General features: G+C 48.8%; 1 protein-coding gene across 2 annotated transcripts; it reads right to left on the bottom strand.

Annotated features, from left to right (window-relative positions):
- Nucleotides 1-37,012: 37,012 nt before the first annotated feature.
- Nucleotides 37,013-70,487, bottom strand: UBE2QL1 (ubiquitin conjugating enzyme E2 Q family like 1). 2 transcript variants are annotated; one of them, XM_045566069.1, is made up of 2 exons: nucleotides 69,305-70,487; nucleotides 37,013-38,376 (listed from the first exon to the last, which is right to left on the bottom strand). In XM_045566069.1, the coding sequence occupies exons 1-2, from the start codon at nucleotides 70,100-70,102 to the stop codon at nucleotides 38,245-38,247; spliced, it is 930 nt and encodes a 309-aa protein (XP_045422025.1). In that variant the 5' UTR covers nucleotides 70,103-70,487; the 3' UTR covers nucleotides 37,013-38,244. The 2 variants fall into 2 exon arrangements, with proteins under 2 accessions (XP_045422025.1, XP_045422026.1); XM_045566070.1 differs by lacking the exon at nucleotides 37,013-38,376 and adding an exon at nucleotides 68,246-68,354.
- Between the last annotated feature and the right edge of the window lie 1,124 nt (nucleotides 70,488-71,611).

The raw sequence follows: 71,611 nt of genomic DNA, 5'->3' as shown, positions 1-71,611 counted from the left end.
AATTATAAATAAAACCTCAGGCCGTGCCAGGCAAGGGTTAAGTCACACACCCCCATGCTTAACGAATAGACTATGTTCTGAGTGCCGCAAGGTTTTTCCTTTTTCTCCAGCAGCTAAACCAGCACTGGCCTCGAGATAAGCACTATTGAAACAATTGAAACCCACAGTCCGCCAGGCACTTGCTACTGACCCCTCATTCCTCAAGCCATAACTGCAGCTTTGATGGGACAAGAGACCGATTTCAGTAACTTTCTCCTGATAAGAGGGACCATCAACCATGGACTAATTCTGGCCAGTTGACAGAGGCTGGGTACTAAGTGTCTTAGTGTCCCTGCTTCACCTTTTGATGTATGAGAACTAATTTTAATGCATTTAAATGTTCAGCCTTCACCCCAGAGTGAACATGGGATGCATGTAAAATGTATGTTTGCTTAGTATGCGTGTGCATGGCTCCCCTTCATGAATATTCATAGCTCCTCCTGTAACCTGCTGAATATGTACGCTTGGCCAGCCTGGTCAGCGTAAATTCCTGTCTCATCTTTCCTCCTGTGAAGTGCCTGGTCTAGGCTCTGCCAGAGGCTCTGCTTCCCAGCCTGCGGGATGGCCACCTTGCAGCCTGCAACTCTCTACAAGAAGCAGTCTCCTCTCCAAATTTATGAACCTCGAGATTTTTTTGTTGACATTATCATTTTAATGGATCATTTTGCTTGCATTTGGGTGTGGAAGGGTTTTGAGGTAGAAGGACTTGGAGAATTATTTGGATAATCCTAATCTCTTCAAATTTAACCAGGATAAAGAGGAACTGATGGCTTGATCCATGTTGCATATGTAGTAGTATATGCCCCAGTGTTTCCCATAAAATACGTTATGTGGGCTGATAACTAGTCCTGCATCTGCCGCCGCCTGGGAGAGACATGTGGGCTCCCTCTGCCTCCATTTCTCAACTATGCATGGGGGTTGCACATGGCGGTTGGGCAGGGAACTAGAAGAGCTGCACATTCAGAGGGGCCCTGTGGGTGGCCGAGGGCCCACTGTGTGTCCTGCTGTCTGGGGGCAACTTGAACACTGGTGCCCTGTGCCTCTCTGGGTGCCAGTCAGCATCACCAGCCTGGGCAGCCCAGATGGTGAGAAGAATGACACACACTCAACTCATGAGGCTAATTCTTTTTTTATTTTTTTTGGATTTTTTTTTGAGACGAGGTCTTGCTCTGTTGCCCAAGCTAGAGTGCAGTATGTGTCGCCTTGGCTAAGCTATCATATCCAGTATTTGATCAAACGCGAGTCCAGGTGCTACTGTGCAGGTATTTTGTAGTTGTGGTTAACATCTACAATCAAGTGACTTTAAGAAGAGGTGGTTACCCTGCATAGTTCAGGTGGGCCTTGTCTAATAAGCTGAAGACCTTAAGAGCAAAACTGAGGTTTCCTTGAGAAAGAAGAGATTCTTCCTCAAGACCACGGCATCCGCTCCTGCCCCAGAGTTCCAGCCTGCCTTCTGGAAGGCCTGACCACGGATTGGGAACTTGCCAGCCTTGATGATAATCAGGTATGTCTGTTCCTTTAAGTCAAGCTCTAGGTCTCTTGCTCTGTCTCTCTGCCTCTCTCTGTCTCTGTGTGTATCTATCCTACAGGCTCTGTCTTCGGTTCCTCTGCTGGAACCCTGGGGCATAGAGTGCTCCTGAACTTGTGAGCGTTCAATCTTCATTTGTAATTCAGGGTATATCCTATTTATTTCTTTCTCTCCTTTTTCTCGGAGACAGAATCTCATTCTGTCACCCCAGGCTAGAGTGCAGTGGCATCATCGTAGCTCACTGCAACCTCAGTTCCAGGGCTCAAGCGATCCTCCTGCCTCAGCCTTCAGAGTAGCTGGGGTTACAGGTGTGTGGCACCATGTCTGGCTAAGTTTTTCTATTTTTGGTAGAGAAAGGGTCTTGCTCTTGCTCAGGCTGGTCTCCAACTCCTGGGCTCAAGCAATCCTCCTGCCTCAGGCTCCCAGAGTGCTAGGATTACAGGTGTGAGCCACCGTGCCAGGCCCCTATTTATTTCTGATGTTTTTCCAGTCTAGGCAGCCCTTGGAATCACTTAGGAGGAAAGAGGTACAGAAACGGGAAATGTTTTTTCCTTTTCTTCTTGAGGTTACTCATAAAAATTTTGCTGGAGGTGGAAGTGACTGGAGAGGAAAAGAACATTTCAGGGAATGTCCCGGCCTTTGAAGGATGCCAGGGGTTGGAGAGGTGGAGTGACGGTGAAGCTTTGGGAAGAAACTAGACTTTTTAATGTCGGGTGACTAAGATCTGTGAAAAAACAGGGCTTTCCTGGAACACTGTTGGGCTCTAATAGTTTTGAGGGACAACACAAGTTTGCTTCTAGGAATTTTGCAATAGACTTTCCCTCACAGCTGGGTCTTGGAGCTCCCCGGTCCACCTGCTGTGCTGTTCAGGGAGGGTCCGGTGGGGCCTGAGCCCAGGTCTCCTGAGTTCGCTGCTTTCTCCATGTTCCTTATCATTCCAGACAACTGTCTCGCTTCCCCCCACAATGGGTCCTCACTGGAGGCACTGCTGGGGGCCACATCCGTCCCCTTTCACATTAGGTTACCTGGGAGGACCTTCTGCAATGACCACTCCCCAGAATAGCTCTGACTCCTCTGGGTGTGACAGATACAGAAATGGCACGTCACCAGATGTGCAGACGCCCCTCATCAGCCTGCTGCTGACACCGGTGGAAGCCAAAGTGCACGACCACCTGCTGCTGGAGTGCCAGCTCCAAGGCGTCCGCTCCAACAGGCCTTTTCTTTTCTTTAAAAAAAACACGGTTGGTATTTGAGGGCAAGACAAATATTAGTCTATAGATGAATCATAATGTCAGACCTTTACTGAATGTGGTTGTTGTTTTTAAACATGGCTTGATCTGCAGTGTTTATAAAACTTGGTAAACACAAGCATACTCATGGGATCTGAGAATAATTTAAAAATATCAAACCTGGTGCTCAGACAATAGTGAGCATCAGCACATAGTGAGTGTAGGTCAGTGGGCCGTTGAAGATTCACTCAACTCAGTGATGAGGGGGCAGCAGGCTGGTGAAGCTGGTAGAATGGGCACCTGAGGGACAGATTCGTACAGCAGGTTGGGAAGGAGTGCAGGACCATCTCTGCCAAGGAGGTGTGAAATTGGGCCATCACCTGCAGGGCGGTAATGACGTGGTCTCTGGGGTCATCTTCTCTACTGGACAAATGTCATTTGCAGTTTATCAAGTTAATAGCTGGCATCACGGAATGTGGGCTCTAATCAAATCAAAGCATTCCCTGAGCACCAAAGACCACCTTTGGCAGGTGTGTTGAACGACGCTCCGGCATGTCCAAGCTCGGAGTCATTCTCAGCAGGGTCCTGCCTGCCTCACGTCCTCCCAGCATGCAGCCCTCGCTGTGTCAGGACGGGAGGGGAGAGTGTTTGCTGTCTGTGATTCACTCAGTCTGCCGCACAAGGGGAGAACTGAGCAGACGGTGTGGCAAGAGTGTGGGGCCAGCCCTGCTGTGAGCTTTCAGTTTCTGCAAGTGCAACATGGGACAATGTGGCCACACAATATTGTTGTGAACATCTGGTTCATGAGCCTTGTGTGATGATGTGAGTCTTAAGCACATCTTTGCGATTGTGACTTGTGCTGCGATAAACATTTGACTGCAGGTGTCTTTTTGATTAAATGACTTCATTTCCTTTGGGTAGATACCCAGCAGTGGGATCACTGGATCAAATAGTAGGTCTACATTTATTTCTTTAAGGAAATTCCATACTGTTTTCCATAGAGGTTGCACTAATTTGCAGTCTCATCAACAGTGTATAAGCATTCCTTTCTCTCTGCATCTGTGCCAGCATCCATTGTTTTTTTGACTTTTTAATAATGGCTACTATGATAGGGGTAAGGTGGTATCTCATTGTAGTTTTAATTTGCATTTCCTTAATGATTAGTGATGTTGATCATTTTTTCATATGTTTGTTGGCTATTTGTCTATCTTTTGAAAAACTTCTGTTCAAGTCATTTTCTCACTTTTTGTTTTAGTTTTTTTTCCCTGCTGATTTGTTTGAGTTCTTTATAGATTCTGGATATCAGTCCTTTGTTGGATGTATAGTTTGCAAATATCTTCTCCCATTCTGCAGGTTGTCTATTCACTCTTTTGATCATTTCCTTTGCTGTGCAGAAGCATTTTAATTTAATTAAGTCCCATTTATTTATTTTGTTGTTGCTATATTTGCCTTTGGGGATCTTAGTCATAAATTCTTTGCCTATGCTGATGTGTAAAAGAGTTTTTCCTACATTTTATTCTAGAATTCTTATGGTTTCATGTCTTACATTTAAGTCTTTAATCCATCTTGAATTAATTTTTGTATATGGTGAGAGAGAGGGGTCATGTTTCAGTCTTCTACATGTGGCTATCCAGTTTTCCCAGCACCATTTATTGAATAGGGCTTCTTTTCCCCATCTATAACCTGTAAGGTCCCACTTTGAGATGTCCTGCCTTTTTGGGCAAAACCAATATATAACTTCCATGTATTGATTTCTGATTTTATCTGCAATTCCTGTCTTCCTGAAATGTATAAAACCAAACTGTAAGCTGGCCACCTTGGGCACACTTTCTCAGGAACTCTTGAGATTGTGTAGCCCCTGGCCACGATCACTCAAATTGTCTCAGAATAAACCTTTTAAAATTGTTTTACAGAGTTTGGTTTGTTGCTGCTAACAAACCTCATCTTAATTGAGCTGCCACATGTCGAGAAGCTCAGGAGCAAATGATGCAGTGTTTATAAATCTCCTGATTTGGTCTCACTTTCAAAATCCGTCTTCCATGATTGACAGCCACTCTTGATTCAAGGGATATGTTGTAAAGAATTTAAAGTTCTAACCACATAATGCTATAAAAGTCTTTTAAAACAACCTTGATTATCCCAGCCCCAAACAAATACACCTTTTATTCTGTGCTACTCCTGAATCTAGATACAGAGTCTGGCTGGAGCCATCATGCAGCTCTCAAAAACTTCTTTGAAAATGTTTTGGTTTTGTCTTTCTGGCAATAGGAAGGAGTCTTGCATTCCCAAGGGCTTGGTAGAGTTGCAGCCCAGAGTTTGTGCTCTGCAGTGCTCATTGTTTGAAGAATTCCTGGTGGCATGCAAGGGACTTCCATTCCATACAACTGCCTCTGCCTGTTCCTTGCTCTTGGCTGACACATTCTAACCCTCTTTAAGGAGTTTTGAGGTGACTGACTTCTCTTGCCATGCAAACATCAACCTGCTTGGCATCAGGGGGTCTTTCCCACAGCAATGCTATTACTTTAGTTAATTTTTATTTATGCATGGGTGTTTCACTCTGACTTATATTTTATATTGAAATTATTTAATGATCAATTATTAAAGCAACCCTGTTCATGCTCAAATATTGGGTCTTGAGCAAACAGTTTTATGTTGCTCAAAGAAAGAACCTGGCAGAAAATACTGTATTAATGAACAAACTGGATAAACTCACTCAGGTATTTATTATGAGTGGCCTTTAGGGCATGCTTTGCAAATGGACATTTTAAAATTTAAAGACCCTTCAAAGGATCTAGCTTCTTTCTGCTCTGGCACACAATGTTGGTGACGCCTAGTGGTGTCTCTCAAAAGAGATTCAAAGTGATAAAAAAAAGAGTAATGTGGTTTTGCTGAGAAGAGGTACAACCTATTTGTATTATTAGTAGGCTTATTCTAAGACAGACAGGTGATGAACTGTTATTTCAGTTTCAACAACCCTTATTAGTCTACCATCTGTTCTAGTTATTATTGCTGAATATCTAGTCACTACGAGCCTTAGTGGCTTAAAAGCAAAAATAATAATTTTATCATTATTTTATTCATATTATTCCTCCTCCTTTTTCTCCTCCTCCTTTAGGAGTTTACTAGGTTTGGTGGATGGTCCTTGCTTGGGATCTCTTGCATGAGTGCAGTGAGATGGTGACTGGGGAGGAGCTGTCTCAGTGGTGTCCTCACTGACAGGACTGGTGGTTGATGCTGGCTGTTAGTGGGGACCTCAGCTGGAGCTATCTCCAGAGCCCCTCCATGTGGCCTCCCTGTTTGGCCTGGGCTTCCTCACAGCATGGCGGCTGGGTAGGAGCAATTACAGGAAATAGGAGCTTCCTCTTTTTTCAGGCTGGGCTTGGGGCACCAGGGTCATGCTGTGGCTCCATGACAAGCTGTGAACGGGGAAGGGAGGAAGCAGGTGCACTCCAGGGAAGGAGGTATTTCCACAAGGGCTCTGGATGGGGAGCGGCTTTGAAGGTAGCAGTGGATAGGGGATGCTGCTTCTATCAGAGTGACTTGAATGCCTGGCAGGGAGGGGAGTCAGCTGCAACAACTGCTCCTTTTGAGGCTGATTCCTAGTCAGCTTCTCTCTGGAGGTGGCAACTCACCTCCTGCGGAGAAGCCCCCATCTGACACTGGGAACAAGGAGGCCATCACACCATAGGGTTGGGTGGTCGGTTAAGACAATGACCCAAACGGAAAGTAGCCATCAAACCCTTTATGCACTGACTCTCATAGGCACCTGCACCCCAGGATCCCATGTCTTTCCCCACTGGCACCAGGTGAGGGTCAGGTGGACCAGTGCAGATGGGGGAATTGTCTGGCAGGAACCCCAAACTCAGGGCTCCTCCCTCTCTATGGACCTGGTGGGGATGGGAGAGGAGGGGAGGGGTGGAAAAGCGCTGAGCGGGTCTGCCTAAGGAGGCACCCGGCTGGGAACTCAGACGGTGCAAGCGCCTGGCCCGGGGGCTGATCCTGGCCTGCGGTTCCCTGCAGGAGCTGCCCGGCGCTCGCTGAGCACCGCCTCCCCTGGGACGGGCAGAGGGTGCCCTGGGCCCGCTGAAGCCTTGGGGCTGCCTGTGGTTGGGCCTGGAAGATAGCACGCGGGATTTTGTCCTGGAGCTGGACTCCTCGGGGACCAGAACAAGCCCCACAAAGCTGCGGCTGTCGTCAGGAGAGCCTGGGCAGGGGTCCCCCCAGGGCGGTGCGATGCGCAGCACTCTCTCCTACCGCGGGCGGGAAGTGGGGGCTGGCGGGCGACACTGAGGTCCTGAGGTCCTCCTGGTCCCTGCAGTGCTCCAAGATCCAGTTCCAATGCTGGGAATGCTAATCATCAAGTTACGCTCTTCCCAAGCCCCTCAGACAACTGTCCCCCGGCTCCCGCCCGTCACCACGTTCTGGGTCCCCACTTCCCCAGGGGCCTGGGGCGCCCTCCCCGGGCGTTCACTCCCCAGCTGGGGCAGCCTGGCGCCCCTGTCCCCCTGCAGGGTCACTGGGTCCCATCGCCTTCTCAGGGGCCTTCTGCCGGTTGGGGCAGACGTGGCTGTGCGGGGTCCACTGTCCCTTCATGACCAGTGGACTCCCCACTTCGTCCGAGGCGACACTGTGTCCGGTGAAACGGCGTTTCCGGCGTCGGAGACCCCCGCGGCGGGGTGGGACGGGTGCCGACCGCTCACCCCAACCGTGTGCGCAGCCGGTGGGGGCGACAGGCGAGGCGGGCGGTCCCGCAGCTCCCTGGCTGGGCCTCAGCCCGCGGGCCCTGAACGTCCCGTCCGTGCGCCGCACGGGTCACGGGGAAGTCTGGCGACCAGCCAGGTTTCACCTGTTCCACTGATTGCCGTCGCGACTGTCGCAGCCAGGGTTTCCAGGGAAATCCAGCTTCCGCAGGCGACCTTGCTGGCGGGAAGCCCTGGAAGTGAGTTTCTAAAGTCAGTTGCTCTTCAGAGCGTTACCGACCTGTGCTGCAGAAGCACCAGCTCTTTCATCCTGCCAAGAAAGCCACAAGCTCCTTTGGAAAAACAATTTCTGAGAGGCTCGTCTTGGCCAGAGCCCCGGTGTCTAGACGGCCGGCTTGCCAAGCCCTGCGAAGGAGGAGAGGGCAGAGCTGGTCCGGGAGCTGACTCACTCCCGAAACTCTCCGGCCAGGGAAAAGAGCAAACAATAATTTAAAACAAGTACTTAGGAAATGAGATTGAAGCAATGTGATCAAGAACATTGGCCCTTACGCTTAATGGGAGTAGGGCGTTTGCTACCATTACAGATACTATTAAAGGACAGACTGTGAGGTTGCGTTAATAGGCAAAACCCAAGAAACACAAACGTTTTGAGATGAAGGATGAGCAGAAAGATGCTAGGGAATGCCAGCTGGAAAAAAGCAGAAGTGACCACATTAATATCTCGCTAATATCTCATGAGTAACCCAAATATTAAACTTTAGGTTAAAAGTGTTACACATGTAAAGATAAACACTAAGTGTTATGTAAAGATAAAAGGTTTAATTGATGACATGATATAATAATGCATTTTCATGTACCGAACAATATAGCAGAAATACATAAAGCCAGAACTCTTAGAGATGCAAAAAGAATCTTATGAAAAAATACAACGTGAGTGGGGGATTTCCATTTATCTTTCTCAGAATTAGATTTGATAACAAAAATAAACAAGATATTCTGGATTTGAAAAATGCAATTAGTAAACTTGATGTACTAGATTTAAAAAAGAGCTATAGGCCTGTTGAAAGGCAATGTACATTATTCCTCTCTGTGAGTCCCAGGAACATAAAAACAGTATTTTGCTAGAAAGAAAATCCTAACCCATTCTAAAAGTTAAAGTTTACAGGTTGCACTCTCTGATCATAAGCCAAGGAAGTTGGAAATAAACAGTGATAAACTTAAGATACTTGGGAATAAGAAGCACATTTCTTGATACCTCTTGGGTCAGAACACAACTAAAAGGAAAATTACTACGTGGAAACCACAAAAAGGAGAACAATTCTTGCTAAAACCAGAGGACCCAACAAGAAGAGCACTTCCAGGAAATGTGTGGTCTCCAACGCCTTCATGATTAAAGAAGAAAGAGGAAAAATAAGGATATTCAGAACTCACTTTATGAATTTTGCAAATAACAAAATAGACCACAAGAAACACACAGAGAGAATTAATAACAAACTGAGATGAAAGAAGTGGAGAGCAAGGAGGATAAATCATTCCCAAAGCTGAGATTCCAAGGAGACCAATAAAGCAGATGTGTCTAGAGAAGGACTAAGGAGAAAACATCTGCACAGATGTGGGAAGGGAAGGTACCGGGGTTAGTGAGCGGGGCGCTGGGCACAGCACAAGCAGCCGAGGGAACAGCAGAAGCAGCAGAAAAACCTGAATATCCAAGTCCACATGGGAGAGATTTGACTGATTGAAAAAGGTCCCAGGACCTCTCGGCTTCTCAGCTGAGTTTTATAAAAGCTTTGAAGGCTAAAAATTTCCCTTATTGTATCTAGGCCATACAAAAAGATGAATATTTTCCCTATTTATTTTATAACCTAAATACCAATAATTTAATATGATAGTTATAGTCTCTCTCCTCCCTCTCTCTCAACTATCTAACCAATTTCAGCAACAGTGGTTAAGAATCTAGATGTCTATCAAAATATATAATTCATTCTATCAATCCATTACAGGCAAAAAAATCATATGATAAATCAAGACACTCAATGCAACTGATAGCGTGTATCTGTCATTTCTAATAAGAACATTCAGTGAAATATGACAGAAAAGGAACAGTTTAATTACAATAAATGCAATTAAAAAATCACTGGCTGTATTATTTTAAATGACAAAATATCTCCACCATTTTAATTAAAACCAAAAATTAAAAATGCCTGCTTTTTTCATTTTTATTTAACATAGTCTATGAGGTTCTAAAAATACAGTAATAAAATAAAATAAAATAATTGGCATAAACATTAGGCAAAAAGTGATAAAATGATCTCTTTTTGCTGAAGATATTGTATATTTAGAAAACCCAAGAGACTATTAGAATTAACATGAGAATTTGTATATAATATAAAACTGCAATTATCAATAGTGTTTCTCTCTACTTTAGCAGTATGTTCCTAGAAATGGAAATAATGACAAAAACTATAATTAGTGAAGAAAATTATAAAATCATAAAATCTTATTAAAAGACATAAAGCAAGGTAAGAATAATAGGAAAAGCCTATTTCAATTTTGGATGGGAAGGCTTAAAATCATAAAAGTATCAAATTTTCAAAATTATTATTATACATTTAATTCAATTGCAATTAGTGTTCCAACAGGGTTTCATAAAGTTGATTCATCTTGAAATTTTAGGGAAGAATGAAAGACAGAAAAAAGCTAAGGTGTCAAAGAACCTCAAAAGAGAATTGTCCAGTGGATGTTGGATTTCGATACGAAGATCAATCAATGTGCATCAGCATCGTCTTCACCATCATCATCGTTAGCAGCAGCATTCTTTTTTTTTGTCTTTTAAAAAATTATTGGCATATTATACTTGTACATATTTCTGTGCACATGTGATATTTTGATACACGTGTATGATGTGTAATGATCGAATCTGGACCATTGGGACATCCATCACCTAAAGTACTTACCTTTTCTTTGTGTTGGGAACATTCCAGTTCTTTTCTTCTAGCTGCTTTGGAATGTACTATAAATTATTATTAACTATAATTTCTCTACTGCACTGTGGAATACTAGAGCTTATCTCTTCTACCTAATCCATGCTTGTCTCGCTTAACCACCTTCTCTTCCTCCCTCCCCATTCCTTTCCCAGCCTCTGGTAGCCGCCATTCCACTCTCTACCTCCATGAAATCCACTTTTTAGCTCCCACACATGAGTGAGGACCTGCAGTATTTGTCTTTCTGTGCTTGGCTTATTTCATATAACACAATGACCTCCGGTTCCATCCATGTTGCTGCAAATGACAGGATTTCATTCTTTTTAGTGGCCGAATAATATCCCGTCGTGTGTATGCACATTTTCTTTATCCGTTCATTGGCTGGTGGACACTTGGGCTGATGCCATACTAGGGCTACTGTCAATCGTGCTAGAATAAACACAGGAGTGCAGATATCTCTGTGATACACGGATTTCTTTTAGATACATACCCGGCAGTGGGATTGCTGGATCACATAGTAGTTTTATTTGCAGTTTTCTGGGGAACCTCCATACTATTCTCCATAGTGGCTGTGCTAATTTACATTCCACCAACAATGGACAACAAGCGTTCCCTTTTCTCTAAACCCTTGCCAGCGCTTGCTCTTTTTTGTCTTTTTGATAATAGCCATTCTAACTGGGGTGAGGTGATATCTCATTGTAGTTTTGATTTGCATTTCCCTGATGATTAGTGATGTTGAGTATTTCATTCCTGTATCTATTGGCCATTTGTATGTCTTCTTTTGAGAAATGTCTGCTCATGATTTGACCATTTTTAATTGGATTATTTATATTTTGTCTATCGAATTGAGTTCCTTATATGTTCCGATTGTTGATTTCTTATCAGATGGATGGTTTGCAGATGTTGTCCCTTCACTATGTGGCTTGTCTCCTTTGCAGCAGTGGTGGCAGCAGCATCCTTCCCTAGCTCAGGGCGAGGCAGCCCTGGTCGTGCCTCCACCTACCTGTGCTGGAGAGTGGAATGAGGTTGATCTTCCTATAACAGAACCAGTCCTTTTGTGTGGATTCCTGTGCCCACCTCAAGGTCCCACCCTACTGCTACACCGTGAGGCCCCCCCACTCCAGGTCTGTCTCATCCTTGGAACGTTCCACACCTGGTCTGCTCCCCCTTGCTTGAGGCCCTATCTGCTGTGCTCTGGAGCCTTGCGGGCCCCGGGGGACTCCTCTCCAGAGTCTGGGAGCAGGGGTGGGGATGCAGGATGGCAGCCACCCAGCCCCGGCCATGCCCCCTTTCCCCAGGGCTCCATCTTCTCCCACACCCATAGCCCTCCCAGGCACTTTTTCATTCATCCACATTAAATGAATTATCGAGTTACTGGTTATTATTATAAATTTAGAAAGTTTGTATAATTATCATTTATCATTGACTCAATTTTTTTTGGTATTTCCTTTAAAATTTGATCATTAGGCCCATAGTTAGAAATAACATATCATTTCTATGAGATAATATTCAACTTGTATCGGTGCATAACCCTTAGACAATATTCTGCATAATTACGCACATGTTACATGGCTATAAATTGTTCAGAAAGTGTGCTTCCAAGACAAAGCACTCCAATTTTTAAAAATTATTTTTAGAGACAGGGTCTCACTTGCTTGACTCCTGGGCTCAAGTGATCCTCCTGCCTCAGCCTCCTGAGTAGCTGGATCTACAGGTGAGATCCACCATGCCTGGCCCAAGCGCCCCAATTGAATTGTAGCTAGGTAGAGGGTTGCCAGTGTCTAACGTTGCATGTCTGCTCACCGGCCTTGTGCAGTGTCTGGGTCTCAGTCCTTTCCTGGGGCCAGATGGGTTTGAGTTGTGCAGGTAGTTTCTGGTAATGAAAATTTGCCACGGGATGCAGTTGCCAGGTGGGTTCCTGAGTAATGTTTGAATAGATGGATGGACGGTTCACCAAGTGGGGGTGGGACACGTTTCCTGAGGGAGCCTGGCGAGGCTCAGCCTGCTCTGGCTGGTGGGAGAAGGGGCTGGGCCTGTCTCCCCAGTCAAGAGGCCGCGGGGACTTGGCAGAGGTGCCTGGCATGGGTTCCTCATCTGCTCGTGTCCTGCGAAGGGCTGAGGAGTCCGTGGTGCTGTGGTGTAGACAGAAACTGCTCCTCCTTCAGCCTGGAGGAGGGCCACGCCCAGCCCCAGAGCTGTCCCTGCAGGGGGACTCGCAACTGTCAGTGGGTGAATTGTGTGTTGCAGCCTTGCATAGGTCTCACACACACACACACACACATACACTCACTCTCTCCAGTAGGTATAACGTGATCACATTTATAAGTCAGTATAAAATCACACAAACCTGTGTGCAGACACAGAATAAAACTTGGCAGAGGGGGAGGGAGGAAGGTACCTGGATGGGGCCTGCACACCTCCCTGTTATCCCGGCCTTCCTCCCGTCTCCTCCCCTCCCCAGACCCTCCCCCTCGCTTCCTTCTGCCCTCATCCCCCCCCCTCCCCCCGTTGTCCTTCCAGCAGGATGACAAGTCACTCAGCCCAAGAGTCTCAGGAAGATGAACACCCCTCCCGGCATTTTTGCCAAGCTCTGGAGAATGACCGCAGTTTCTCTGGCGGGGGCGGAGCGGAGAGCTGCTCAGGTGTTTAGCGGCTGATGCAGAGGTGACACTGTGGGCTGCTGCACTGGCCAGATCACCCTGCACGGTTTCCTACCCCTGGCCGGGCCTCTGCCAGGCGTGGGGAGGTGTCAGGGGCTGACCCTGCAGGCGCAGGGCTCTGCGCACAGGAGACAGTGAATAAATATTTGTTGAATAAACACATTTACTGACTTCTCTCCCTTGCCAGACAAGATCAGCTATCTGGGGAGCACGTTTATTCTTCTGGATAGAAAATTTAGAAGAGCATCTAACTGTGGAGCTAGAGGAGTGTAGAGCCCGTCTGGCCTGTGGTCCTCCACTCAGGCTGCACACCCCGGAAGCCCTTAATTGCTGATGCCCAGGTCTTGCCCAGGTCCTCTAAGCAAGGTTCTTGGGAGGGGGCCATGTTCACAAGCTCCCCAGGTGGGGGCGCTGAGCAGCAGGCCTTGTTCAGATGGAGAATCCAGGCTCAGACACTGGGGCGGGGCTCCTGTCCCTGACTCCCAGCCCAGGGCTGAGTGGTACGGAGTCTGCACACCTGCGCTCCGGGGCCAGGGGATTTTGTAGATTCCACCCCAGGGGCAGTGGCCCACGACCTGCCCTTCCTCCTCATCCTCCCCAGCCTCTGCCCACGGGAGGTATCCAAGGGGGGCCAGCCTGAAGGGGGCTGTCCTAGTCAGATGGGGCTGTCGTAACAAAATACCATAGACCAGGTGGCTTGTGAACAACAGACATGTATTCCTCACAATTCTGGAGGCTAAAAGAGCAAGATCAAGGTGCCGGCAGGTCCCATGTCTGTGAGGGCTGCTTCCTGGTTCACAGAGGGGCCTTCTTGCTGTGCCCTTACGTGGGCGAGGGGACTCTGGGCCTCATTTATGATGGCACTAATCCCGTCGTGAGGGCCCCACCCTCATGACATCGCCACCCCCAAGGGCCCCCTCCTAACATCATCATCTCGGGGGGCAGGATTTCAATGTGTGGATTTTGGGGGCACAGACATTCAGTCCATCACAGTGGCTGAGACCTCGGCTCCCCTGGCCGATGGGACCTCTGCAAAGGAGCCATGGCTCACAGGAGTGTGGTGCATAAACCCAACCTGCAGCATCTCGGCGTCCCAGAGCATCGGGTGGACACAGGTGTCTCACGTGCAGCCTGGGGACAGGTGGGTGCAAGAGCCTTGCTCTTCCAGGACGACAAAGCTAGCATGTCAGACAAAAGCAGTATCTCCAGCCTTGGCTTCCTTCCGTCCCCACTGTGGAATGCCTATTTTTAACCAGTGATTAAATAAAAAAGCATTGTGGACCCAGAGCTGGAAAACGGCCCAGAGCTCTAAACAATTGCAATTGGATGATGTTGGCTGGGACCAGAATGAAGACCGGAGATGGCTTCACGAGGCCTTTGCCTTTTTTATTTTTTATGCTTTCCCTGACTTTGTGAAGAAGGAGGCGGTGGCAGAGACCAGCAGAGTGACGGGTGGGGGCCTGCCTGGCTTTGAGTCGAGGCTCCACTGCCTGCTTGCTGTGTGACCTGCTCAAGTGTCTAAACCCCTCTGGGCCTTATTTGTAAAAGGAGGCTAAGATGAGGGCTGCATAGGGTTATTGCACATGCTGAGTAAGTTAATCTGTTCCAAGTGTGAAGCAGCTGGCCCGTGGTGTGTCCCTGTGACTAGGAGCCGTGGCCATTGCCAATGCTGGTGTAGGGACGGCAGGATGACAGTGCTGCCGGTGACATGGGCTGCAGGGAAGACACCAAGCCCAGAGTAGCAGAGTTGTTATCATAATCATGAGGCTGTAGGACCTCGTCTTGGACAGTGGCAAGCGGAATGAGTATTGGGAGCAATTAAAAGTCATTCCATGGAGACATGAGAATCCTCATACACTGCCGCTGGGAATGTAGAGTAGCGCAGCCACTTTGGAAACCATCTGGTAGTTCCTTCAAAGATTAAACGGTTATCACGTGATGCAGCGATTCCACTCCCATGTAAAAGCCCAAAAGAAATGAAAATATGTATCTACACAAAAGTGTGGACCTAAATGCTCACAGTAGCATTATTCATAACAGCCAAAAGGTGGAAACAACCCAAACATCTGCCAGCTGATGACAGTATAAACAAAATGTGGTGTATCCATGCAATGGAATGTTATTTGGCCATAAAAAATGAAGTACTGGCACATGTTACCATACGGACAAGCCTTGAAAACATTATGCTAAGTGAAATAAGTCAGTCACCAAAGGACAAATATTGTATGGTTCCATTTGCAGAAGGTGTCCAGAATTGGGAAATCTATAGAGATGAAAGTAAATTAGGGCTTGCTTAGGGCTGGGGACTGGGGGGCTGGGGAGTACGGGGCCCAATAGCTAAAGGTATGGAGTTTCCCTTGCGAGGTGATGAAATATTCTAAAATTGATGGTGTTTGTATATATCTAAATATACTAAAAACTATTGAATTGTACACTTTAAATGTGGGAGATGTACTGTATGTGAATTATGTCTCAATAAAGCTATTTAAAAAAGGTTGTTTCATGGTTTCAAGGAACCATTGGCAAAAGTTTTGGGCAAACGGGATAGGGGAGGAGAGAAGAGAAATCCTGCCGGCTACAGGTGTAGCGTGCCCCACATTCATTGCGCCTTGTTGTCCTAACAGCTCCAGAGCAAGTCACGGTGCGCAGGCGACAGGGGAGAGCGAGCAGCTGCCCCCACGCCAACCGCCCCGCCAGGGCGGGAAACACTGAGCTGCACCAGCCGGAACACACATGCATGAACTGCTGAAAGGAACTGCGAGACTCGGGCTCCGGAAGCAGGATGGAGGGAAGACATTCTGCCTCCGCTCTATTGCTCAGCGTCCACGTCTCAAGTCTTCCCCATCAGTCTGAGGTGTTTCCAGATTTGGGCAGGAACACACTTTGAAAGCAGCAGGTAGATTTAAGAGCCTGGTGGGGACAGAGCCCAGGTCCAGCTTTGTTGCTGCTTTATGAGTTGGATTAAGCCATTTCGTCTTCCACCCGTCGTTCTCAGCCATACATAGGGGGTCATGGACATGGCAGATTTCTTCTGAAACTTGTTTGTGCTTAGAATGCAATAAGATAGTTTTTGTAAAGTCTATCTGTCAAGTCTTTGGAAAATGCTGAGCGCTGGTAAAATGGCTGTGTCAAGGTTATGGAAGTCCCTCTCCCATGACACATTGTACAGGACAGCAGCAGAAAGGAGAGAATATTTTTATTAAAAACCAAATACTTGAAGGAACAGGCAGGCAATTTTCCCCCAACATTTTCCAAATTGCAATTTTTCTTTTTTTATTGCTGCTATGAATAAAGCTGCGTAAGTCAAGATCTTTCTTCCTGGAGAAAAAGAGCTTCCTTTAAATATTATCTTATTTTTCTAACATTTCCTTTGAGGTTGGGGAGGGGGGGCAAAAGTGCCTGATGGTAATCAATATGTTCGCTGACTCCCCGCCTGTGGACGGGAGTTCTGTGGGAAAGAGAAAAGGAGAAACCCCATCCGTCTCTCGTCTTCTGCTCACACACCCAGGAGCAGGGCAGCAGTTAGCGGTGGGGACGGTGAATGCTCCAGGCCTTGCTTGTGGCCGCTTCTTATCTATCTCCAACGTGCCAAGTGAACACAAGAGAGAAAGGAGACGGAAGATTTCCTTCAGGCGCATCCGCCTGGGCAGGGAGATTTAGAGAAGAGAATGAGAACTCCACATTGCCACCCAAACAAACACTGCAGCTCATTCTAGGGGCAAAGTGAATTTACCTGCTCTGATATTTCACATAAGGGATTCATGACCTTTTGGGTCTGGCTTCTTTCGTTTATTCATAGGATGATGTTCTTGAGGTTCATCCACAGTGCAGCATGTGTGGGCATTTCATTCATTTTTATGGCTGAATAATATTCCATGGCATGGCTAGATCACAACTTGCTTCCCCATTTATGCACTGGCGGTGTTTGCGCTGTTCCCCCTTTTGGCCATTGCGAATAGTGTCACTGAGAACACACATGTCCCCCTGGAGACGCGCTTGCTGGTCCTGACTGGAAGGGATGTGCTGCCGGCAGCCAGCGGGTAGAGGCCGGCGGCGCTGCCAATGCCCTAGAGCCCACGGTGGAGCCTCACACAACGAAGGATCTTCCAGTCCAAAACGTACATAGTGCCGAGGTGGGAAACAGGTCCTGGCATCTCCACACAAAGGTTATAACATATTGGACCCCAAATCTGTGTTTTCAAGAAAGTCACTTTTATTGAGATTTGTATCCTAAAGTCTTCTTCGTCTCCATTGGCAAATCCTGTTGACTCCCCCTTCAAGAAAGTCCACAATCCCACCGTCCCTCCACTTCCCACTTCCCACCACATCTAATCTTCCATCATCTCTTGTCCGGACCCAGCAAGGGCCTCATTCCTGGTCCCCCATTTGCATTTGCCGCCACACTCATGCTATCACAGGGACAGGTGTTTGCACGTGGCTGTCCCCTGGTGGCCCAAGTCCCTGCGTGGGTCCTGAAGGCCAATGTGGCCCGGCCACTCTGCTTCTGCACTCACTCCTCCACCCTGCTTGGCCCACTCATTCTGCTCCAGCTACACGGGCCTTCTTCATGGTCCTGGAACACATTGCGGCGACCCAAGGTGGGGCCTTCACTCCTGTTGCTTCCCACAAATATTCGCATGGGCTGCTCGATCGCTTGGGTCAGTGCTCTCTGCTGACGTGCCGCCTCTCAGAGCCCTCCCGTCCGAGCCTCTCTCTTCCCCGATGCTCTTCATTGTTCAGGGCACTTATTGCCACCTGGTCATATATGATGGTTGTTATGCTCATTTGTTCACATTTTACTCTTTTTGTGATCCTCCCTGCTAGAACATAAGCTCCATGGTGCTGGGACTTTTCTCTGCAGTGCTCCCAGCTCCTAGAATAGTGTCTGCCACACAAACACTCAATGAATGCTTGTGGAATGAACAAATGATTATATTTTGTGAATGAGCTCAGGCTCCCTGAAACATGACGCTTTTAGGGATCATGGTCATTTGGAATATAGTATCAAATTCAAAGGCAGGTGGAAAAATCCCAAGCAAGCACACTAGAGGTCACAGTGTCCACTGGCTAATGCTCCTTTGTGTGTGTGTCTGCGTATTTTTAGCACAGTAGAGTCTCTCTGGCTCTTACTCTGAGCCTGTTTAAGACCTGGACTTGTGGTAAATCTCCAATACATGTTGCAAACTTCTTTTCCCGGCTGCCACAGGCTGGATGCAGAGCATCAGAAGGAGCAGAGAAGGTAGACTCAGACCTCAGGCTGCATCAGAGATGAGAGCCCCAAATCATCCAGCACAGACCAAGGACTCAAAAACTGACAGCAGCCTGTGAGTTGGGGAATTGTCCAGCACAGCCTCACCTCGCTGAGCGTGGGATTGGGCAGTGCAAGGACCACGCACATTCCTAAGATGCACGTTGAGTCACCACAGTGTTAAACTAAGGCAGAGTTCTCTGTTCAGAAGCATGGCTCTGTGCATCTGTGTTTGAGTGCTTTCATCAGAGATTACTAAAACCCACAAAGTTTTTCTAAACTTTTAAGATTTTTGTGGCCTGGAAACCCCCCTCCGTGGATCAGCACAGTCTGCAAGGATGCTGGAAAACAAAGGGTCACCAAAAGTGAGCTCATGGCTGGCAGAGCAGGATAAACCCAAGGCTCACCCTGACCAATACTCCTGCTACTGGAGAAGTCCAAGATCAGGTCCCTCGGGACTAGCTTCTCATGGGCAGGAGGGGCAGGGAAATCCCAGGAAAACACAGCTGAGGGAGGACAAGCCCTTTTCCCAGCCAGGCTGAGTCAGAAGGTCTACACCATGAGCTCCAAATTCTGTGCTCACTTCTTTAGGATTGAGAATACACTGGAACGGGCCCAGGCCCAGTCTCTATCTGCCACTTCCCCATCCTCACGTTGTGCGGCAAACCCAGGCACTCGTGCGAGTGTACAGCAGCACATGTGCATGCCAGTCACGGTGCCATTGGCAGGTACCAACTAGATCTACTAGAGATCCCAGAGCATTGATGTGAAAGATCAGAGAAACAGAGAACAGAGCAAAGAACAAGGATGCAGAGTAACCAGATTCACTGAGCCACTCATCCATCCATCTTTGATGTTTCCTCTTCTGTGAATCGCCTTTTTGTGCCATCTTTTTCACTGCAGGGTCCAATACACCCGTTACAATCATTGACTGCAGATTACAACAGACAGGCCAAGATGTTTTCTGTGCAAGACAGTCAGTGGCACGTCGTGACTCAGAAACACGTCAGCGTCTTTTTCAGGGTTATGCATCAGCCAGCACGTCAGCAGCTGGAGGGAATCAGGGTAAGGTTCTTCACTCAGAGATGGTGCCTCACCGTGAATCACAAGACCTCCCCCCCCCCAGGTGGGGTAATTTGGAAGCCTGGTGATCCCGTAGCTTATCAAGAGAATCAACATACGATTACAATAAAAAGAAAATTTAGCAATGTTGATAGATGTCTGATCCATTAAGAACATCAACAGTTTTTTTCTATACCAGAAATAACCAGCTAAGAAATATAATAATAATAATTAAAATTATCCCTCATAAAAACACAACCCATGAAGTATCAGGAATCATCTAAGACTATATGAAACTTTTGTGGGGACATTTAAAACTTTAGTGATGGACACCGAAGTTGATGTGAATACATAGAAAATAATCCCTGCTCCGGATGGGATGACAATATTGTAAAGAAGGCAGTTCTTCTTAAATTAACTGATAAATCCAATGCAAACGCAATCACAGTTCTAGTTGGATTTTTCTTGAGGAACTTGATAAACTTACTATAAAATTTATTTGGAATCTAAAAAGATTCTGAAAAAGATGAGTAAGGTGGGGGGCTTGACCTACTGGATACCAGGACATTCTGCAGAGCTGCAGTTATGAAAACAACATGGTGATTCTAAAGGAAAGAAAGGGCCAATGAAACTGAAGACAGAGCTCAGGGGAGACTCCAGTACACGTGGGAATGTAATGTACGGCACGAGTGCCACCTCCTTCAAGTGACAGGTGATGATGGAAATGATATCTTTGTACCCTAGAGGTGGAGAAAGACTTATTTACATCTCAAAATACCGTAACAGAAAAGAATATTGATGAATTTAATATTAATAATACCATGATAAAGATTTCTGCTCAATGCTGATTGGGAGATGATATCTGTAATGTCTAAAACCAATAAGTGAAAAAAAAGTTGACCATATAAGGAAACATTGAAATTCACAAGGAAAGGGTAAGAACCTCAACAGAAAAATGAGCAAAAGGGCACAAAAAGGCAATTTACAGAAGAGGAAACTTCAAAGACTTACTAAAAGAGAGGGCTATTTAAATCCACTAGTAATTAAAGAATTGCAAATTGAAAGACACTATCACTTTACACCCATTAAAACTCACTTTACGTGTTAGACCTGCAGATGTTTGCTGGCTGGATAAAGCCCCTAGTGCCAGATAGAACCTCCCCACACTCCCGGGAGGAGCATAGACAGGTGCAGCCATTCCTTAGAGCAATGCCTGAGAATTAGCGACCTGCCTGGGGAGTACCTGGCAGTGTGTTTATGTGGGTGGAGGGTGGAGGCTGCGCGGGTGTCTGTCCCCAGATGGAATGTGGCCCAGGCACATGGAAATGGTCAGTTTCCCTGTCCACTTGGTGGGCTCCAGTCCCCAGTTATTCAACCAAGCACCCGCCCAGGTGTTGCTGTGAAGGAATTTTGTAGGTGCGACCAAGGTTAATGATGAGGTCACTTCATGTAAGGGAGACCATGCAGGATATTGGGAGTGGGCCCAGCTAATCATAGGAAAGGCCGTTGGACCAAAACTGAGGCTTTCCTGAAGAAGAAGAAATTCTGCCTGTGGACTGAGTCCCAGCTGCCCCGAGTGACCCACGAGCAGGTCTGCGTCAGCACCCTGTAGGCGCAGGGGTGCGCCAGAGGGAGCGGGTGGGGAAAGACGGCAGACAGGGCAGTGCAGGGGTGGGGGCAGCTGGGAGGCTGGGGCTGAGGGTGCACGTCCTGTGAAATGAGGCAGCGGCGTGAGCGAGTGAGGGCGCACTCTCTCTCACACACACACACACACACACACACACGCACGCACACACACACACACACACGCGCACGCACACACACGCATGCACACACATTCTGCCTGACCTCCCACCCTGGGGCTGTGTCCACATGGGAGACATATGTCCCCTGTGCCCAGGGCTGGTTGAGTGCATTCTTTCTCATTTGGATATCTAACCAAACTACCTGGAGCTGTCATTTTTTTTTTAAATACAACAAGACCCTTATGTGTAAACTACCAATGGCATCTATCTGAGGGTACTGTATCTGCGGATCCAACCAACTATGGATCGAAAAATATGTGAGAAAGACATGCAAACAATAAAAAATAACAATACAACGATAAAAAATAATACAAATTAGAAAAAATAGAATATAACAACAATTTACATAGCACTTACATTGCATTAGGTATTATGAGTAATCTAGACATGATTTAAAGTATGTAGGCGGATGTGCGTAGGTTATATCAAATACTATACACCATTTTTGAACTTTGGTATCTGGGGGTGGGGGGTGTTCCTGGAACCAATCCCCCATGGGTGCTGAGGGACAATTGTACTTCATTTTAGTGCTCAGTTGGAGAAAAGTGCAGTGGTGTGGTCACAGTACCTGATCCCAGGTTTGTTTGGGGCATAAATTAAAGGCAAACATTTCCACCCCTTTTGGAGTCAGCTTCTAGCTAATAAGATGCAAGTTGAAGTGTTGTGTGAAGTGTCTAGGAACTATCTTTAAAAGACAGAGAGCATAACCTTCTTTCCTCCTGTCCTCTTTCCTGTTGTCTGAAATGTGGATGTGATGGCTGGAGTTTCTGCAGCTGTTTTGGGCTCTCAGGACAGGCAATGTACTCAGGACAGCAAGGAGACAGATGGACCTGGCCTGGCCCCTGACACCCATGGGGCCACTCACTGTACCAGTCTGCCACATAAACCCCTGGTGTGAAGGCTCCAGACATTTAATGTCAGAGAATAAGTCAGGACTTTTGCCTGAGATGAAAACTCTGAGTTTATTTCACGTGAGGTAATGAATTCTTACGTTTTAATTTCTGTTGTTTGGAGGGTTTCTGTTATATGTAGCTGAACCAGATCCTAATACACTCGGGGAAGGGAAATTAAAACTAATGGATTATACATCCTGGGAGCAGCACACGACCCGGGTCTGGATGAGTAATTGTGCAGGAGATGGAGGGGAAGGGAGGTTGAGACAGTACTCAGGTTTTACGCTTGAGCGCTGCACTGCAGAGCTGAAGACGGGGGGCGGAGGACGTTAGGGAACATAATGAGTTCAGTTCGGGCAGACGACACTCTATTGGAAATGGAGACTGGAGAATTAAGGGTGGGCCTGGGTCGAGGTCACAGCACAGTAACAGGTAGAGCAATTAGTGAGATCGCCCAGAGAGTGCAGAGAGAAAGTGCCGGAGGGGATCGGCTACAGCTACCAGGCACGAGGAGGCCCAGGAGGGGCGGGCGGTGAGGTGGGATGTGCAGGGGCAATGGGACAGGGAGCGGGCAGGCTCCCAAGATGCAGAGATTGGGCTCATGTGGGGTGTGTGTGTGTTTTCTGGGGACCTCCGTGGGAGAATGGCCCTGAAGGTGGTGACTCAGTGGGCAGGCGGGACGTCTGCATGGGGCGAGCCCGCTGGCTGCGGCCCTCGGGGAGGTCTGAGCCGGAGCCCTTGGGTGAGTGCCCAGCACAGACTGAGCCCTCCAGGAGCGCTGCTGGGGTCTCTGCTCCTGTCCCACTCCCCGTCCTCCTGGGAGGCCCCTGGCAGGTGGGACAACCAAGGGGAGCGAACCAGCCTGGTGGCTTCCGCAGCCTTCAGCAGGGGGACTGCAGTCAGAGGTCTCAATCGGGTTCTTTAAAATCACAGAAAGGGTGGAGCACTTAACCTAGTTAAATAATCCCGTGACAACTGTGACACGGAGGACCTTGGAGACACGTGGGAGCCTGCGGCACACACGAGGCTGGTTTCTCACGGTGGCGACGGGCCCCACAAAGCCCGTCTGGCTCTCGTGCTCCGTGTCACGGTGGTGCCGCGGCGGTTTAGTCTCTGGGAACCAACTCCTTCCTGCTCAGGGCTGGGCGGGCATCGTTTACCTGGAGCCCCTTCCCAGGAGAATTAAAACCCAAATGTCCCATGCTTCAGTCACTGAGTTGGGGTGGGATCTTCGCAGGGAAAGCCCAGAGACCAGAGACCAGAGACCAGAGGACTGCGTCTCCCCGTGTTTGGGGAGCGGAGCAGAGGGCTGTTCCTAGTCATCGTCACTGCATAATGAATTGCTCCAAAACTTAGCTGCTTAAAACAACACACATTTATTCTGTCACATTCTCTGTGGGCCAGGAATCAGCTGGCTTTGCTGGGTCTTCTGCGGCCATCAAGGTGTCAGCGGGGACCTCAGTCACGTTGAGGCTCAACTGCAAAAGGATTGGCTTCCAGGCCCCTCATGGGCGTCGCAGGACTCAGTTCCTTGTCAGCTCTTGGCCCCGGGGCCATCCCCAGCTCCTTGCCACGTGAGTCTGTCTGTCACAGCCTCTTGCTCCATCCAAGCCAGCGAGAATCTGCCAGCAAGACCAACATCACCGTCCTTCGTACCCGGATCTTGGAAGCGACATCCCTCAACGTTGCCATGGGGCTCGGGGCAGTACCACCCAACAGAGACACACTGTGGGCCTTAGATACGTGACTGTAAATCTCCAGGCACATTAAAATATAGGAGTAAACTGGTAAAATGTAATAATATACTTTATTTAATCAAAGGTATCTAAATAAAACTTTAAACATGCAACCAATATAAAAATTATTAAAGAGGTGTTTTACATTCTTCTTTTCCTACTTGGTCTTTGAGATCTGTTGCCCACCGCACACTCACACCATGTCTCCGTTTGAACGGGCCACATCTCCAGTGTTCAACAGCTGCAGGGGCGAAAGGCACCCACGCTTGGCGCTCAGTCTAGAATGAGCTCCACGAGGCATTCAGTGAGCCAGTGCGGGCCTGAGGCGGGGACCTGGGAGGCCGATAGACACCTGGAGGCTGGGGGTGAGACCCCTGGGCTCATTGATGAGGCAAGTCTGCCCAGGTCCTCAGTCCCCAAGAGGGGGGTGCCCTGCTGACTCCCTTTGGATTCCGGCAATCCATGCCAGTCCTGGGACCTGGACTCACTAGCAGGTGCTCGCGTTCTATCCCTACGTCCGGCATCAGGCTCCTGGGTGCCCGGGTAGCTGTCTAATGTTTGCACTTTCCTTGCTGGTGGCTCTGTGTGTTTGAGCTACCAACTTGGAAGGTGAGTCCTTCTGGGTTTCCAGTGCAAAATAAGGTCTACGTGACTTTGGGACCCTAGAAGAGGGGCTGACTTTTGTTTGCAAACTTGTTTAATAGGACCCAAATCAATGTGCACATACTCAGAGCGTCATCTGCTAAGAGAGAGGTACCTGGGCCAAGGCTGCACTCAAATCCTGACCCAGTTTACCTTTCAAGAGCAGGCGTGACATAGTTTCTACTCAAAACACTGAGTCAGTTTCGATGGAGGCCCAGCGAACCTGCCTGTCCGGAGCCTGTCACTCTTCCTTCCTCGCTTTGCGGGAGCCAGCTGTCCCAGCAGGATCAGGCCACACCTGGCCGGGCTGTCCTGCCGCGGGGGGCTCTGCACCTGCTGGCTGGCACCTGCTCCCCCCGGCAAACACTGGCTCCTGCACTGACGCTCACTGTTGTCGCTTGGGTTTGGCAAATGCTTCCCACAATATTTACCCTGGCATTCCTCCTCTCTGGGAGAGTCTTAGTACACATCCCTCCAGGGAGGATCTCAGAGCTCTTGTAATAAACAAACCTGCCGTCCGTGGTTCAACCAGCACATCCGAGGTGACTCAACCAGGAGTCCTTTCTCGAAGGATCTGGGGGACCGATCCTGTCTGGCCCCGACTGGCTCTTTCTGCCACTGGCAGCCCGACCAACCATGGACTCACCCCAAGTTCTTTCTTACTCAACATCCCGTCTACACTGACCCTTCTCGCTGCATAAGAGAATAATACAACCTTCAAGGCTCAGAGAAAAGGCTCCAAAAGAGCAGCTATTTTGGGCCTACTAGAGCAAATCCGCCATCCTAATGGTGCATCAGGACCTAGAACATTCTGGGGTCTCACGAACCCTGTTGAGAGGGAACTTTTTGGGAAAGTACACCTCTCTAAGAGTCCAGCTGTGTGGTTGTTTTAGTAATGTAAAACAATCTTTTTCTAGTTTTCTTAGAATGTCACTATATGCTGCTAACTCAGTGGATTGTGATATTGTACAAACTTAGCCAGTTTTCTAAGTTTGACTATTTGAGTGCAAGTGAGTGGCTTGGCTGGTTTCCCGGGGAACTGATGGGGGCGGTTTGTTTGTAGCTGACACACCCCAGTCCTCACGCTGTCCCTCCCTAGCTCCCGCTCGCTGCCCTTGGCCGTGAGCCTGGTCCTGAGTACAGATGCCCACTGGCTCCAACACGTTTCTCTTCCTAAAACCTTCAATTACACGGATGCAATTGGGATTTTCATCATCACTTAATACCACGTCTCAGTGACAATTACAGAACAATGAAGACAGATCAAAACTTGCCAGTAGATGTACGTTTCAGAGGGAAAAAGACCCTTTCAATACTTTGAAAGAAAAATAAATAGGACCCAAACCAATGTGTCCTCTGCTGAGAGAGATGTATTTGGGGCAAGGTTACACTCCAATCCGAAGTTCACAAATGCTCCCAGGGAAAGCAAGTGGCACTATGGGTGGCAGGGGCTGGGGGAGGGTGCTGACTGGCAAGATGGCACAAGGGCTGATGGCACCCTAAGGTTCCTCACCCTCTGTGGTCCCCGAACGCTCTGATCAGCATATGGGGTACCCAGGGAAGTGTCCCCACGCCACCCGCACACAGATGGGCATATAGTCAGGGTTCTCCAGAGAAACGGAGCCAATAGGCTGGAAACTCAGGGAAGAGTCAGCGTTACTGTCTGAAGTCTGAATCCCGCTGGGCAGCAGGCTGGGAAGTCAGGCAGGGTTCTATGTGGCCATCCTGGGGACAATTCCTTCTTCTTCAGGAAACCTCAGTCTTTGCTCTTAAAGCCTTCGACTGATTAGACGAGGCCCACCACATCACGGAGCATCGGCTGCTTTACTCAAAGTCTACAGATTTAGATGTTAATCACATCTAAAAAATACCTTCACAGCAGCACCCAGACTGGTGTTTGACCACACGACTGGGCACCACAGCTCCTGATTCTGGAAACTTGCCAGTGGTGACCCTGAGTGGGCATGGTGGGCTCTTGGAGGGGGCTCAGGGGCTGTGGCTGCATCTCCCTGCTGACTTGCGATGGGCGAGGTGTCTCCCCCTGGCCGGGGTGGGCAGCCTCCTCTCCTCCCGGCCTGCGTGCTGTGCTGGGAGGCCCAGGCCTCTGCTGTCAGGCGGCAGCCAGCGCTGACCCAGAGCCACCACTGTGGCTTGTGCTCAGCCGCTGAGCAAGGACACTCCATGTTGTCACAGCACTACCCAGAGTCTTGCCTCTGTGGATCACCCAGGATGCTCTGGAGTACAGGTGAATAGACTGCTTGACAAAATACAAGATGTGCAGTTCAACTGGAATTTCAGCTAAAAACCAATATTTTAGAATAAGTATGTCTCATACCGTATTTGAGACATACTTACACTAAAAAATCATTTGCTATTTGCCTGAAATTCAACTTTAAAACTGGGCATTCTGTATTTTTAATTGTTGCATCTGGCAACCCTCCTGGGGTAGGACACATGTCCCTGCAGGGACACGATTCAATACTTCAGGAATCCTTCTCTTTTCCAGGCTGCCATGGGACCAGCCCTTTCCAAGGCCCCCTCAGAGTCTCTGGGAGTTTGTTCCTTCAGTTGCCATTCCTTCTTGTGACAGATGTTTATTGAACACCTGGGCTCTGCCCTGGGGAGGACAGGATGCCCACAGTCACTGCCAGGCGGACACTGCAGACCAGGAAACAGGGCTTTATGACAGGGGCTGGGGCGGGGCCGCTGGGGAGGTGGAGGACAGGCAGGATCCACAGAACCTGGAAGGACCGTGGCGGCCCACGCCAGGACCAGGGCAAAGTTCACTCTGTAGGCAGAGGCGGTGACGCTGGGTGGGAGGGGAGATGAAAGGTGGGGGAAGGGTGATGGACATTCCTCCGTGCCAGGGACGTGGACAGACCCCCCCCGCCCAGTCTAGAACCACAAGCTCCAGTGTAAAAACAAGGAGGGCGCACAGCATGCTGGGGAAGCTCTCAGACTCAAAATCGAGTGAGTTGGCAGGTGGGGCCTCTCGTGTACTACCTGCCTCGTAACGGGGACGATCAATCGCAAGGCATTTTCCCAAACGGCAGCTACATGAGTGGCACAGGGACAGGTAGCAGCGCGAAGACAGACAGCCACTTTCACAAGATCAGTCCCTCAACACACTGTCTCGTAAGCCCAGTGCAGAAATACAAGGGCCCAACCCTAACGCCAGGATTACAAACCATATCTAGCAACGACTGAGGCTGGCGGAATCAGAGCTTGCCACGCGCCTGTCACATGCTGCCAGCGCCAGCGAACTCTCTTTCAAAGTGACCTGTGTAACCCCCTCTTTCCCCAACAGTCCCTCACCTTTTCACTGTCCTCTGCACATACCGGGGCCACCCTGGTCTGTACGTGTGTATGGATTGCAGTCCTGCTTGTATACTGTTCCAAATAAAATCTTTTTATTTAGAGATTCACCATCCTACATTCTTCATGTTGATGTAATCTGGTGTCAGAAGTGGGGTTCGAAGCAAATTCACCTGGAAAGGTCAACGGACCCCATAACCATTGCTGTGGCCCCGCACTCAGGCTGCCTGAGCCCCTGCTTGCAGCAGTCACCCCCGCCCGGTCATGAGTCTTTCTTGCATAGAACTCTCAGTTTTCTTTTGGTTGAGTTCTCTGGTTTTATTTGGGATTTGTTTTGAGGGGCCTCTTTCCTCCTCCTGTTTATGAGAGGCCTTTAGCTCCCGAGGAGCTTCGTCCCTCCCGGAAGGAGGTGTCCTGCTGAGGGGGCCTTTCCCCCTCCTGGTGTCTGGGAGAACTTTTCCTGCTGTTATAGGAGGCTTTGTGGTCCTTCCCGGTGAGCGCATACATTACTTTTTGGTTTCGTTTTGCACACCTGATATTTTGGCTTTTGCCTGTTAGACCTTAGCACCAACTTGCCTAGATAAATGTATTTACAAGACGGGCTATCAAAGTTCAAAGGCAAGACGAGAGTGTTCCCTCTTCTGGGACCCCAGCTGGTCACACACGGAAACATTACGGGGACATTCGGATAGTTTGTTCTTCTTAGAACTAAACTGAGAGACCACAGCTGCAAAGCACGCAGTCCGTGTAGAATGCATATCTCAATTTGCAGCTCAAGGCTCCCAAATGCACGCAGGACTCAAAGGCCGCCTTGCTGCAAATACTGCCTCAAAGCCGCGGAGACGTTTCATCTCCGGACGCCCCTTCCCACACCTCCTCCTCCTCCTCCTTCTCTGAGCTCTCTTCTCTCCAACACTCCTCAGCTATTCCGGCACACTGACGACTTAAGTAAAGACACTTGAAAAACAGCAGGCACAAAAAAATTATTTTGACCTTCGTTCTGTTTCTTAAAAGCAAAAGATGAAATTCCCACGTCAAAGACGTTTTCCCTGCACTCGAAGGGAAGGCAACATGCTTATTTTCAAGGACAAGGAATTAAAACCATGAGAACACTTTTGTTAGATTAACTCTTATCTTTTAAGCCTCCTCACACAATTTGGTTCACAGCCTTCATAAGATTACCTATCTGGGCAAAGGAAAAATCTTAGAGTGTAACCTTGCTCCACTTGTCAGAAATATAATTTGAATTCCACTGTCTTCATATAAACTGGTGAATTCATATTACTGTATTTTACTCACGAGTACATTTTTAAAGTAAAAACTGTAAGGTCTTTGTTTTTGTTCATTTGCATGCTTATTTATTTTTTATGTTTATATGTTTTATGTATATAATATTTTTCTACCAAAATACATAAAAGAGCGCTGTTGGCTTAAAGAGAAAAATAAGTGCTTAAATAACTTATCACAAATATGGTAATTAGCCTAAATGCCTTTTAGTTCACCTGACCTAGGTAAATATTTGATAAATAAGTTGATTTTAAATTTGTTGGTAAAATAAAAATGAAGATGTCTTCAGAATTGTTAGCACACCTTATTTTTTTTCCTCTGGTAAACATTTTAAAATCATAAAAGGATGAGTTAGACTGAAAACCAAGTGTGCAGGATCCGTTGCTCCCTGTGGATCAGGCACAACTGTGTGATTTTAGGCTTTTTCTTTGACAGGAAAATAACTGGGAATAATGAGTAGCTCTGCCTAACATCTCAGGTTTCGCAAGTAATCTAGGTACACCTGTTAAAAACAACGTGGGACGCAGAGAAGGCAGGGATGGGTGGTGGGTGGGTGGATAGAACTACCCCATGGGCCTTACACAGTCACATCTTTTTTTTCCCTTGACATTTTCCCCAGGCAGGGTTATTCCTTCCGGAGATGCTTAGGTTAGGCTGTGGGACCCAGGAGAGGGCCCAGGGAGGCAGCTCCTCCTGCTTCCGAAGTGCCGAAGGCCAGAGACACACAGCGAGTTCTCCTGCCTCTCGGAGGATGAGCTCGTCAGCGCTCAGGGTTCCTCTGAGCACCTGGGTGAAGCCCAAGCCAGTGGCACAGCTCGTATCTGCCCTCGCGACCCCCCAGGACATCTCCCTCAGCTGCCCGGGGGTCTAGGCTAGAATCGAAGCTCGGGCCCCACCCTCACTGTCTGAATCCCTCAGCACCTCACAGGGAGAGGACTTGGAACCTGAAACTCAGCAGGCATATAGAAAGCCTATTTCTGGTTGTCTGCCACAGTCTGTCTGACTTTTCCCACCCAAGCACGGAGGCCCTGTGTACTGCACCAGCCTGTGGGAGAAGACCCTGAAGTGAGTAAACCCCAAAGGAGGGGGGAACCCAAAGTGACCAGCCAAATGAGCCAGAACTCCCAGGAAACTGAATCAAAAGGACACTCCCGTTTGTAAGCCCATGTGTTTACCTATTTCTTCCTCACCTGCAAAGCTTCACCCCATAGCAACACGCCCTGAGATACTCCAGGTTCCCTTGGCCATTGCTAACATTCTTCACTGAGGGGTGGGACCCTGGTACCCGCTGGAGGTTAGTGTGAGAACTAATGCAGGAATTACATTGCTTGAAAAGACACTGGTTTGAGTGCTGTTTTTGAAGCGATTTCCTCGGAATCCCCAGCCCACTGGCAACGACCTATGTCATTGCTGTGACTGCTAGAGGGTTTTGAGAGCCTAATTAGCAAAATCAGATTTTAAGCAAATTTGTGTCCTCCTCTGTTATATTATAAAATTATGTGCCCTAATATGGCCTGAAGTGGGTATATCTGTATATCCTACCTAATCGAGGAAGAAATGCTTTGTTTTTTCTTTTTGGGAGGACTATCATTCAGCAAGTAAGAGAATAAATTTGGGACCTCTCTCTCTCTCTCTCTCTCTCTCCTTCTCTCTCTTATTTTCCTAGGGCTGCCATAACAAATTGACACAAACTTAGTGGCTTAAAACAACAGAAATTTATTCTCACAGAAGTCCAAAAGCAAGGTGTTGCCAGGGTTGGTTCCTTCTATTCCTTTTTTCTCCATGTTTCAAGATAGTGCCTCGTTCCTAGTTCCTTGCTTTTAGTAAAAGTAAGAAGTACTATCTAATGTAAAATTATTGTAATCCTTTAAAAGGGATAAATTTTTGTAAAGTTGCTAGAAATATCCCTCAAAGTTAGAGAGTTAAAAGTTGTTTCAGGATTGACTTAATGTAATGTTTTAGTGACTTGGGAAAGTAATTGACCATGTTTAAGTAAAATCAGATTAGAAAAATCAATGGCACTTCACGCCTGCTTCCGCTCTGTGAGCTGCACCCGCTGCCTACCAAATCTGCTGGCAGTGTTGCCTGCAGAAATGAAATGAGAAGATAGTTCTAAAAGGTCTTTGAGAAACTAAAAACTTTGCAAATGCAGGAAAGGAAACAAAAAGGGAATGATTTCCTATGGGAAAGTTTATTCATGCTGTTTAGAATTACTTCCTTGGCTTTCACCGTCAATATTATTTATCAGGAGACCTTTAATGACTCTAAAAGTCTTTTTAAAAGTACTCTGAGATTGATTTTAAAAAGTTGTAATCTCAAAACTCACCATATTGTGACCTTGTTTCCCATACCCTGCTAATTGCTGCACAGTTACACATGATTCCTGCACTTAAAGATGAACAAATGAAAGGTGACCTATTTACATTCCATTTTGGCAAGCAGCCTGTGTATGTCTACCTTAATATCGCTATGATTTCACTCCATTTAAGTAAAAATAACTTGTTTCCAATAACATTTATTCTGGCATGGAATATACTTCCTTTAAGACAACGGAAGTCGAGCTAGTGAGCTTGCATTGTGTAAGGTTTGGGCCTGCAGCTGTCCTATGGACACAGAGAGCCCACTTTGCGTGGTTGGTGTTAGGGACTAGGGAGCTGGTTCAATCCTATTGGGTCTTTTACTTTTGCCTTAAGAAAAATACATCCCTGGACACAGAGGACCAGACCACTGCTTGTCACCTCTCAGAAGCAGCTGTGGTTGGATACACTCTGGGGAGAGTGTGGCGTTCAGCCCACTTCCATCTGTCACCCCACAAGTCCAGTGTCAACACCCCATTGATGGTGTATCTTCCCTGACTGCACCCAAAGGAAAGGCTGTAAATTCACCTGGGATGAAACGAACAGCCTGAAAGTGGATCCTAACAGCCACTCAAGGTGTCAAAATGAATGCAACAAGTCAATCTCGTTATTTCCAAAATAATTTACTGAGTTACAGTTATATACCAAGCCCTGGGCTTCCTGCTTCCCATATATTTCCTGTCTTGTCCTGGCAAACCGCAACAGTAGAGACGCACTTTAAAATTTTAGTTTAGAAAGCAGAAGCTGCGTGTCCATCTGGGAGGCCGAGATCCTCACCCACATGTGGTAAGAGGTGGGGGCTTCAGGAATGATTCCAGAGCTCATGCCTGTTCACTACTCAACTAGCCTCATTTTCAGATGTTAAAGCAAAAGTGTGTTCTTGATCAGAAAATGATCTCAAATATTGGCAAAGGCTGAGAAATCCCTCTGATAAACAGTGTAGAATAAAAACTGGAAACCAGCTTAGATACTAGTGTGGAAAATTGTGCTTAGGTTACTTGAAAATTGCTACTTTTCAGAGTTGCTGCTACTCTGTAAGTTTTCCAAGGAAATGTCTCTGTGACTCAGTAGTGATTTAGGCTGCAGTTTTGTGCCAAGCATGCTATTTCATTTATGTTGAGAAACTTTAATGGTTATCTTTGGCAAACACATTTACAAATCTTTATAATGCGAATGGCAGCTGAAGGAGAAATCTTCTAAATCACACTGACGCTTAGTTAGATTTGGTTCAGTTATATTTCATTGATTTTTATAGAGAAAACCCGTGACATGCTCCCAAGTTTTCATTTGGCAAAGCGCAGACGAGTCCAAGCACACAGCAGAGGGTACCACATGGCCGAGAGTCACCCACAGTGGCCCACAGGGGATGACACACAGGGAAACCCAGAGAGGTCCTGGCAGTCACTGAACCTAGACCGTGCAAGAACACAGCAAGTGTTTCGTGTAAAGACACTTATTGGTTTTAAAGTCTAACTTTCCAGAATCATGTGTTTCCCACCAGAGTAGTGCATAGATTATTTGACTCATGCGTTCATCTCCTTCCAGTGGTAAACATTTCTTTCCTATTTATTTTAGGCCACGTGCATTATTTTTCTCTTCTTTTGAGGATCACAGAAGAGGATAACTTTGGAAAGAGGACACACCCAAGTCTCACTGTGAACCACAGTGATGGTCTGAGAGTTTAGAGTAACCCATGATATGCAGATCAGCATCCTGGCATTGTCAGAATGGCCACAGCGTTCATGAAATAAACCCACGTCACTAGGGCAGGCAAGCAGGAATGAAACCAAGCACATCAGGTGACAGCAGCTTCTATTTTAGCTCAGTTAGTGTCATCACCAGTGACTGCCAAAGATCTAGAAATACAAAATGATTGTGTGTCTACAAAGTAGGACAGTCCTTTAATTTACCTCCAGTAGAAGAAATGAGAAAGCAGCCTCCTGGTTTAACTCTGCGAGAGAGACAGGGTGTACGGGTACCGGGCAGCTGTGCAGGGTCCACTCCCTTGCTGCTATCGCCTTACTGACCAGGACGACAGCCTTGCACCTGACCTCAGTCCACTCTATTTGTCTAGCCCAGTCACAACCCTGAAATAAAATCTTGCTGTCCTCTGCTTTTATTATTTCTGTTTGGCCAGCACACTTTGCTCGTGTTTCTTCTGGAACCAAGCTAACACCACTTACTGCCTTCCCGAATGTCAACAGAGCCTGTTTGGCCTTTCTAGTTCATTGGCCAGTCTGCGGGTCAGATGGGCCCCGCGGTGAGTGATACTCAACGCTATGAGAACTGGAGGCTGCAAACATTAGAAAGATAAGGTAGAACATAGCAGAAAACTAAGAACAGAGCTGTATATTATTTTGGAGTCTTTGGAGAAAGAATAAAAAAAATATTGACTGTGATCACACGGGCTGAGTTCCAAGCCCCTTAACTGCAGCTTCCCAGAGCAGCTGGAGGAAGATCTCTGCCCTCTGCACTGACTTGCTTTGGGCATGGAATGGATCCCTTGGGTGTCTCCCAGCCAGCTTGGAAAACACACAGCTATGCGGACTCAATGAGGGGTGAAGAGTTTGTGCTTGGATCTGGGCCATGGGAACTGCCTAATGGTCTCAGGAGAAGTCAGGAAGGAGCACAAAGCCTCAGCAAGGCAGTGGCCTCGGCTCTGGTCCTCCAGGTGACTTCGGATGAGCCACCCAATCTCTCTGGGTTTGCCTCCTCCCCTGTAGAGGGTACAAAGTTAGGCTCTGTGGCCTCCCAGGTTCGATGGCTCTGCCCTCACCCAGGAAGCAAGTTCTACCCCTTTAGAAGGCAAATTCCATGAAGGTTTTGCATGTCGCTAGAAGGGGTCAGATGAGACCCTGACATATAGTTCCCACGCCTGAGTGAGCTCCACACGCCATGCGGGGTTGTGAGGTCGGACTGTGTCCTGCCTCCTGGAACCAGCCTGATGAACAGGGTCCCCGCAGGTGAGAAGTGGCAAGGAGCCACCAGTTCTCTACAGGGCCAGCGAGGACACAGAACACACCCTCTATGGGGTACCCTCAGCCTCACCCATTTCTGTACCTGCCCTCCTCTTCCCTTTGCCCAGCCATGGCTCAAACCTGACTCATGCCATGGAATCCTCCTGTTACCAGTCAGGAAGTCTCTGGACTTGCACCATGTCTATAATTTCTGCAGTGCAATGTGGCACTTATGTTGCTTGGTGCTGATTCCTGTGCGATTCTTGTCTTTGTTCCCATCCAGGGAAGGAGATGTGTCTGAAACTTCTGCATCCCCTGTATCTTAAGAGTGCTGAGTGAGTGGGAAGATGGAGAGATGGTCAGTACGTAGAGTTGATTGACTTAACGTAGAGAACTGAGATCAGAAAGCAAGCATGTGATTACAAGGAATTGTATTTTAACCACCATAATTGCTCATTCTGAGCTGTTCTTCAAGGCTCTTCTAATTAAAGCCTATTGTTATAAAATAAATTTCCTGATACTATGAAAATGACATCTAAAGTTCTTAGGACAGTCTTTCATCTCCGAGGCACTTTTACTGCATCACTGTGGTCAATCTCAGTCGACCTGCTAGGAGTTTGCAGCTGAGAAACAGGCTCAGGCAGGGGCGGGGCTGCTGCAGTCACACAGACAGCCGGCTTTGTCTTTCCATCTCAGGCCTGCTGCACTGGCCCAGAGAGTTTCCTCTCAAAAAAAAAAAAAAAGTCAAATTTTGATAGGCAGAGTGAACGTGGGAGCTGAAAAATTTAGGTCTAAACCATGGTTTTTCTGAGTCATGGATTCTAGAGATTGTGAGTCTTCACGTGAGTATTGCATGTGGGTGCATGTGTGCACGTGTCTGTGCATGTGTATGTATGTGTACGTGCGTGTGCGTGCATGTGTAACTGGGGGTAATAATCTCGCTGCTCACGCAGAACTTCCTCAGGCATAGGAATTCTCAGTCTTCTAGAAAGTCGGCTGATACAGCTGATAAACTGTGTGCAGGTCTTACCCACAGCCCTGCCGAGCAGCAGACAGGACACCCAGGAGCAAGGGTGGCCGGTCCTGGAAATCCAGGAAAGAGTTTTACATTGAGGGAAGAACAAACGAGTTTTTCTGTCCCTTTGGCTGTGTGGCCCCTGGCTTGCTTTATGGGAGTGTGGAGCTGGCACCTCTGTCCCATTGTCCCCTGCTGTCTGAAGAGGGATAGGTTTCTCGGCTTGTGTGGGAATGTGACCTCAGGTGGCGGGCTTCCTCTCACACTGGGCTCACACGGTCAGGTGTCTACTCGGGGAGCACTTGAGGCTTGTGCCCAGGTGTGGGCAGTCAGGACCCACACGCAGCTGTCCCCAGGGAGCCTCAGTGGCCGGCAACGCCCTGCTTGTTCATGACAGCATGGGCCCCCTGGAAGGGAGCTCTTGCTTCCACGAGTCAAAGGAATAGTACAGTTTTAAGTTGTTTCCCACTGCTTTTAAAATTAGAAATTTTTACCAATTTAGGTGAAAATGGCATTTCTTTCACTAAAGAATTGATTTCTTCTGTAAGTTTCTGACAGACCTGAGGGAAATGCCATGCAAAGAAAGGGCATTCCAGGTGTATAGAAAGGGGGACCGGAGCTGCCTGCCATCGGCACTGACCTGCCCACGCTGGGGTCACAACCAGTCTCCTGGTGACTGCTGGTGTAGTGCACCCAGAGACAGCTGTGGACAGGGTTTTCTCGGCTACTAAACAACACTAAAGTGATCCAGCTTTGACTACACATATATTTTTTTTTCCTAAAAACTCTGCTTTTGATTTTACATTTGAAGAGGAAAATATCTGCAAAGCAGTAGATTCAGGTGCTTTCCCCTAGCAAGAGGTTTCCATCCTAGGTCTTTGATATCCACAGTGCAATTCCATTACAACCAATAGCCCCAGCGTCCAAAGACTGTCAGCTAAATGCCAGGTTTCCAGGATGGAGAATTCCACCTGGGAGGATCAGATGAAAGAAAGAATGCCGTGGCTTCTGTTACTCGGAGAAAGCTGAGCAGCTCAGCATTCTCAGCACGCTGTCATTTTGGCTCCGCAGAGCTGCGTGTGTGTATTTGGGGCAAATACAAAAGTGGTAAAAAAAACAAAAGCAACAATATACATTTTGGTGAATGAGCAGCCATGCGGGGAGGTGCCAACCCCTGTCTTTGAGTCTCTGGTCTCTGAAAACCTTGAACAGGTCCCCAAGTAGCCAAAACTGCCTGAAGAATTGTATACCATCAGCCAGGAAGGCTTGTTTCCTTCATGCTGGTAAGATACAACTGGCAACATTGGAGTTTGACTCAATCATTCCTTGAGCTTCTACTTTTCTCCCTGGCTGCTTCAAGGGACCATTTTAATTTACTAGAGTTTGGCAAAGACTAATGGTTCCTAAGACTCGTTTCCTGGGTACCTGGCGGTAGAACATTGCTTCTGAAGTTCACGCGGGGGTGTTTGTAGTATTGCAATACTAAAACTTTTGAAAAGAGCTTAATAATTTTAAATGGAAGGATAGCCCACAATGATTGGATCCTTGAGGCAGTGCATCAGGTATGCATGATTTTATTTAAAATGTGTCCAATAAGATTTTCCACTTGGAATGAACATTTTACCTCTTTCCGTATATTATTATAAACAGTACTTCCTCATGTCATGGAGTTTCTTAGAAAGTTCTAAGTAACTTAACAGAAGAGCAAATGAAACCGTGGGGAGATTAAATAACAGGAAGTCTACATCACAGCGAGGGTGCTCACGCATCCCAACCTCGGGGGACACACAAGTGACTACTGGGTGAAGAAACAGACCCGGTCATGCAAATCATCGTACGATCACTTGGTATCCTTTGGCAGTTCTGGCATTCCCTGTCACTAGCACATGTAATAAAATGAGTCAGATGACTGCAGTGAATGGGAAATTGTCTCTTGGGTTTGGTGACTGAGAGAAGACAGGAACACAAATGCACTGTCATAGGAGCATTTCCTAACATCGGAAAAGACTGTTCACGGCTCTGAGCCCCCGGGGTGCACCGGGTGTCCGTACCACTGTCTGCCCCGGGCGGCTGCAGCATCCTCTGCCTTCTGTCTCATGGCACTGGTTTATCTGTGGACAGCAGCACATCACAAAATCAGCATCGAGAGCACATTGTAACCACGTGGGCAGTTGTAGTTTTGTATCACAGAATCTGGCAATGTTAACTTTGTGTTTTCATGAGCCAAAGGTCATAGCACGAATGAGGTCTAAATGTCATCACAGCAGACCATGGGCCACAGAAAGACACGTCTTTAAGTTACGTGGACCTGCCAGGAAGAGAAACAGAAATAGAGAGCACAGCAAACAAGTGGTGGCGTGCACCGGCCGCGCGCACGACCTTCCTAGGAAGCACGCACGGCGCCATTTACACGGAGGTGGAGCCAGCGGGGCACGGAGCTCCCTGCCGGCTCGCTGGGGCAGCTGTCACGGAAAGAAGCTAAGGGCAACGTGACCAGGGCGGGCAGAGGGGCAGGCGGGCTGGGAAATGTCACCATCTCAACATTTGTTCTAAAGTGACTTAGAGGTGATCATTCATTTATAATCGAAACATAATCCCGAACAGCGTTTGCTCCCTCTTTCTCTCTGTAAACACATCTGTTCATAAATAACTTAAACGTCTCCTTGGCATTCAGGATGCAGTTCTGGCTGGAGTGAAAAAGGATGGAGGATGCACGGCGTTGAGGAGGAGATGTCAGGGCGTTGGTGTGTGTGTGGACAGGCAGCTCAAGCATCTGACGCGTGGCAGACATCAGCCATCAGAGACTGGCGGGGTGACCCAGCCGTACTTTTCATGAGTCTTCACCAAGCTCTTAAAGGTAGCTTCCGCTTCCTTGCGACTGAAGGACTTTTTTGATTTGCCGGCTTTTCTGCAGATCCGTCCCTGCGTGAGATGGAAAGAGAAACCAGGTTAGAACTTCAGTCGCCATTCTGTTTCCCACCATCTTTGTTAAAAGCACACAAAATCGTGGGAGTGTCTGACGTCTGAGTCGAGGAGATGTACTGGCCACCAGCGAGGTGGGGTCATGCTCGACGGGCAGATGTGGAAGATTTCGGCTCTGGCGCAAAACACATGGAGAGCCTGGAGCCGGCAAACGTTAGGGGGCGGGTTCTGTCCTCGCAAACCCATAGATGGCCTTGGCTTGGTCGGAACCTGCTCGTGCCGGGATGCAAAAGCAACCTCCGCCCTGGTTCCCGCGCCACAACGGAAGGTCAGCCTTATCGTAGGAGCATCGTTCCGGACGGAGCATGTTCTCCCTAATGCAAAATATTGTTCTAACTTCTCTCCCTCCCTCCAAAGAATGCCTTTAATTTTAATTTGTAATTCTTCTTTGGTAACAATGGAGATAAATATATTTATATATAGATGTGTGTATTTGTATATTCACACACACATTTAAAAACTCTAACTTCTAAAATTCACGAGCAGATAAATGGTGACCAGGAGTGGGGTGACAGTGGGGCCCCGATTAGACTTGTTGCAGCTCTTCCTACTCCACCCTCAGTTATTCTTCATCAAGCCTCTCGATGTCAGGTCACCTGAAATGCTCCCTTAGCCCCTGAGGCACATTTACTGCCACTTACCCTCCCTCAGGCTCTCCTGGAAGATGTGCTTGTCTTCTGAGAGCCTCGGGCACGTGTTTTGCAGATGGGGCAGAAACCCCCAGAAAGATCTGGGTGAGCTGCATCGACCAGCATGCACACGTGTGCTGTTAGCAACCCTGGCCGGCTGTGTGTGAACTTTCCCTCGCGGGATTCCCAGTGGGCCCCCTGCACGCCCAGTCCGGGTGCTTGTGCTACAGCACACTGTGGGCATGCGCTGGGCCTCCCAACAGTGGCTCCCAGGGCACACTGCAGCCCTGTCCCCTGGCGGGCACCGAGGGCCACAGGCAGGCGAGCTCCACCCACTCTGATAACGCACTGACAGCTCCAGGGGGAGGATGGCTGTGCCAACCTCCAGGCTACTGGGCAGATGGAGCCCAAGCACCATGCACTGGGGCTGGAAGAACATTTTACACGTCTGAATTCAAAGCTTGCACTTCCTTTTCAATAACTCTGAACTCTGGACCCACACGGCTGTTATCCCTAGTTGAGGAGTCAGAAATCCAGGGTTACTGCGCTTGGCCCTTCTGGACACTCCTCTGGCTTTGCTTGTCCCTCTACCAGCAGGGGCAGAAGCACCTTTTCTAACATGCCGATTGGCTCACGTCAGCCTGGGAGAGAAGGTGACGGGAGTGGCTGTTTACCGACACTAGAAACGACTGCTAGAAACGTGCCCAGGCCTCGCTAAGACAAGACTCCTATTTTCAATTTTGAAACTTCATACTGTGCTTATGTGGTGCAGTTATAATATATTTGATAAAAAGGGACCACCAGGGGCTAACACATTTATAATCATCATAGGCGTGGGCCGAGATCAAAGACCAGAATTATGAAGCGTATGCAAATGTGTCTTTGCAGGGATGTTGGCATCGATTTAGACATCAAATGAGAGCAAACATTGAGGGCTACGTTTTTTTGAAAAAAATGAATATTTTAACCATTTCTACCCTTCTTCTCTAGAATACTGAAGATTTATTGTACAATTTGAAAATTCTAAACTAAAAGTAGCTGGATAAATCTAGGCTCACAATCATCTTGGAATATTCCATGGCTTTTGGCATGAACAGATACTTTGCCTGTCCTTTGTGAAAGTCCCAATTGTTACAACAAACAACAAACAGAACCCCACAGGGACAGACCACGCTTTGTTGCCTTTCCGTCCCTGGAAGAATTATGAACATAAAGCCCCAGTGCCCAGTCAATTCAGCAGCCGGGAGACAGAGCCCATTATGACAGTCCGAGGTTCATGGTTTTACTACACTTAATTGTCGATAAAAGACTCGTGTCTCAACTGCGGTATCTTAAGCCCACATTTACAGTTAACAAATATTTTTTCATAGATTGTCCGTCCTCTTCTGATTGGCTGTGTAAACATGTATTGAACAGTGAAATGCTGCACTTTCAAAGCTCCACCTGCGTTTCCTGGCGCTGCCAGGGGCATGGAGCTGTTCTTGCTCACTTGCCCTTGCGGGGCTCCCTGTGCCAGGAAGGGGGACGGCCACTTGGTCCCTTGCTGCTCCACGGCTGCTGCTGGCATCTGGGCACCCTATTCTTCTTCCCAAGACACAGTCTCTCGGAGACTTTCGGAGATAAAGTACGCACAATACCCATGTTACAGCATCATTACGAACACCCAGTAAGATATTGGATATGGAAACACTGAAAATTTTGACCTTCCTACAACGAAGAACTGTTTTTTTATTCTCCTAACATTTTTGTTTCTCCCTTGTCTGTTTCCTCTTAAATTATCAGAGTCCGATCTATTTCCTTTGCATAACTCCTGTTTCTTCTAGAATATCTCTACTTGTGTTTAATGCGAAAAGACCTGGATGGGACAGTTTACTCACCCACTACAATAGCTTTGCTTGTCACTCAGAGTTTATGACGACACCTTTGATGAGCAACATTCCCTCTCTGTCCTGAGCCACAAACTGTAAACGTATAGTTATGAGCAACCATAGGGTTTTGCCATCACAACCTTAAAAATCTCATTATGCTATTGAGGCAGGACAGTGTTATTGAGATGTGATTTTCTAGAGTGGCATTTGTCAAACAAAACCAAGAGGTGACACTTTGGTCTTTCTGTGGCCAATTGCAATGATTCAACGTGAAACATTTCCACATAGCCAATAAGCTGATAAGTGGCCCCTGCCTCAAGTCCTCAGTTCAGCCCCTGAGCTCGAGTGGCTGCAGCACACCCACCTGTGCACCGAGTTCCAGCCTGGCTCTGGCACGCCTGCACCTGCAGCTGTCTTATGCTTCTCCCTCACCACTTCACTCACTCAGTGTGCTGGGTGCTGGCTTAACAGGGCAACTGATATTGGATCCCTGCCTTTAGGGCCTTAGAGTCCATTACGGGGACATAACCAGGTGTATCGCAGCTGCTGAGATAGAGGGTGGATCTCTGGCCTTCTCAGCCTTGGTCCTGTTGACATCTTGGGCCAGGTAATTCTTTGTTGTGGGGCTGGCCAGTGCATGTTAGGATGTTAACTGCATTCCCAGCCTCTACCCCACTAGATGCTAGGAGCACCCCCTGAGTAATGACAACGAGATTGTTGCCAGACATTGTCCAATGTCCCCACAGGAGTAAAACCACTCCCAGTTGAAAGCTGCTGCTGTATGGAATACAACTAGCCCAGAGCAAGGGGTCAGCCCATTCTCTGTGCATTCAGCAAATGACAGCTGCAGGTACCCCCTGGGCTGGGGACTGTGCTGGCCACCTGGACTGCAGGGCTTTCTAAGAGAAGGGATTCTGGTTCTTGTGAAACTTGTACCCTGGAGGGTGTGATGGATCATGCACTGGGGAAGAGAGAAAGAAAGGAGAGAGGAGAGGGAAGAGGGGAGGTGTTGGTTGTCTGTGTGTTGAGAAAGATTTCATGGTTGATGACACTTAAGCCAAGCCTTGAAATATAGGTGGGTGGGTGTTTACCAGGCTGCGGTGGGAGGTGATGAGGGATGAAGAGTGAAGGCTTGAAACAGCCAGCTGTGCTCAGGGAGTGATGAACAGATGTTTGGGGGCTTAGGCATGGAGTTTGAGGGTGTGTGTGTGTGTGTGTGTGTGTGTGTGTGTGTTGCAGGGGGAGTTGCAGAATTCAACAGACCTGGCTTCAAATCCCTGCTCCGTCCCTTTCTGACTGTGTGACCTTGGGCAAGTTATTTAACCTCTCTGAATCTCAATTTCCTCATCTGTAAAATAATCATAATAATAGTATTATATGACACTGGGTTTTTACAAGAATTTAATACGCTAAGATGCTTGGCCCAGTGCCAGGCACAGGGTGAACACAATAAATGGGGCTTTTTATTTTTTAAACTATCACAGAGGGTCTTATCCTTTGGTAAAGATAGTTTCATTCTTCCCTCTTGAAAAAACATGCAAAATGTCTGTCTTTTTATGAGGATATTATGACTTAGCTTATTCAGCCACAGAAGTGTCTTCAGGCAAATCCAATATAGCGCATTTACATGGCTAATTTCTTAGCCTTTTAAATTATGTCTATTTTAACGGGTTGAAATTAATACATTAATTCTATATTTCTCACTTGATTAGATTTTTCTTATTTTTTTCTTTGCAAATATACTTTCTTGGTATTTTTGTGTCTCCTTTGCCTATAAATTACAGACTTTTGCTTTCTAAAAATAGGTTAAATTTCCAGACTGCTCATGTAAAGTTTTGAGGTTCCTGAAGTCATTTCCTGTACTCAAATTATAGAGCTGTTACTTAATTTTAGAGTCTCTGAGAGTGTAATTGTTAGTCTAAAAGCCCTCATGAACCCTGACCTCCCTGACAGGAGTACCAAACACAGGTAGTGCTCATTAGCTTTTCCCCATAACACCTCTGCCTGGAGGAGAAACTTCAAGCTCACAAGGCTCTTGGCTTGACAAAAGCACATGCTCAGGTTTGGGGCCCAGTGGGTAACTGTCATGGTCTGGAAACGATGCGGGGGCCAGTCTGACAGAGGCCACCTGGCAGGCCCTGGGGAGGGAGGGGTGAGCATGGGAGGCCCGGGTCACTCCAGGTTGCTGACCTGGGGGAAATGGGTTTTCAGGATAAGATACCAAGTTACGTGTGGGTTGGCTGGGTTTGGGGTGTGCACAGAAATCCAGGTAGACAGGGGCAGGAGGCTGCCGGAGGCAGTGACTGGGGCCCACACCAGGGAGCCCAAGTGATAAGCGTGCTGGGCTCCACCAGGACAGATGCGAGGCCGAGAGGGCATCGTGCCTCTGCTCTGCCCAGTAGCCTCAGGCCCGTGAGCAAGTCACCCTCCCTGTGCCTTGGTCGCTGCATCTGTGTCACATACGTACCAACAGCCCCTGCTGGGGGTGAGCCTTGAGTAATAATGAGCCCTGGCCCAGGGCTTGAGTAATAATGAGAACGGGGGGATACACCAGGGTGAGGTGCGATGGAGGTGCTGGGAGCCACCGCGGCAGGGGACGTGGGGCCAGGCCTGCAGAGAGAGAGTCTTACTTAGGAGCAGGCTGTGGAGTCCCTCAGGGGGAATGGGGAGTGTTGGGGGGCCAGGCAACAGGTGAAGCAGGAAACCTAGAGGTATCGGGTCATGTGCACAGGTGAGACAGCCCGAAAAGCATCTGCAGGGCCGGCCCTTAGGAGAGACCGGTCATCTTAGATGTGTGACGGTTACCTGGTTTATAATAATATCGAGGTTTTAAAAACACTTTTTGACCTTTTGTTTTTTGTTTCAGCAATCTCTGCACATTTAAAAAAATGTGGTTCTTTAAAAAAATATAACTTAGCTTAGCCAAGAACAAGCCCAAAGAGAGCAACCTGTAATCCCCGAAGAGTTAGTAAGCATGTGCCCCCAGACAGACCTCGGGTGGGGTATTAGTCATACTCGTGCTCAGATACTGCCTCCAATTTTGTTTGTGACGTCTCTCAAGATGACAAAGCCAGCATGTTTTGTGTAAACTTCGATAGTATTTACCAGGAATTAAACTAAACCCACTTTGCTTACTTAGAAAAAAATCCCCTAGTCCCTGGCAGCATCCAAGGCAGGGATCATGGATGCTTGCAAAACACAAGCATCTCTTCCCTCCACATTTTAAAGAAAGTTCTAGCAACTACTGAATCTGTTTCAAAACAGATGGCATTTTCTTGGACGAAGCAAGCACAGAAAAAGGAACTTCTTACTAAAAATGTAAATGATATCAGAGAATCCTTTAAAAAAAATTTTTTTTTGAGATACCACTTATGCTTTTGCTTAAGCAGCCAGACCCCAGGGGCTTCCATCAACGCGCACCGCCAGGCAGGAGAGCGGCAGGGAGATGCACTCGTCCAAGGCGTCAAGGCGGCTGTGTCGGGGACGGTGCAGGAGCCAGGCCTGCTCTGAGGACAGGTGAGCACTCTCACTGAACCCGCCAGGAACCCCCGCTGGCTGGGCTCTGCTGGCGCCAGCCCTCCTTTACAGATGAGGAAACCGGGACAGAGAGCTCAGGGCGGTGCCTGGCGTCACCCAGCCAGGATGTGGCCAAGAGCAAGCAGTCCAGGGCACGAGTCCCAGCTCTGGTGGCCACACTCTGAGCCCCACGGCCAGGCCAGCTCTCAGAAACGTGGGGAAGGGCCACAGATTTGAGAGAAGGCGAAGAAGATATTGACCTTTCGCTCTGTGACACGCACCCGCCTGGCTTTGCCCCGACACAGGCTCCCCTCAGCCACCACGTGCCTGTGTCCCTGCACACCCTCGAGTGGCTGTGGCGCTCCAGCCGCCACCCGTGGTTGACCATGGAGTCTGGGTAGACCCCGAGCCTAAGGCCGTGAATCTGCCTTCGGCGCCAGGGCTGAGACCTGCCCCCACCCGGTGCGGACTGACTCGGTGAACGGGCAGGTGCGTTTCCCGGCGAGGCTCTGCGCTCTCGGTTTCAGTTCCAAGATAGCCGGCGATCTGCTTTCCTTTTTGCTAGACAAGGAACGCAGAAGGAAGCTGCTGTTCATGGGCCACACCAAGGACACCGTGTTCCATTTTCAAGGCTAAAACACTTATTTAGCACAAAACAGCCGCTCCTTCTGTGTCTCCTCCTTAAGAGACAGTTCCAGCTGTCTTCATGTGAGATTCTGGAAGAGTCCTGAGCACACTCCCCACCCCGGTTATCGTTGGCTGACTCGCCAATGATCAGACCGTTTGCTGGAAGCTTCCCCTGCTCAGACTTGGCTCTGCTAAGCTGCTCGTTAGCGTGGTCAGCCCGGGCAACTCCCGCTTTCTTACTGAAGTCACCCCCAGCTGAAGATGGCTCTGTCTGCTGCTGCACCCAGGGAGTGATTTGCAAAAAGCCACAGCATTGTCCTGCCCAACTGGACTCCTTAGATCAGAATCCGGCCAAACCTCTTCCCGGCACATTGGAATTTCTTGGGGCTCCATGTTCCTCTTTCTTTTTGGAACATATTTTGGAAGGGAAGAGGGTCAAGGGTCTTCCCATGGTGCCCCAGCACTGCCTCAGCCTACCCAGTCTTGGTGGCTTAATTCTCACTGCCACCCTCCTGTTCCAGGGATGTGACTCTGCCCATGCTGACCTGTGGCCGCCACCCCTGCCCACCCCGTGACACCCGAGGTTGTCTCCACCCGGCCATTCAGCCTTGATTTACGGATGGGGCGCTGGGGTCCGGCGCTGTCCTGATGGTGCACATCAGAAAGACAGAAGGATGCCCCCCAGGTGGGCAGCTTGTGGGTGATGCCAGGCCTCCCCTGCTCCCAGGGAGGACAAAGGCCCCAGCAGAAGGGACGCAGCAGCAGAACAAGCGTTGCCAGGGAGACGAGACATGCTGATAGTTACCCACGCTACACGTTTCCTGCCTTTTGCCCGTTTCCCAACAGAAAGCATCTGTGCTGAGGAAGACCCTGTCCCACACGTGCCGAAGGTCACCTGCCCGCGACCCTAGGCCCTTCCCCGCCGTCTGCTGCTGATTTGGTCACCCTCCATCATTAGGTAATTGGGACACTTTTATTTCACGACTCCCAGGGTGCAGCGTTGCTGTGGAAACAATTCTCCTAGACAGACGATAGCTATGGAAATTCTGCTGAAGGGAAACCCCAAAGAAATGAAGGAGACCAAGAATGTCACTAGAAAACGTGACCGGAATGAAAGCTGGGGAAATGATCTGTCAAAACAGAGGCAGCCACGGTCCGCTCTCGGACTCTGCTAGCCAGAGCTTCGCAGACTTGACAAAAAATCCTAAGCTTGGTTCTGGAAAAGTCTCATCAAGAAGGAATGTTAGGCAACCCAGGCAACAGCTGCCCAGTGTCTTCCCCCTCGAGGTTGTGTCTGGTTTGAGGGAACGTGTCCACCTTCGCACTTTATGGTGACATGCATGGCTTTACTGTCGTTCCCAAGTGACGTCACTGCACACCACAAGAGTTGTGCAAGGTGAAAGGAGATTCTACAATGTTAAATAAAAAAATCTAATGAGATTTTGGAATTGTTGGAAATCCTCAGATACATTTTCTGGAAAAATTCAAGTGTGAAGATATTATGATTTGGGCACAAATTTATATTACTTTTTAGGACAGTCTGTTTTTGCTGTAAAAATGCAGCAATAACAAGACTCTACCTCGATTATTTATTTCACCTACATTATTACTTTACTGATTTTTTTATTTTTTAAAGACACAGTCTGGCTCTGCTACCTAGGCTGGAGTGCAGTGGTGCGATCACAGCTCACTGCAGCCTCTAGCTCCTGGGCTCAAGCGATCCTCCCGCCTCAGCCTCCCAATTGACTGACTTTTCAAGAAAGGAACAGTGCTCATAAAGATGGGAGATTTGATTCTGCCCACTCGAGATTCCCACATAGTTGCCAATCAGCCTTAGACCTTGTTCTGGCAGGATGGTTTCTGGGATGGATCAAGGTCTGTCTTTAGTTTGGTTTCTTTCCTGAAGAAACCAAATGCTGAGTAAAGACGAAGCTCAAACGTCACGGGGCATCCGCGTGAAGCCTCCTAGAATAGCCGTGAATATGCAGTTGGTTTCCAAAGAACCACAGGGATTTGGTCATCGGCCCACTTGGTCTTTGGTTCACACGTGCCACTTGGGGGTACGCTTGGAATTCAGACTTTCAGCCTCTGCCTCCCACCCCGAGCCGACGTATACACCCACTTCCTGCTGGCCACCGCCCAGGCCGGCAGCTGCTGCCTCCACGTGGACATCGCTGGGATCCAGCCCATCAGCTTCCTGCCCCAACGCTTTCTCTCTTGGCCTCCCTATTTTGAACAAAGCCCAACTTCTAGTCAACCATTTCTTCCGAGTCTGGAATGTCACCAAGAGCCCTTCTCCCCTGCAGGGGTGAGGCCTGCCTGCAGGTCCAGCCACCTGGGTTTAGAGGTGGGGGTGGTGGCAGCAGGGACTCTGTCATGCTGTCCTGGGTCAGGGGGTGGGATGAGCCTCACCCAGGCCCATGGCACCTGCACACACCTGCGCACACCTGCGTCCACCTGCCTAGGCTGGCCTCGGGCGAGAGGGGCATGACTGAAACCTGAGCTGGTCTACGATGACCGTGACACCCGGTGAGGCACCGGGCCCACGCAGAGGTGGGGGTGCAGAGCACACGAAGGTGTGACACTGATTCAGTCTGGGACAGGGCCGTGACCACTGCTCCAGAGGGCTGTGGGGGGCCAGCGCAGGCATGCGGGTGTGTGGAGGGTCCACGGCTGCTCCCGCCCCTCCAGGGCAGTCCAGCAGCCCAGGGAGCAGGGCCCTCACGTGACCATGGGCCTTCAGCACCAACGTGAGCCGGCAGTCTGGGGCTGAGGGTCGGGTGCCGGCCGGAATTTCTGAGTCCCTCGAGTTGGCCTGGCTGGTTTCTAAGGGCAAGCGATGTTTCCACTTCTCTCTACACCAAGAGGGCGCCACGCCTGCCTTTGTGAAGGGCAAATCATTATTGGTGGTAACTAGTGCCCAGTGAAGACAATAGCAGTTTGCTTTTGTAGATCTCAACTATGTTTTCCTGCTAAGGAGACCAGCTGATTAGCAAGTGGGCATCGCCAACACAGCACGACCGACGGTTACCCCACACAATGAAAGGCACTGCAGGGCATTGCCCCAAACACGTCATGCATTCAGGGAGCATTTGTGATTTCAGCAGCACGCTCACAAATGTGTACCGTCAATTTAGGAGCAGGCTTTACACACCCGAGCGTGCTCATGTGGCTTCTTAGCTAGGCCCTAGGGATTTTCTGGGTCATCAAACAGTTCCCTAACAAAGCTTCTCACTGAGGCAACGCGAACTCCAACTAGTCAGCCCTGTGACCCAGAGGGCAAACTCTAAACATACTCTTTTTTTTTTTTTTGAGATAAGGTCTTGCTCTGTGCCCCAGGCTAGAGAGCTGTGGGATCAGCCCAGCTCACAGCAACCTCAAACTCCTGGGCTCAGGAGATCCTCCTGCCTCAGCCTCCCGAGCAGCTGGGACTACCGGCGCATGCCACCATGCCCAGCTAATTGTTTCTACTTTCAGTAGAGACAGGGTCCCTTGCTCAGGCTGGTCTCAACTCCTGGCCTCAAGTGATCTTCCTGCTTTGGCTTCCCAGAGTGCTGGGATTACAGGTGTGAGCCATTGTGGCCGGCTGGCAAACAAACTCTTAAATTGGGATGTTTTCCCCCATGGGAAAATTAGTCTTTTATGTGCCAGAAAACTTTTAACAGCAAAACATCTTGTAATAAACTTGAACCATGCTTGCACATTTGCCCTGAGAAGACCATTCTGATGGTTTCTGCGGGGCTGCTAACGGGGTGCTAATGAGGTGCAGGGCTGACGTGACCCCCTCCCACCCCATCCCCCACTGGGAAGAGCAGCCCAAGAGCCACCAACTCCCCAGACTTCCTGATACTCATCCGATGGCTAAGCAGGCAGTTCCCCCCGATTGCCCCCCGAATCCAAGGACCTCAGAGTGTCCTTTTGAGCCTTTTCAAGGGATGTGATGAACTTACAGGTAATCCTAAAGCACTTAACTTTAAAAAACAAGTATATTTCCTAGAGTAGTCTTTCTGGCAGGTCCTGTGGTGAAATCAAGTGCCCATCAGCCGGGGCTGGCTCTGGAAAGCCCGTGGGCTTCTGTGCTGGGAGCACCTACTGCCCTCGGCTCTCTCCACACCGGCAGGGCTGTGTCCTCTCCCGCCAGGGCCTGGAAGGCCAGTTCTCGCCCCAGCTCCAGGCAGAACTTTGGCCTCCACCACGGAGTCTGATGCTGGCGCTTGCCCCGCCATTGCTCCTCCCTGGACTTGCGCTGGTTTCCTGTTACACTGAGGGTGCCCGGGACAGAAGAACCCACCCTGCAGTGTGCTACGAGTGACAGGAGAAAAAGAAAGGACTCAAACTACTTCAGGGCTGCACAATGTCATTTCACCTTCCCGAACTGGCTGGTGTTACACAGCGATGGTTCCAGGATAAATGAAACCCAGCACACACCTCTCCTATGTTTGCAAGGAAACACAGGACAAAGCTCAGGGCAAGATAAAACAGCTTACTCCGTGTTGACAAAACCAGTCGGGGACCTTTGTGGAAAATGTAGTATTCTATTAACATAAAAGACTCTTAAGATGGTAATCAAGAAAGGAAGTTGATTCTAAATTCACATTTCTAATCTCTGGTTGAAAAGCTCAGGACTGATTCTGATTGACCTAATAAAATTAACAAGAGATTTTTCTATAAGCAACTGGGATGGCTATTATTACTTTTAGGTCATTACTTTGGGAGATGCTCTCATTTTAATTTTTTTATTTGTATAAGGGTGTTGCAACACACTCTTTGCTTTTTGATTAAGTAAGGCTTCAATAAGCAATACAAATCATACAAAAATAATTTAATCAGTGATTTTTATGAGCATCACTGGAAATCTCCAAATAATACATGCTTTATAATACAGTGTCGGTAAAGCTTGTGCCCGTCACTGTTCTGAGGACGTCCCGTGTATAAACTGGCTCAGTCCTCACCAGGGAATGGTAGGGAAACTGAGGCACAGGTTTAAATTGCCCAAGGTTGTGCAACTGGTGGGTGTTGGAGGTGGGACCTGAACTGGCGCAGTTGAGTTCCAGAGCCCACACTCACAACCACCGCTCTCCACATGTCACAGTGGAGCCCCCGGCCACGTGTCTTCACGCGTTACCCTGAGTACGTGAGATCTCATTGCAAGCTTCGCATGACTGCACACCCAGCACCCTGTGGGGTGCTCAAGCATCTTTGCTAAGGATGAATGACAAATCTTGTAGGATTGTCACCATGGACCTTAAGTCCCTGTTATGGCACAGTTAGAATTCCAAAGAAAGGACACACCGGTTTCCAAGGAAAAGGCAGTGTCCCTCCACAACCCAAGCCTATTCCGGGACTCACAGTTGGAAACCTGCGATACTTGAACATTCACAAGGGATATCAGCATGTTGTTGGTGCTCAGAATCTGTCAGCAACTCCTCCTAAGCCATGACTTCCCAGCCTTAGCTGGTCATAGAATACCCGGCTCCTCCCAGGCCATGCCATGCACGTACTCGTGACTATTAGCCTCCTATGCCGGAGTGCTCCACCCTGGGTAGGGGATCTGCGTGAAGTCACAGGTCATGACTGACCCTTTAGACTCTGATGGGCACAAGCCAATGTCATCTTAGTCCTATAGGCTTAAAACTTCAACCAACTCTCAAGTTCTGATCACAGCTTTCCAGTGAGTATCACTTAACTGGGGTTTCAAAGTAAAGTCTTTCAATTTTACTGAAAGTACCTTACCTAATTTGTTCTGTCTGCAGTCAGTAATATGTGGAGGGCCCTAAATTAGATGTCAAAGGGAGTTAAAGAGTATGTCATCAAAACTGCCCTTTTCCTCGTAATGGAAAAGTTGATCCCAGCTGCATTTTGTACTGATATTTTAAAAGGCATAAGAACAATTTTACAAATTAATTCTCCTGGCTTTGTTATTGCGGTATTTACAATGGCTTTTGTTAAGATTCAAAGATAACAAAAATCAGGCTGGTTCAATCTCCAGATTTGAAGTGGCCAAAATAAGCTCGGCCCTGGCTTTGCCTGCCTGCCTCTCGTGCACTGAGAGTGTCTGCGTCTCAGGGAGGCAGCATTCTGCGGCCCTCGCTGTCTGCAGGGGACAGAATTGGCTACGCACAGAAAACCCTAAAGGTTCAGCTATTTCCGGGGCACTGGGTGTGGCAGAGAGCACTGTTCATTAGTGCTCCACAGAGGGACACGTGTCCTCACATTTCTGACTCTATTGCCACCAAAGTGGGGCCGAGTGGCCAGCGGGTGGTAAGTGGAAGGACGAGACTGTGACCCCCATTCTCATTCCTGCTGCTGTGAACTCAGATGCCCCGTGGTCCAGATGGGGAAGGGACACTGGCCTGTATCAGATTGTGCCCCCAAAACTTGCCTTTCTTGTGCTAAGCCACCGAGGGTTGGGGTTGGGTCTCTTGTGTAAACTACAGTTCACTACTCTGAGTAAAATTCTTGACACACAATTGGGAAATTTACACAATCCACAAAAAGCCAAGATGATTTTGAAAATGAAGAGCAAAGAGGGGGGTCTTGGCCTATGAGATGTTAAAACAGGACGACATGTTCCTAAAGAGGGTATAATGTCTGCACAGGAGCAGGAAAATCGGGGAGTGGAACAGACGAGGGAATCATCTTCCCACGGGACTGTGACGGGATGAAAACGGCCCTGGAAAGAGACGAGGTGGCTCGGTCCACGGGGCGAAGGGAAGCCACTCTCTGTCTGGAGAGGCAGGGAGGGGTTGCGGCCTTGACCTGATGGTGCACACAGGCAGATGAAACCTAGAATGCAGAAGGAACCCTATGAAGCCAGTGGGAGAATATGGCAGGACATCTTGCAACGTGTGGTGTGGTGAGGAAGTGGGTCTTCACAAACAGCCTTGACCGTGAGATGATGCACCAATGTGCCCACTTCAAAGTAGGGAGGTTTTATTTTTCCCCCCAACAAAAAGTGAGAGAGGAAGAGAGAGAAAATACTGGGAGAAGGTGTTTGCAATGTCTAAAACCCACACAAGGAATTAATATCTGGGAAACAGAAAAAAAATTCTGAAAATTGACAAGAATTAGCCACATAACTAGGAAACTTAATGTGCAAGGGACTGAGGAAGCCTCCAGACAGAAACTGAATCCCTCCAGCTGCCACTCGCGTGATCTTGGAAGAGGATCCTCCCCAGCCAAGCTTCCGGATGAGACGGCAGCCCGGGCCCACGGCTCCACTGCAGGTTCACGGTAGACCCAGGGCCAGAGGCACCTGGCCATGCAGCACTTGGATTCCTGAACTACAGAAACTGAGAGCAGAGACATTGGTTGTTTTGTGCCACTGAGTTTGGGGCTAATTTGTTCTGCTGCAATAGATCAAGAAAACAGAGGCCCAGGAATCAACTTGACAAAAAAAGTTCCTAAATATAGTAAGACAAATGCCAACCAAATAAAAAGGGAAAAAGGGCAAATAAGGGATTCAAGTGGCTAAGAAAGCCCCCAAACCTAAACAAATAAATAAAAAATCCAACTGCATGAAAAATGCTAAACCTCATAAAAAATATGTAAGTTAAAAAAATAAGGTATGTTTTGCCAGTGAAATGAGGAAGTGCCATAATCTTCGGAGCTGGAGGGCTGGGGAGGGTTTGAGTCTCATGCTGTTGACAGGGGTGTGAACCGGTAACCCGGGGTAACCTTTCCAAAGGGCAGTCTAGCAATGTTATCTGATCAATATGGGGTGTGTCCCTGCCCTTTGATCCAGCACCCCACTTCTGGGTGTCTCCCTGTGGTAAGGAGGGCACAGGACCAGACCTGGTGTGCAGGTTGTCTCGGGAGGGGATGACCAGAGGCCTCCTAACTGTCCCCTCCCAGAGGACTGGCTCTGTCAGCCATGCCACCCCACGTCCTAGGAAGCTCATCAGCCTTCTCAAGAGTTAGCTGAGCAGGATGTCCGGTGCACTCATGAGAAAGACGTGCCCACTTCACCAGGAAGAGCATGGTCCCATTACTGAAGAAATCATTTATACCTGTGTAACTGTGCATGCTCATGTGTGCAGAAAAACAGCTACTCTGACACGTGGGATCATGGAACTTTTCATGATCAGAAAACAAATTCTTAAAGAGTTTTAGAAGTTAGACAAGATAACATACAGCACTATAATTTTGCACATTATCACAAATCTGTGCTTTTCCTGGCTCCTTCATGAAATACCAAAGCACTGATATTTAGGGCAAGAATTGTAAGATATTAATAATAACAATGAGGACTATAATATAATTATACGACTGGTTTATTGCAGGCCCAGACGCAAGTGGACCAACAGCGAGTGGACAAAGGCACATTCCTAGAGCTACCCCCTGGGAAGTGGGGGTCTTCCGAGGGGCTCGTCTTTCATGCAGAGGTCAAAGTCACAGCTCCAGGTTCTGTCTTATAAACAGCCTGGGGTGGCCAGAGGAGCTCTGCCCTTAGTGCTGGTCCACGCGACAGCGCTGCCACTCCGCCCTGGACACCTCGACTGACTCACCCCTTGTGCTCTTGGTCCACAGTCGCCGTAGACCAACGCGGGGTCCTGCCCGGAACTACCATCAGATGCCCCCTGTGTTCACTCTCATCACGGAAGGGCATCTGATTCCAACTGAATAGTATTTGTTAAATTGAACCAAATCAGAGCAATCTACTTCTCTAATAAATCGTTATTATCATGAGGGCAGATCAAAGTCGGTAGCAACAGAGAAAATCTATTTATGTTATTTTTCATTTAATTGGCTTTTTTGGGTTAAGTGCACTTAAGGGAAGAAAAAACCCCACAGATCATTTTAATTATGACATTGTAAAAGTCATGGATGTCATCTTGGAATTAAAATGTAAACATTTAAGTGTATACTGCTTGAATAAAAAAATTTATAGACATGCTTTAAACTTGCATTTTCATTTTACAAAACGCCTTAGGTTATACGTAAGTTAAGGGCCCAGTCTTAAGATATTTTGCTGGACTCTAGTGTTTGCGAATTTTGTGGAAAATCCCTCAACTCGTGAGCCACCTGGGGCTGGTCAGCCTCGGCGACTGAGCGTGGGAGGATGCTGAGTGTCATCTGCTCAGCCGGGGCTCTGGACACACGACAGTGACAATTGTCACGGAGACACAGCGAGGCCTCAGGCAGCCGTGCTACCCTCTGCCGATGCTGGTGGAGGAAACCAAGCGTGCCCTGCTCTTGCAGAGTTCAAAGTTCCAAAAGGGCAAGAGACAGGAGTCTTGTCACAGCACAAGAGCGGAAGGAAGGCGCCATGGTGGGGGGTGGCCGTACGCGTGGGTTGTGAGCCTCTGTGAATCGCAGCAAGGGCTCTCCTCCCTCTTCTAAGTCGTGGTGCTGCCAGGTGGTGCTGGCAGCATATCTGGGGATATTCTGATGAACTTCTCTACTTCCAATAAACTGAGAATGCACTCAAAGTGCAAACAGTTGAACAAAATTGTTCTTCCTGACAGAACTAGTGATCGGGCTGGCGTATCACCCAGACTCGCACGTGCGTGCTTCAGAGGAGCTAATAAAATTAACAATTAATGATTGTTCTCTGATGTGACTATAAATTGAATGAGTAAAATTACCATAAAAATCGGGATTAAGGACTTTCAGAAAGCATCTTACATCTAACTTTGGTGAAACATTTAAAATGATGAAAACAATGATTAAACGAAGCATCCCTTGGGAGTACCAGCATAAAAACCAACCGGATGAAAACACATTCACCACGACAATTTCAACTGCAGCTGGTCCACTAGGGTGGCCGTCAAGGATCACGACGCTTCAGGTGGTTGTTTGAAATAATAATCCGCCCCCAGCCCGTCTTTCCCTCGGTCCCCCTGAATGTCTACACTGCCTGCCCACTCCATCCCTCTGCAATCCCTTTGCCCCGTGTCCTCTTTGTCTGCAGATCCTCAGGCCAATGCACAGGGCAGGGGTGTCCTTGAACCCAGCCGCCGTGCTCCTAGGGAGGACAGCCAGGGAGAGAACACTGGGCAGGGGACCAGCTCCTCAGGGAAAAGGCATTTTTATGACAGTCGTGGCTGGAAAGAGAGGACAGAAAAAGAATATTCCTGTAAACTGTGGACAAACCCAGACGTGCAGCACGAGGGTGGAGGTGTGCGAGGAGATTTGCAGAGACTTTGACAAGGTAAAGTGAGACAAAAAAATAATGTCATTCTGGAATAAAGAGGGAAATGGAGAAAGTGCTGAAGAAGACAGAGTGTTCATTGATGTTGATAAGAGCAAGGAGAGAAGCCGCAGCAGACTAAGCAAGAACAATCCTTAAGGTGGAGAGGAAAAGCAAAGCAGGAACAAATAGAGGCAATTGTGATGAGCTGGAAAAAGTAAAAAAAAAACAACGTTTCTGGGACAGCTGAGAAAACCAGAGGAAGCTGGGAAACCTCAAGCTGGTGTTATAGGCTGTGTCGTTGCTGCAGGAGCGCAGGGGGCTGGGGACGGAGGGGCCCGCAGCTAGCGCAAGGGGCCTGCCTGCAGCTGGGCAGAGACCTGTGGCCAACACAGAGAGAGGACGACTGAGATGCAAAGGTCCCGAGACAGAAAACAGACGACCCACACTGACCCGTGCCTGGAGAGAAAGGCTCTCGCAGGGGCTGAACCGCATCCCCTCCTATTCCTACGGTGAAGCCCTAACCCTTGGCACCTGAGCACGTCTGCATTTGGAACTTGAGTGTTTACAGAGGTAATTAAGTTAAAATGAGGTCACAGGGGTGGGACCTCATCCAATGTGGCTGGTGTCCCTCTAAGACAGTAAGACACAGGCACAGAGAGAAGACCGTGTGAAGATGGGGGAGGCACCATCTATGCGCCAGGGACAGAGGCCCCACAGGGGACGGACCCCGCCCAGCCTTGACCTCAGACTCTGCCTCCAGAAATGCATTTCTGCTGTGTAAGCTCCCGATCCCTGGTACTTTGTTTTAGCAGTCCTCCAGTGATAGGAAGGCCAATAATATAGGCTCCAGTAATAAAAGTCGCAACTACAGGGAAGGAGGGAAGGGAGAGAGAGAGAGATTGAATTTACATGGTAGCTCCAACCAGAAAAGACTTCAGCGAAGCAAAAGGAAAGATGTTTACGAAGACAGTCTTTACACAACACCCTCTGCAGTAAATTACTCAGAGAAATGAACACCCAGGGCGGGCATGCCAGGTGACAGCCTGGGCACAATGGGCAGGCTCCTTCACTTGCTGTCTCTTGGCTCCTTCACTTGCTGTCTCTCGGCTCCAAATGCAAACCACTCTCTGTCGTCCTGCCTGGAATCCTTTCTGGCAAATAGTACGGTGACATTTCAAGGGCACATGATTAAAAACAAAACCCCGTAAAACCAATTCTCAGTTACTAAAACACCCTGACCAGTGAATTCTGTGTGCAGAGGAAGGCAGAGAGTTCAAATGATGTAGTGTGCTCACGGTGCCAGAGTGAAGTTATTTTGGCACTCAGCCCCAATCAGAACACGCCTTTTGATGGAGTGTCCCTTTGTTGCTAAAAACGTCCACTTTCCCGACACCGCAATTACTGTGCACTCAGCACCCTCCACCTTTCTTGGATGACTCATGACCTTGTGGTGCCTTAAAGGTCATCTGCTCAACTTCATTCTTCATTCTACAATATTGCGCTGAGTGCCTGCTAGGGACGAGGTCTGGGCGGGTCCTGCAGCCCCACAGGCCCACGTGCCACGTGCCCCTCCCAAGGGAAACAGGGGACAGCCCCCCGGGAGGCCCACGTGCTGCAGCCAGCTGGAGGCTGAGCTCTGGGCTTGGGATGGAGAGAGCTGGCCTGGCCGGCGCCTGGCGTGGGAAGAGCAGAGGCCGCCCGAGGACATGGACGGGCGGGTGGGATTCCACAGGACAGCTGGCCGCAGGGTGCCGAGGGGCGCTGGAGACCAGCTCACATTCACTGTGCACTGAGAGGGACACTTCCTAGGAGAGTTCCCTGCGGGCTGCCAAGGACAGGACGTGACTCCTGCTCCAGTTTGTGGAAGAGGAAGCAGGGGGGGAAGAGGCAGCTAGCCCCGCCGTGGACACAGCACCCTGGGCGCCAAGTCAGGTGTGCAGCTCACCACCTGCGTGCCTCCTGCTCGCTCGGGGCCCTGGGAGGGTGCAGGGGGCAGGAGGGGCCAGGGGGAGCAGGAGTGGGGGTGCAGCACCCCCCAGGAGTGGAAACCAAGGCTGAAGGCCACTGGACCCTGAGATGCAGACTTGGTGAAAGTTATTTTTTGCTCATCTCCTGGTTTTCTGTTATGAAATTAAAATATTCACTCTTATTTAGACGCAATCTCATTATTGCCTGCCACTTCACCTGGCTCTGAAATTTCAATGTGAATCTATTAAGAGTCTAAGAAAAGTACCACGGTAGTTCCATTTAAAAAGTGCCCCAGAATGGTGCCGGCGCCTCAGCGGCCACACTGAGGACACTGTGCCCAATCTCTCCATGGCAGAGCTTCTTGTCGAGGCACTGGGACAGATGGCCCTGCAGAGCGAGGAATGCCATTAACTGCAAGAGCAAAAAATAGCTGCATCCCAAGTCCAAATGAACCTCTGTTTCTGAAACGTCATTAAGGCCATTAAAATTCCACCGCGGGTGGCCTGAGGCGCGCTGTGCAAACACCGTGAAGGGCACTGCAAGGCCACCTTCCCGCTGCCCCCTCCAGACCCGCCGGCTGCCAGGACACTGCCAGCTCTTAGCTCCGAGAGTCACCTCCTCTCTCCCCGACCCCACACGCTGTTCCAGTCCTCCTCTGCCTGAGGAGAGCAGCCAGAGGTGGCCGAGACCCCTCGACTGCGCAACAGCGAAATCAGCTACTTCTGACAGAGACCTTCAGAACCTACCAGACAAGTGAGCAAAGTGAGGACGTGTGTGCTAGAAGGTTCTACTGGAACTGATGGGGAGCCAGCTCCTGTTTCTGTTTGTAAGACAACATCTCATCATCTTGAGTTTGGAATTTGTCTAACGTGGGATTTCAAATCTTTCGTAGCTTCTTTGTTCCCTGCAGAACTTCATGTATCAGGAAGGAGCACTTACTTTGCGTGGCAAGAAAGTGCCAAGTGTTATCGCAGCTCGACAAACGTCACTGAGATCTTGGGTTACAAGCAACCTGTTCACTGCACCTACCTTTCCCAACTCTGTTTAATTATGTGATTCTGAATACCTGCTTTTTAGAAAAGCCCTTAGGATATTCTGGAACAAAAGTTCAGTATAAGGTCACAGTGCAAATACCTAGCCCAACGGGGCTTTGGGAGACTTTCGGGCCAAGGCCTGGCTCCTGGTTCCAGGTGCTCCCAGAGTCGGGGAGGGGTAGTGGGGACACCACAGTTCGGTGACTGCTGCGGTCTACACCACTGCAGGAAAATGAGGGTGCCAGCCTGTTCCTCCAAGCCTCCCCTTCCAAGGCTCCGCACCGGGGACATGCTGTCCCCTCTGCATCTATCCAAGCGGCTCTCCATTTGCCACTATTTCCCAAACTCATTCTTTCCCCAGACTTTCCTTGGAATCACTGTAGTGTACACTTAACACATGGTACATTTTCAGTATTTGAAAGAAATAACTTGCAACAAATGTACTCACCCAATCTCAGAGTAAAACCCTCTAGAATATTCTGAAACATTTTCTAAAACTCTATTGACCTGTAAATATGGTGACCGAACTGATATAGAAGAGTAGCAGGAAACGGCGAAAGGAACGAGACCGAAGGAGGATGAAGGAGATTGAGATCCGGTGCGAGGGACCAATCCTCACCATGATTACATAGAGGAAACAACAGGAAAAGAAAAGGAAACTATTAAGTAGCACAGAAATGGATGATTTACCTTCTGAAAGGTAAGATACCTTTCAAGTGGACGTTATACTCTGTATCAAAAAAAAACTTCAACAACATTGAATAGATATCAAGGACATTTGGTGTGCGTTTAGAGATTATGGAGGTAAATGTTTTAAATAAAAATATTCTCCTACGTAAGTTTCTAACTTTACGCCAATGGAGGATATCAAGCTAATTTGAAGATACTATGAATAGAAAGGGATTCTTAAGAGACCAAAATTGAAAAGGTGAAAAAACCCCAGCTATCAGTCTGCGGTAGGACAATAACATAATCACAGTCATTACCAGAAACCAACTGCTGCTGATGCAAAATGACTGGGCGATGGAAAGTCAGCCAAGGCAACGACAAGGGTCCCCGATGACAGGCAGCAGTTTTAAGAGGGCAAAAAGGAGGCTGTCCTGAGTTTCTTGTGAATATCTGTAAAATTATGGTCACGTATGGACAAATTTGAGCCAATTGGATGTTAATATTGCCATGAAATACTAATAGTTATGAAAGCAGGTCTCTTTGTTTAATGGACTTTACAGGGTCTTTGGTCATACTTTTCTTGTGTATTTATTTTAATAAATATCATACTCCTTTAAAAGAAGGAATATCTATGCAAGGAACGTGTGTCCAACCTTTCTTTTGATCATCACGGTTCACCTATGCAGAGAGGTTCATGCCCTTCATCTTTAGGTGAGGCTCTGGTGCTCAGGGAGGAGCCACGCTAGGGCCAGGGATGAGGGGATGGGGTGGGGACGTGATTGAAGCTCTACCTCTGCTTCCAGGTCCATCGTTTTATCTCAACCCCACCCAACAATAACACGGTAGAACTGAGGCACCTGTTGGGCTCCTCAGCCTGGTTCCCAGTGGTTCTGGCCGTGAGCTGCAGAATAAGGTTTAGGATCTTTCCCAAGACAGCCATCACCATTCAGAGCCATGAGCAATTTAAGCTTGTCAGTTACCTGGTGCCCATGTACCCTCAAGGGCAAACGAATTTGGAAGGAAAAAAAGTCTTTATTTTCACTAACTTCTAACTGCAATTCAGCACTTTCTTGAATTATGATTGAAAGTTAACAAACCTCAGTAGTATTAGCAATGCCTTGGCTTTGTCACCAATAGAAATCCCAGATGTTTAAATATCGCATTACAGTTGTTGTAGATATTTTGAAATGTCATTGATGCTCATTACTGTTAGATGAGGAGAGTTCTTAGACTTTCCTCCAGATCTTGATATTTAATGTGAATAAAGTGCTGTTTTATTTCATGTTAGTTCATCATATTTAAAAAAAACGTTGTGATAACTGTGTTTAAGTATAATTGTTCTCCTTTGAGATCCTATGTGTTTTATTTTGTGCAATTAAAGTCATTATTCCGAGGAGGGGTCCGCGGGGGTCCCAGATGCCTTGAGGCCACGCAGTCCTCCAGGTGGCCTTGTGGGGCTGCCGCAGTCTCCCCTGTCTCTTGGACTGGCCCTCAGGAATAACCAACAGGAGACCTCCATCACTCTCATTTATGAAAAGGCAGATGCCAGGATCCCCTTTTAAATGAGATTACTAATAAAATAATCACCCTAATTCAATTCGGTAGAGTTCAATTCACTTTTTATTAGATCAGTTTATTTATGAATTATAATAATGTCCTCTAAGCTTTAGAAAATTTCACTGGCTGAGCTGTCCAGTTAGAGAAATGGTTCTGTATAGGTTCTCTAAGATAATGGTGAATCATAATGTACATTATAAAAGAGATCAAGGAGCAGGTCTCTGAGGGGTGGGGTCAGCTGCCAGCACCCTCTGCAGCTCACCTGCACTAGGTCTGGGCCTCACTCACGTGGGAGGAAGGGGCGGGCCCTGGAGGACTCTACCCGGCGGCTCTGGGGGAGGCTGTGGGCTTTGCTGTGCTGTGCGTTCCCAGGCCAACCTGGAGTGGGGGCTCCCACCCACCCCGGGAGCACCACACACACACACACACACACACACACACACACACACCCCGAGTGAGCTGCGGAGGCAGGCTCTGATGCAGAACAGTCCCCTGGCACAAAGTGAGGTTAAAGAAATTGTGATTCATTTAGTATTTTGATGACTTTGAAACAGTTACTTTTTAAAAGCTTACAATATTCAACTAGTTACAGTTAATTTAAGCTTGTAACAAATTCAATTCCTGTTAAGTTTCCACAATAACAGTCTTACTTTTCTTTAGCTTGGAAGCAGAGTTGAGTAGGGTATGTCACTAATCAGGAAGGACCCCAGAACAAATTAATCCTTGCAGCAATTGATGTTTACTTGGCACAGTTGCATCCAATTCCTGACTGAAACCTCCCAGGAAATAACATGGGCACCCAGACTGACACTCAAAATCTGCTCTAATACATACGTGTCTGTAAGGTAAAAATAATTGTTTTAATAACTTTGTGTACAAAAGGTACAAATTCATAAAATATTAATAGCTGCTTTTTAATAGAACCCATATATACCAAATTCTGTAGCTTCACATTCTGATTTTTAGAAATGTCTGATCTTTAAGATCAAAAGTTGCAAAGTACCCTTATAATATTATTCTGGAAATTTCCCCTTCAATTCCCAAGTGAGCTGAGTACACTTCAACTTTAAGTGTAATCCGATCCATTATGAGATAGTATTTCCTTATCTCCCTCATCAAAGAGCTCAATAAAAAATCTTGGAAATGCTTGCCAAATATCGTGATGGAGAGTTGGTATTTATTTTAGAGAAATTATTTTAAAGTAGTAATTTATTTAATTTGAATGATTCTATCAATGTAACAATTATGTTCAAAAAGCATTTCTTGAGGTATTTTCAGAATCTCTAAAATGCCTTTCCCTTTTGTGTATAGAAGAAATAAAATAGCAATAATTATCTTTCTCCTACAGTTTGAAAGAACTAAAACATTTTCTTTTCACACAATTGATACAACAAGCTTATGGTGAATTTGGACGAATATATTTGTCCAACTTTGCTGATAATTCCACACCACATGTCGGACTTAACGGGTGCACCATCCATGCCCTTGTGGATGCATTTTGAGTATTGCAGCAAAACCATGCCAGCAAAACTGCAAAGGTACCTCCTAACATCCTCACGCACCTGTGGGAACAGCCACGGACATGACGTACTTGGTTGGAGTGGCTTCTACTTGCTGACCAGACAGTTTGTCAGAACCAGGTGACGCCAGCACTAGACTGCCTGGTGGCAGCTCAGCTCTGCTCCTAACCAGCCATGTGCCTCTGGCAAGTGATTCAACCTCAGTGAACCTCAGTTTCCACTTCTGAAAAATGGGACTAACAACAGCACCCACCTCATGGGCTGTAGCAAGGATTTAATCAAACGATTCACATAACACACTCTGGCCCACAGTAAGCATCTGACACACATTTCCAATATTTACATTGTGCTTCAAAAAGGGGCAACTCAAAGGGGATGGGTGTCTGCTCAGGTAAACAAATCTCGTGACAAACCCTGGCACACACAAGGTGCTGGAGAAGGGGTGACACAGTTGTAAATACGTAAACAGAGTCTAGCAGGATATGCACAGAAACGAGCATTTTCCAGAAAATGCTGAGGTGGCTCAGAGGAGGAAGTCATCACTTTATTGGAGGAGCAGTTGAGGGGCCGTTTGCACAGGAGTTGGGGGGCTTCTGGGCAGGGTTTTGAAGGAGGGCCAGGAGCCAAGTTGGAGCACAGGGGCTCTGCAGACAGGAGGGGCTGCTGGGAGAGGGGCTCACTGGGGCCAGGCAGATGGAGGAGTACCACCATGGGGGGGCAGTGCGTGGACCTTGGGCTCTATTCCACAAGGCTCATAGCAAAGTGTGAGAAAGCCAAGTCTGCATTTTAGAGGGTCCACGTGGGTGGCAACAGGGAGGAGGAAAGGGGACGGAGAGGTGGGATGAGGCACTGCAGGAATACAAGCATCCCACCAGGCAGGAGCAGGGCTGGAGGGAACGTCTAGGGCTGGGGAACAGGAAGGGAAGAGCCTCTGGGAGTGCACACTCCCTGACCCTGTCAGATCTGCTGGGCTCGGGGCAAGTCCCAGCAAGCTCTCCAGCTTCTGCAGACACACCTGCCCTCCTTTCCCACTCTTCTGCCACCTGGCTGGTCCCAAATCTGCCTCCACCTGACTTTCTCAGTCTGGGGTCCTTGGTCCTCCCACTCAGCTAGTTTCCTCCCAGCCTTATTGGATTAGCGGGCCAGGGAGAAGATCGGGGGAGTGACCAGGAACGAGACGCAGAATGGGGAAGGTCACCAGGGGAACGCCAAGGTGATGTCACTACAGTGCCCAAATCATGGCAGACCCTCAGCAAATGGGTGTTGAATGAATGAATGAATGAATGATGCATGTAACAATGAAGAAATAACTGAACAATTAAACCTCAGCTTGCCGACTTACTGAGTAGGAAAGTGTGGACATCACTGGAAATATTTTTGCCATACAACAGCTTCTTGGTGGGTTCTGGGAAATCCCTGATCTTTCCATTTATTGGCAATGAAACAATGTTCACAAAGACACTGAGTGGTTGACACTCAGTGTCAATGTCAAGTCTTAGCCACCCTTAAGTAGAGTGATCTCTCTGAGAACGTCACCCAGAATTTTTAAAGAGCTGGTTGATCCTAGGACCCCACCTTGCCCCAGTCCCCAGAGCACACCCAGGCCACTGTTCATTGCCAGGTCCATGGATGTTTCCCAAATATTAACCAGAATGTCATTGCGAAGCTGCCTACCATGTCAAAGACAAACGTGGATGGGTTTTCGACAGTCCATTATGGCACAAAACTATGATTCCGGGAGATCTGAAACATGGCTCAAAGAACCCATGATTAATGGCTTTTTTTTTTTTTTTAATATGAAAGCCATTTTAGCTGGTTCCTTATCTGTCCTCAGTGGGGTACCAGTGAGGCGGCCTGAGCCCAGGTGAGTCTGTTCCTGGGGAGAGACAGGAGACGTGGGGTGTGGCTGTCAGCCTTTCTCACAAACGTCCGCTGAGTGTCCATGTGGGCATGTTCCACTGAAAAACAGCCACAAACCTATGCTGTCCTTAAAGGAAAAATAAATCTCCCCATCACTTAAGGTAAATCAGAAAAGTATACAAAAATGCATTTTCACCCTCTTCTCAAAGCCTCAGGGTAAGTAAGTCACGGACTGTCCGAAGAACCCCGGGTGGGGCGCACTCCAGGGCTGTCCAGCTCCACTTGGAGTGGGGCTATTTTTAGGACGCACAGTCCTGTCTGTGTCCTCCTGCCTGCCCTACTTGATAGAAGAACAAGTAGCTATTTTTTCTCCGAACAGTCCAACCTATCGATACCTCCAGCTATGGCATGATCATTGGTAGTAATTACCTCTGTCCCCTACACTGTGACTCCTAGGAGCACTACCCAAAATCCACATCTCCCTGGATGAATCAGCTGGCGCTACCCAAGATTTGCCATCCTGTGCCTCCCTTTATCTATGTTGCTTTTCAAACCAGGAACACTCGCTGGAGACACAGGGTGTGGAACTGGTAAGATACTCCTGTTGGGCACTTAGGGGCTGAAACGTGTCTCCTCCAGCCCCCACACTACATGCTGGACCCCAAACCCTCAGTACCTCAGAACGGGACCTTGTTTGCAGATGGGGTTTTAAGAGGTAATCCAGTTAACATAAAGACACGAGGTGGGCCCTGATCCGCTAGGACGGGTGTCCTTATAAGAAGACATTAGGGCACAGACACACACAGAGGGACGACCATGTGAGGACACAGGGAGGAGAAGACATCTCTCTACACGCCAAGGAGAGAGGCCTCAGGAGAAACCAGCCCTGCCAACACTTTGATCTTGGACTTCCAGGTACTCTGTGATGGCAGCCCTAGCAACAAAATACAGGGCTTTAAAAATTCTGTCAGTTACATTAGGTTGGAAGCCCAAAATTTTAGGAACCCAAAGGGCTGTTCATCTTTGTCCCTCTTTCTGATGAGACCTGGCAAATTCACAGCCATAAGTGAAATGCTGTTTCTAGGCCTAGCACTCTGGAAGAGGTTCTGAAGACGGGGTTTACTTATGTCTACGTGTGTGTACGCAGTTGGGCTTCTCGGTGACGCCATGGCATAGCCCCCTTTCAGCCCTAAAATGGATCTTTAGTGATGCACGATGTCACTGAACAAAGCTGAGCTGCAGAGCCTTCACGATTTCACCATGCTCAGACAAGTGGCATCTGCCAGTATCCTTTGTTTAAAAAAATCCCAGAAACTAGTGCTATCAGGCAAACAAAAGTGTTCTGGAATTGCTTACCAATTTTCAATTCAAATACTTAGACTTGAGGATATTTTAGTCCTGATGTTCTGAGAATCTTCTGCTCAGGGCTGGCTGTGTATCTTTTCTCTGTGGACACAAACGATTATCGCGAAGGTCACAATTAATAAACAACTGCCTGGAAACAGCAAGGTGCTTTGATGGTGCCCGGCTTGACTTTGCCATGCCTGACAGCTTTTACTCTGCTGACGAGTGTTCAGAGCCTTGCCACTCGTCAGCTGTTAGGACCACGTGAAGCTGCATGAAGCTGTATTTGCTCCACCTGATTTTGCGGAGCCATGGTCTCCTCGCCTGTACAATGAACGCCAAAAGAGGAGAACCAAGAGGGGTCCCCAAATCCTACCTTCTTAGCTGTCCGGAGTTTGGCACAAGCAAACAGGAAATGTTTGCTGCTGCTGTTATTATTATTAACATTGTTTTCATGACGAATCATATCGTTGGCTCTGAGGGGAGAGGCAAGGAGTGAGGAATTCTCATTCAACTGCCATCTGGTTCCCTGCTCCTGGCGATGTCTAATTAATTAAAAAGGGGACGCTCAGGAGGTGAGCCGCCGCGGAAGTAGAACCTAAGTCAGTGCGTATCAGTTGGTTTTCTGCAACCCTGATGCTCACACAGCTGCAAAAACAGGGTCCCCAGCCAGTCATGCCAGTGTCTCGGGCTCCAAACCTGGAGTAGGAGCCAGGGAACTCCAAGGCCCTTCATGGCCAGGACCCTCTGACCCCGGTGCTAGTTGGTTTAGGTTTATAGAGTCTGAAAACGCAGTGTTTGTAGGTCAAGCTATCTACTAGGTGCAAACACTGCTGGCATTACAGTTTACTTTAGTTTCAAGATCAAAATCTTACAGCTTTGGAATGTCAAAACTCCTACACAGGAGCAATGGATTGTGTTCTTTTGGTTCAGTAAAGATAAAGGATACACGTAATTATCTAAAAGTATACTTTTAGCATTTTCAAGAGTTCATTTTAAAAGTGCAGAAATTTTTGATCCAATTTGTAGAGAACTAAAAGTGTTACCTAAAACGCCTCTATTTAGTCAAAAGAGGGTTTAGTAATGGACAAATGTCACTATTTCTACATAGACTATATCATATAAGAAACTTCTATATTAATTTAATTTAAAACAACTACCATTCATAAAGCAAGATGCAAGAGATTTTGATAACATGGGCCAGATATTCAGTCAGGTGAATGTCTCATGAAATGACTGAATTTATCAAATCATGTGATAAATCTAAACTTTTTATTTTGTACACAAAACTGTTAAGCAGATATTTTTAATAATATTATGCACAAAGCCCTTGACTTCTCTAAAGGTAAAGGAACAATATATTCTCAGTTCAGAAAGTAAAGCTGAGCAGTGAGTGTTTTCCTCTGTGAAAGACACAAACCAGCCTTTTCTAACTTTGTAGCATAAGAAAATGAGTCCTAAAAAAGAAATCCCAAACAGAGGAGCATAACTGGAACATAACAGCTCTTTCCTTTAGAGTAATTATTGGTTTTGTAGCAGTCCCAATTCTCTTTGAATACATAATCAGGTATTTTGATTGCTTTCCCAAAGCATATTACCTTTAACCATGGAAATAATTTGGTAACTGCTGTATATGGCCTGAACAACCTGTAAGTAGTGAATTCATAAAAGTGCTCAAAGTCCCAGTAATGCTCAGGTTACCTGAAACACTACCAGAATTCCTCCATGCACAGAATCCTAAAACATTAATGACTATTCATTCCTTCAGTTCTTTCATTGCATTTGAATATTTCATGTGTACCGTACATTACTCTCTCGGAGAGCTGTCTGTTGGAACCAGCACAGAAAATGCAAAGAAACTGAATTGGATTTTAAAAAGTGCTGAGTTTTTACCTTCATGTCTTTGTATCTATTCTGTACAGATAATATAACATAATATCCTGGGTGGACAGCACTGAATTCAATTACAATTTTATCAAATTAAGAAATAAAAATGTGTATAATTGTTTTCAATAATGAAGTCTCTAACTTGCAAACTGTATGCAAGGCTCTCAGTTTTGATGACAAAGAATAGGAATATACACACAAGGACCTGTCTATTTGAATAGATGTATATGGGCACCAGTGGAACTATTATTATTACAGCATTAATGTAAAAATGGAAAACATTTAATTTCCTGACCTCTCTCTCTCTCTGTCTCTTTTTTTTTTTTTTAAAAAAAAACCTTCCTCATTTCTCATCTGAAAGCTTTATTTTCTTGCATCTTTTAAAATAAAGAGGGTGGTTCAGGTGAGCTCTAATATCTCTTCCAAGTCAAAAATGTTATGATTCTGTGAATCTATAAGGCAACCTTATGGTTCTCTTCCCTGATCCCCAAAGTCATCGTCACTGTGAAGAATGAAAAACAGAAACAGACTGTTCCAAAGAGTTCCGATTAGCAACGATTTAAGAAACAAATAGCAGAGGCATTTCTGTGGAATATTCTTCCTCACCGTTTGTATAAATCCTGTTTGAAAAACAAACTGAAATCGCTCCCCTCCCCGACCTGGTGGCTTGTATTCAACCACATGCACCTTGCATCAGAACCAACATTTAACTGTAGGATGAAGGATAAAGGATGCGGGATGAACCTCTGATGTTAAAGCATGGGACCTTCCTCAGCTGAAGACGTTTTTCTAGAGCCATTGCATGCAGACTATTCCTAGCTCAAGAAATATGCAGGACTTAAACCCTAGAAAAGATGAGACTAGCAGGAAGGCTCAAGAATTAAGTGACCTTCTCTGCTGGAGTTGGGATGCTATTTGTTTGGAATCCCAGGGGTTCCACCTCTAGTGAAATTGGCAGAACAAGCCTTATTTGATTAGTGTGAAAGATCCTGCAGGGAAGGGGACAGAGACAGGGGCTTCCCATAGGCTGCTTAAAGAAAAAGATCAAGCTGAGGTCATTCAGGGTCTTTTAAAGAAAACAATGATTTTTTGTAAATCTAAGCTACCCATATAACAATATGATTTTATTAAATAATGTTTAATAGTGATTTGGGGAAAGCCCAGAGAACTTGGACATGGTCAAGAGGATGTGATGGGGAAGACAGCACCACCGTGCCCTGCCGGCCGCTGGTGGCCCCATCTCAGGAGAATCCCTCCTGCAGGCTGTCAGGTCCTCTGGGGTTTCCTTGCGGTAAAGCTGCCATCTGGTGCAATAGGTGAGAAGACACGTGACCTGCTCGACCTTATTTCAGAATTTCATTAAAACCTTTAGCCCTGATAAAGGATTTAACCACTGAAGGTGGGGGGAGGAAACAAAAGGAAGAAACAAGGTCTGAGAGAGACTGAGAGGTGGAACATCTGGCCCAGAGGTGGTGGTCCTGGGCGGGGGCTGGTACCAGGCAGGAAGGGGTGCTCAGCCAGGGAGAACAGCCTTTCCTGGATGGAGTCTGGTCTTGTCACTTAAGGAAACACTCAAACCACACCTCTGACTCCCTAGAGAGATTTCTCATGAGCAAAATCTTCACCTTTCCAGGAGATGCTGCTGAGAAGAGGGAAGGCGGGGAGCCCTCCACCAGCAGGCAGTGAACTCGGGGCGCCCACCTGCAGCCCCTCCCCAGCTGTCTGCAGAGGACACCCTTGTGGGGTGGGGTAGGGGAGAAGCTGGGTTGGACACTTAGATCCCGGGGTCCACGAAAAGTTCCCACCTTCATAGAGATCACAGGGTCGGGAGACTGAGAAACCGACAAGGGGAAGAGAAGAGCAGGGAAGACAGGACCATGGGGAAGGAAGAAGGAAAAGGGGTGGGGGGAGAGGGAAGGGAGGCAGGGAGGAGGGACGGGGAGACGGGGTCCAGGAGAAAGGGGAGAGGAGGGAGCGCATGGGAGTGGGAGAGAAGAGGAGGCGGAGTGAGAGAGAGACTTACAGAGAGACAGGGAGAGAATGGACGAGCTGGAGAGACCAGAGACGCTAGCAGCGACAGGATGGGAGGTGGGGACAGGACGACAGGCTCAGGGAAGAGGAGCGGAGGCGCCCGGGAGCACCTCCCCGACGGAGGCTGTGTAGACAGGGCCCGGCCAGACGGCTGGGGTGGGTGGGCAGCCCTCGCCCCCACCTGGCCGGTGCGCCCCGCGCCCCCCAGCGCCCGCGGGCTTACCTGGCCCTTGACCAGGCTGGCGGCGAACTGGCGCATGACGGCCTCCACGGTGTAGGCGCTGGACCAGCCGCGCGGCGTGAGCAGCTCCATGCAGATGGCGCCGCCGTCCAGCACGTAGCCGTTCTCCAGGCGCGGGCTGAGCACCCGCATGAAGGGCGGCGAGAAGGGGAAGTTGTCGGGGAAGGTGAGGTTGAGCAGGATGAACTCGGTGTTGGTCTCCTTCATGTCCTGCCACAGCACCGAGTCCTTGTCCACCTGGTGCAGCTTCACGTTCCAGTCGAAGAGGCTCTCGTCCACCAGCTCCACGGAGATGAAGCGGTCGCTGAGGCGCGCGATGTCCTGCAGCTCCTTCATGAGCCGCCGGCTGCGCACCTGCGTGCAGTGCTGCTGGCGCGCCGCGGGCACCAGGCTGCCGGCGGCCGCCGCCGCCGCCACCGCGGGGCCCGGCCCCGCCCTGGCGCCCGCCGCCCGCTCCCGGGGGCCCCCGGCGCCCGCCGCCCCCGCCGCCCCCGCCGGCTGCGGCGGCTTGTCGCGCGGGGCCAGCTCCGCCGCTCGCTTGCTCTTGCCCTTGCCGGGCCCCGGGCTCGAGTCGCCCGCGCCCCCGGGGTGCTGCTGCTGCTGCTGCTGCTGCTGCTGCTGCTGCTGCTGCTTGTGGCCACCGCTCTTGGAGCCGCCCTTGCCGCGCAGCGACGCGCTCTGCTGGCCGCCGCCGCCGCGGTGGTTGTGGTGGTGCTTGGGGTCCTCGGTGTCCCGGTTGTGCAGGCGGATGAGCCCGATTTTGCGGAGCAGCGTGGCCATTTTAGGCTCGGTGGCTGCGGGGAGCTACCCCCGACTTCTCCCCCGGAGCCCGCGAGCCCGGGGGACGCGGGGCGGCGGCGACCGGCGACCACTCAGCGGGGCGCGGCGCTGGCCACTCCGGGCGCCGGCGGCCGTGGCGCAGCGGAGCGGGCAGCACTCGGTCTCGCCGGCTGCTGTGTCGCCGCTGTCATATGACGGGGCCCGCTCCGGCTCGGGCTCCCGCCGCCCAGGGAGGGCAGGAGTGGAGGAGCCGCAGCGCGGCTGGCAGTCCTCGGGCCGGTCCCTGGGCTCAGTCCCCGGAGTGCCGGTGTCCGCTGTCCTTTGTGCGCGGCGGTGGCCGCGCTGGCCCCGAGTTCGAGCGCCGCGCCGGGGTGCGCAGAGCCGCCCGCAGCGCCCCGGAGGCAGCGAGGCGGCCTCGGGCTCGCGCCTGCCGGGCCGAGCCGCGCTGGCGGCTACCGCGGGGCCCGGGCCGCTGCCGTTCGCGTCGCCGCCGCCGCTGCGGCTGCTGACATTGCAGAGGCGGCTGCTCCGTCTGAGCCGAGCGCGGCGCGGAGGGGGCGGCACTGCCGGCCGGGAGGGGGGGCGCGGGGCGGAGCCGCGGGCCTGCCTGCGCCGAGCCGCCCCCGCCGCCCGCTCCCGCGGCGACACGCGCACGGCCGCTGGGGGGAGACAGCGGAGCGCGCGGGGCTCGCGGACGCCGGGGCTGCGGGGCAGCCGCCTGCGGGGCCAGCAGCCCAGAGCCGGAGGGGCCGGGAGGGGGCGGGCAGGGGCTGAGCCTGCCCGCGATCGGGGGCTCTCGGAGGCACTGGGTCCTTCTGCCCCGATCCCGGCCCGAGCCTCAGACCCCACTTAACCTCATTAGGACGAGCCGGAGGACACGGGTGGAAAGCAACCTCGGTGTCGATTCCTTCGCATCAGATGGAGCCCCGTGGCCCCGCACAGCAGTGTTAGGCCAGCTGGGGCCGGGGACAAGCAGCAGGGACGCTTTCTTAAGGACCGACCAAAGAATTGGGGCCTCGGGGGTAAGATGCGGGAAGCGTGCCCGCCGCAAACGTCTAAAGAATAGTCCCCTCCAGTCATGGCTTTGGTCCCGCCAGTTCGCCGCCTCCTCGCCCCGCTTCCCTCCCGCCCGCCACGCTGGGGGTCCCTGCGTTCCGAAGAGGGGTCTCGGGAGGAGAGGCAGCCAAGCACTGCCTTGTGGCTCATTTCCAAATGGCTCAGAGAAACACATCCAACCCGGCGTCGGCCGGCGCCCGGGGTGCGGAGCGCCCCCTCTGAAGCCCTGGAGCGCCCAGTACAGCAGCCGCGCAAGGGGACGGGGTCCGCCTTCCACCTGCACGCTCTCATCCTCCTCCTCCCTTTCTTCCTTTAACCCAGCGAAACTCTTATTTTAATCTGGTTAATTTCAAGCAAAACCCAAGTTCAGATCCCCAGAAGCTGGAAGAACCCGGGGACCCGCGAAGCTTCCATGTTTGCAGGAAGCGTCCTGACTCCTGCCGTGCGTGTGCG

The sequence above is a fragment of the Lemur catta genome, chromosome 12 (assembly GCF_020740605.2).
Source record: "Lemur catta isolate mLemCat1 chromosome 12, mLemCat1.pri, whole genome shotgun sequence".
In the NCBI taxonomy this organism is placed as follows: domain Eukaryota; kingdom Metazoa; phylum Chordata; class Mammalia; order Primates; family Lemuridae; genus Lemur; species Lemur catta.
The sequence above is the reverse complement of the archived record's forward strand: the minus strand, read 5'-3'. Positions and strand labels throughout refer to the sequence as shown.

Coding starts and splice junctions, on each gene's coding strand:
- UBE2QL1 (XM_045566069.1), bottom strand. CDS start 70,102: ATGGCCACGCTGCTCCGCAAAATCGGGCTCATCCGCCTGCACAACCGG. Junction 38,377..69,304: donor CCAGCCTGGTCAAGGGCCAG/GTAAGCCCGCGG, acceptor CATCTCACGCAG/GGACGGATCTGCAGAAAAGC.